The sequence below is a fragment of the Calonectris borealis genome, chromosome 1 (assembly GCF_964195595.1).
Source record: "Calonectris borealis chromosome 1, bCalBor7.hap1.2, whole genome shotgun sequence".
NCBI lineage: Eukaryota > Metazoa > Chordata > Aves > Procellariiformes > Procellariidae > Calonectris > Calonectris borealis.
In genome coordinates this window covers 110397793-110469881 of record NC_134312.1, presented here as the reverse complement: position 1 = coordinate 110469881, position 72089 = coordinate 110397793, and the positions used below count along the sequence as shown (strand labels likewise).

The 72089-nt window shown below is 41.4% G+C and overlaps 1 protein-coding gene across 2 annotated transcripts; it reads right to left on the bottom strand.

Moving 5' to 3' along the window:
- Positions 1-14225: 14225 nt before the first annotated feature.
- CXADR (CXADR cell adhesion molecule) lies at positions 14226-52331 on the bottom strand. 2 transcript variants are annotated; one of them, XM_075170620.1, is made up of 7 exons: positions 33492-33655; positions 32621-32825; positions 32095-32250; positions 29772-29894; positions 29290-29428; positions 28747-28933; positions 14226-15761 (listed from the first exon to the last, which is right to left on the bottom strand). In XM_075170620.1, exons 1-7 carry the CDS (start codon positions 33618-33620, stop codon positions 15720-15722), a joined length of 981 nt encoding a protein of 326 aa, XP_075026721.1. In that variant the 5' UTR covers positions 33621-33655; the 3' UTR covers positions 14226-15719. The 2 variants fall into 2 exon arrangements, with proteins under 2 accessions (XP_075026721.1, XP_075026711.1); XM_075170610.1 differs by lacking the exon at positions 14226-15761 and adding an exon at positions 52228-52331 and having other exon boundaries at positions 24538-28933; positions 33492-33661.
- Between the last annotated feature and the right edge of the window lie 19758 nt (positions 52332-72089).

Sequence of the window (72089 nt, the reverse complement as noted above, 5' to 3'; positions counted from 1 at the left end):
TTAGGACTTCACAAAAGTTGTTGGCTGTCAGTGTTGTTATTTCTTTAGTGACACACACACACAAAATAAAAACCTACAACACAGCATTAAAGACAACCTATAATTAAGTTGGCTTGATACAACCTGCCAGAATAATTCACGTGACCTGTAACACGGTCTTTTTCTTCAGGGCTTTTTGGATGTTCATGTGTTTGTATGGTTAGATTGTGTGGACTTTTGTCATGTGTTTGGCTCACTTAGATGATATATGTGTTGCTTTGGTGGCTATTTAATATGCTGTTTAATCTGCTTCTACCAAAGAAAAAGAAAAAAAAGGTGTTGAGTGCACTGGGTCTGTACCATGAAGAGTATTTAAAAGACACTAAGAAATTGCTAGGTCAGGCCTTCCTAGGACAAGACAGTTTCTGGAAGAGTACAGAGGCAGCTCTAGTTATTCTACCTGCAGTGAGAAGTGTTTCTTTACAGGCCTGAACATACCTATTCCCCAGCAGTCCCTGAAGTTTTAACGTGGGAAGGACCGGTGAGGACCAGCTAAGTGAAAGAACTGAACAATAACAATCTTCCTGTGAGAACGAAGGACAGCATTGCTTCATTGAAGGTCTCCATCCATTTCCACATAGATCTCGGGAGGATCACACGAAGGTGGCATCGTTCACCTTCAAAATTGCAAATATTCTTTTGCAATAAAAGTGGAGAAGGGATATTGGAAGTGGGGAGGGTGGAGAGGGGGACACTTCATCTGTAAGGTTGATGGAGATGCTGGACCACAGCTATGGTCTCTTTTGCCCAGTATCCTCTTCGCAACACTGAACGCCGAGGAAAGAAGCCAGGAAGCCTGCAACCGTGTCATGACACTTCCCAGACATAGCTTCAGAGCTTCGACCCACCCACTGTTCTTCCTGAGCCAAGGCTGGTGTCTTTGCCATAAACAATATGAGCCATCAGGTAAAATACATTCATTCCAAGCTCTACCAAGCAGATAAATGAAAAGCGAAACAAAAAATTCTGTAAAGCTGTGTCCATTTCATGGAAGCTGCTTTTCTATGTAAGAAATCCAGAGTGATAAAAAAGAGTATTTCAAATCTGAAGAAAGATGTGATCGCATACATTTAAGAAATATTTTGCTATTGTGTCATATGTCAGTGTTGGAAACCAAAAGCTATATTCCAGAGCAAGATTATGCCTGTGATTTCATGGCAAAGGAGAAATGTGCAGCGTAGGTCCCCACTCAGCCAGCTCAACTCTGAGTGCCCTTCCACCCTTCACAAAATGCCCCTCGCTCTCCTGGCCATACCAGGAAACCAAGCTAAAATCAAAGGAACCATTATCAGATCATGACCTTTGTAGATACGAGTCATTCAGTTCATACCAACTTCCCCCCCAGTTGTCATTAGTTTTAGCATTTGCTAAGTTGTCCTGACAGCTGTCATAGGACAGTTTGCAATAAAAATTACTTGTATTCATGTGTACACTCACACACACACACGGAGCATTTATGTTTCCTATCGGTGCTGTGAATTTCGATTCTTTACTCTCCTCCTAAAGAGGATTAATGTAACACGTTTAAAACAGACCAGAGGCGAAGTACTGCTCTGTGTAGGCTGCCTATTAATGTTAGCACGACAAAAGCTCTCTCTGGTGGTAGATTTCAGTAATTGCATTTTTCTTTTCCTCCTCTCAAACACGTTGAGCAGCCGAGCGCTGCCACTCCATTATCTAGCTACCCCCAAGGAGCGCCAGTGACAGCACTGTAGGAAACAAAATGCAGGGCATTGTCCTGCTGAGTAGAGCTGCATACACGTGGGATATGATAGCGTATAGGTGGTGAACTGGAAACTAGATGTTAAGCTGTGACGTCAGAAAACTCCTATGTATTGACGTTTATGACTGCTTCATACGTACCATTAAGCCCAAAGACATTCAGGAGCTCAGGAAACAGAAACTACTGGAGTTTTGCTGATTTATTTATTCTTACACGTACAGTTTCTTACCGCAACAAAATATAAGCTGGTCGCATTTTCAACCACAGAAGGAAGCTTGGAGCAGAAAACACGCTTACTTTCAAATCCAATTGCTACACATATCACTGATATGCTACGCATATCATATATCACTGCTGAGCAGCTATCACTCTAAATTCGTTTGCCACTTCCAATGTGGAAACATAACAACAAGTAAGTTAACGCCCTAGGAAGGAAGAGGGACAAAGATAGCCATAGCTTGTATAATTTGCTGTGATTTCTCTGAGTTCAGTTCACATCAGCAGAAGATTTATGTTTAATAAGGATAGTGTTAGTGAAGCTAGTAATAAAGTATAAGACAATGTCTTCCTGTCCTTTCACATAGTATCATTATGCATCTTCCTTTGGGGAATATGTTCTACACAAAAAAACCCTCATCTACAAGATCAGAAATACATGATACCAAGAAATCCTTTTGCCTCTAAGTCAAAAGCTAAGCCATAGACTGTATTGTTTCTTTGTATGTATATAATATTTACTTGTCTGTCAACTACAATCCAGTTATTTCTGAACACTGCAAAAAATCAGTGGTCACACAAATAGGCATACTACGGCTGTCTCCTTATTAGGTATTTATCTGTATTCACTAGAGGTTTGTCATTCATCATATCGTGTGAATGACGGATTTCACAGAATTGCCTTCTCATTTCACCGACCTATTTGTCCCTTTTGGTGCGCGTATCTAAGGAAGTCGGGAGAGGCTGGAGTCCAATACAATTGGGTAACGCTCAAAAATTCATCTAATTGCTAGTAGGTTGCCACATATATTAGTGCCTTTTGTACATATATATATGTGTGTGTGTGTATATGTGTGTGTATATATATATACATACATATACATATGTATATATAGATTTGATTTTTGCTGTTTGTACAGTGAAGTAACACATGCTTGGGAAAACCACATGCAGAACCTCAGACATATGATTTCAGTAAAACTGTTCATATGTACAAATCAAACATTTGCTTAGGTACGTGGCTATACTGGTACCCAGGCAGCGTGGAATGATTGCAGGGACAGGAAGATTTTATAAGCAAATCTATTTACTATTACTATGATAACAAATGATTGCACATGCCAAGTTTCAGGTGCCTTTAGCACCTTGTCATGTCTTGGAGAAGTTTTAAGAGAAGTAAATATATTTTATAAGAATCTGGTGTCATCTCTTTCTCTGTCATGTACACATCTACAGGTTTCCAATCTGTCACAAGAGGGAAACTTGCTAAGTCTTATTTGTTATTCTTCTAAAGTTTGTCATTAATGTTTAGTAAGAATGTATTCTAAATACAGGTGGGTTTTCAACACTCCTAAATCAACCAAGGAGCTTGGGTCCTGTATCATAGTCCTTCTATCAATTCTTGCAAGCCTGCATTTCCATGTCTTTGAATAAGTATTTCTTGTATTAAAAAGATAGATTGTGATGTTTGCTTTATGGCAGAAGATCATTGGTATGTTTCAGTAGCAGCACGCTGTAGATGAATGAGAACATACGGAGTTGCATTACAAATATACATAAAAGACAGTATGTATTTATATTGCTTATTGCAGAAACATACCTGAACATCTTTGTCACAGCCCCGGTGGATAAAGAGGCTTTCAGAGGAGGTTTTGACCAGGAAGGGTAGAATGCATATATGGTGTGGCCAGCAAGAGTCTTATTTTAAAGGAGGATTTCTCCAGCTGATGTAATGCATTTTGCCAAACTTGACCTCATTCCATCCCAGCAGCTTAGAGGTGTAAGTCTCCCTGTCACTTTTCATATTACTTTGTTCATTGCTGAAACTGGTCTCACCTAAGACAGTAGGCACCAGGGAAACAACCCTTTTGCCCGTTTCAAAAGAAGCTTCAAGAGCGATTGCAATCTTCTCTTCTCCTCACTTCCTTCTAGCCTGCTGCAGAGTCTGAAGAAGAGATCAAGCTGATGATACAGGGGAAGAAACCTCCGGCAGAATGATGAGTTTGGGATTGAATCAGAAGCAACCGCCTGACCTTTAACTGGAGCAGGGAGCAAGCTTCCAGTGCTTGTTCAGGCTTGCTCTAAACGCAGAAACAATGGTGCAAATTCGCTCTTCATCAGTGAATCCCAAAGTTTTAGCTTGCTTGCACCTCTCCCCAGTGTGTCCAGGGGCAGGGGTACAGCCAGGACTATGGTCTGGAGCTGTTGCTGTCTAAACAGGGGAGATGATAGTGCTGCTGGATCTGGACTGGCCTTAATGTAAAGCTGCCTGGACCTAGAGCTTCAGCACGCATTTATTTCCATCATGACAATAATGGGTGGCTACTTCTGCTCTTCTTCCTCAGAGATTTTATACTGCCCAGAAAATTCGAGCTTTTCTTCAAAACCTGCCTTCCTTGCATACCAAAACAGATACCATTTCATATACAGAACATGCACAATCATCTCCCTCCTTTTAGCGCATGATGTCCAAGTGAGTTCTTGTCCTTCGCTTCTCTTCCCATCCCTTTACAGCCCCTAGAGCCTGGCTCTGGACAGTCGGTGCTCCTTAAGCCAGCCAGCCAACTTTGTGAGGTGGGGAACGCAGCGAGTAAGGTTTTGTCTCTATTAATAAACAGCCAGAACCTAGGTCAACAGGGAGGCGGCACACCAATTTATTGTGTAAAATAATGACCCCACAGCTACAGGCATGATGGAGTAAAACATTAAACTACAGAAACAGGACATTGCTGTTTATATACGGATAGATGGTGTTTCTGAGCACCTTGTTGCTTATATCATGACATCCTTACTTAGCTGAAAGACAGATTAATTCAGCAACATATACTATCAGTAAAATGGTAATAAAGCTCTTCTTCAAGCATCACTGAAATATGAATGACTTAAACTAGAGAACCAGTGGGACTGAACCTTGGCCAGAGAGCGTTGTCTTCTCCCTGTCTCACAAATCAAGCTGTAAGCTGCAGTGGACGATCAAGACAGAACCTTCAAAGCAGCGTTTAAACCTACATGCAACTGCTGTCAACCAAAATGCAGCTTAGGCTGCTTCCGATCATGCCTCCTCCCTCTCCCAAAAGTCTGGCCATTAATTTCCAATTGCTTAGTAGTATGTCACATAATCTGTCTTCTAGACACAAACACTGTCAAAATACTGTTAATTAGTGTATGAAAATCCATTTGATAAAATAATGTTCTTCAAAAAAACCCCACAAAACAAGCAATGAGTTGGCTCACGTTGGAGTTGTCTGCTGCATTATACAAAGTGCTTGCTTCACTGGACAACTAATCCAAAGTAATCCTCTTTTGAGATCACTGATTCACCATCTGATTTGCACTGGGAATGCCTGCTGCTGCAAATTATTCCAAAGTGGCAGATTACATTATTTTTTGCTGCCTACACTTTGATCTCTGGAAACTGAGAGACAGCACAGTCTTTCCAACAGCTGATGAAATAAAACAGAAAAAAATAAGAGCCACACATTTTTATAAAGTCTCCTACTGAAAAAAAAAACTATAATAAACATCTTATTTTGGCAGTCATACCTCAAATATATATGAAGGGAAAGTTCATAGGTTAAAAGCTTTGCTTTTAGCTTTTCCATAATCCTCCAGCTTCCAATTTTGTCTTTTTACCTAATGACTTACAATTCTGTCAGTCATTTCGACTAATGCCTAAGTATACTTTCTCTTCTTTTACTCGTACAGCTGTCATTGCTGGAAGAATGCTGATCTGGTGAAGGCACTGGACTTTGATATAGGAAACCCGGTTTGGGGTTATCTTTCTGTTGCAGGGCACCTTTTCGATCTGTGGTGTCTCACTTTTAACCAACCTCTGGCTTGGTTCCCCCTCTGTAAAATAAAGACAGCCATCTGCCCACCATCTCTCAGCATTTGGTTGTCTTTACTATTTAGACTATAGGTCTTAAAAGGTCTACGTGGTAGGATGGGTTTCTTATTGTTTGCCTGTAGTGTCTAACACAGCGAGGCCAGTCTGGGTCGGAACATTTAGACTTGACCCTACCTAAGTATAGCAATTGCACATTATTTGCTAGTGGTAAGAGTAAGCATGTTTAACATTTTAACCAAATTAGCATCTGAAAGAAGAACATTAGTAGGTTTCTGTTTCACTACATTCCTATTCCTCAACTACATCATAAAGGGTAACAATATTGTACATGTGAATATATGTGTGAGGGGTTTTGTATATAAAATGTTCTGGGTTTTTTTTACTTTCCATACTTGTTTCATATTTTTAATCAAATATTCCCCCCCAGAATTGCCCTTTCATTAAGTAATTCTAGCAGTCAGAGACTAAAGTGGAAAAAATGTCAAATATCGTGAGATAAAATAAGAGTGCAGAATCTAGCACTTTCCTCATATTTGTATGTGCCATTTCATAATCAGGAATGTATAACATCAAAATAAATCATTAAGGAGGAAAGTTTTGCCGTGTGGTTTTTTTTCTCCTTGGTTACATAGATTAAGTTAACTAAGTCAATACGATAAATCAGGATTACAAACTGAGAACAGAGGAGTACAGAGGAGATAAAAGGACAGAAATATTTTCAGATTTCAGAAAGTTTTTAATTCATGGCTATGACACTTTGCCATATCCAATGAACACACAGAGTGCAGGTCCCCACTTGAGTGTCTTGGATGATGTACAGCAACAGCATTAACAGTCATTTAAAAAACATTGACATTACTAATTAGCTTGAAGCTAATTTTATGAAGCCTGTCAGATTTCTTAGATGGCTGTATGATATATCCAGCAGAACTGAATATTGGCAGAGGCTGTTAACCACATTTCTCTCTTCTGTGTCTGCCAAAATACACTGAAAAGTCAAGGGATGTTCCCTACAGTAACTTCCAAAGAGCAGCAGTGTTCAAATGCATATAACCAAAGGCAAACCAGCTTCCCATTGCAAGCTTTGCTGCTTCGGTAGTGAAACTAACTGAAACTGATGCTTTCGTAATGCACCCAGGTTAGATCTCAGAATTTGATCAACACAGATTTCCAGAGGCAACTACAGGACATCCTTTGCATCGCTTTTAATGAAGCTGCAGTTTTCATTCTTAGCTACATCTTGTTGCCTGAGCAACAATGGTTTGGATTTGGCTTGCTTTGTTTTTCAATTCTACTCAATCAAATTAAATGGGAAAAAAAACCCATCATGGAGCTCAGCAAAAAGTGCCGTGCTTTTCTAGCCCCACCTCCCTTTGAGTCAACGCCTATCCTGTCCCCAAGTTGTGCCCCAACAGAAATCAAAAAGAAATAAAATGGGTACTTGCTGCACAAATTTACAGGCACAGAGCTTCATTAGCAGCATCCATAACTTATGGCATACGTTGACTCTAATAACGAAAGTTACTTGACAGGGAAAATTAAAGGAAAGGAGAGAGATGGGAAGGTAAGGAGGGGAAAGGGAGAACGGCCAGCAAGGAGAGCAGCAACAGGGTCCAGGAGGCTTGGGAGGCTCTCTCCCATGCAGCAGTTGGCAACGATGAAGATGATGATGCTTTTTTGCCATGCTTTTCCTTTGGTACTATATACCAGTTCTTACTGGCCCGGCCCTCGTGACCAACAGCCACGTCGAGGGATCTGCAGCGGCTGGAAGAAGGGGCCGCTCTGGTGAGGTTACCTGGCCAGTGGGAACCGAAATGAGAGGCATAAACAAGCTTCACGTAGGTTTCCAAGCAGCCTTCCAGTGGCCTGAGCGCTTGCCTTTCATCCGCTTAGACAGAAGCCGAACTGACAAGCTAAAGACAACCGCAGTCTTATTTCTGGTTTTGCTTTGTAAATCTTATTTTTCAGGGCTTGTATACCAGAACCATGTTGTCATGCCTGGGTGGCTCACAATGCAAAGAGCTGAAATCTGAGCAGAATAACTGTTTCTAGCTCTATGTTTGTACTGCCAATTGTTTTTCTCTCCTTTTTTTTTATTTTTCCAGAGGAGAGAGTTCAAATGCAGATTTTCTGAAAGTGTCTGTTTAAGACTAACATAACATGCTGTTTGCAAATTAGGCACTTACATCCAAATGAAAATCTTTCAGAGAAGGCTTTCTACTGAGAAATATATTAAGCTTGATGTTCCCTTTCCCTTCAGAATAAATTAGTTGTACAGAAAGAAAATCAGCCATAGTCAAATGCATGGCTTGTTATAGCCTATGAATTTCCACAGTGTCTTAAAAACAAGTAACGAGCATAAAATGCATTTCCGACAGTGCTCATTGCTGGATGGAATTCATGCCAATTACAACGTTATGTTAACATCTCTGGGAAAGCATGAATAATATCAATGTAGGAAAATACTTTTATTTTGCTAAATATTAGCTCATATCTTAGACATTTTTAGATAAAGGAAATAATAGTTTGACTTCTGGTTGCTGTTATATTAACTTCAAATATCCAGCCCTATTCTAGTATTATATAAGTGTTGACATTGTACTAAAGCAAAATCATATAATAAAATTGGAAAACCACCTCAGGGAGTGCATATTATAAAAATATATACACATATATATAAAATAAAATATCAGATATAAATATACGTAAATAGGTATATACTACCTAAAATCAAAGAATAAACTGTATATCTAAAAAACATGTTTAAAAAAAAGAATGAAGAACAGCGACTTTAGCAGAAATGGTCAGACAAGTAATCATAACTGCTTAAGATTTCAACTTTAGTTTAAATTCCTTTTATTAAATACATCTTTCCCTGCTCAGCTATTGGTTTATTATTGATTCTTATCACAAGCCTCTTTTCAGGGACGTACTCTTGAAATCTCACGCTTTCTGAACATGCACATTCCCCATACATGAATCATCTCACAGCAGGACAAACCTAAAGCTTATTCTTCTGCATACAAGTGCAGTGCCAAGCCAGTACATGCAGGGGATACAGGGGAAGAGAAGCTGCCACCAATATCAGAGTATATGGTTTATCTTCTTCCATACATCTCCTTGCTTCAGGTGACCCACTGACATGCCATAATATAATAGGACAACAATTTACATGTGTGCAATGCATTTTATGAATAGTAATAGCATTACTTTAGGTCAAATAACAGTTGGCCTTACTCTCCTACTAAAGGGACCAGCGGAGCTAGTCCTAGGAGCCAGGGAAAGTGCCTCCGAAAGCCCCCACTTTCCCCTCGGTCCCCCGGAGCCCCATGCCGCGCCAGCCACCGTCCTGCTGCTGAAAGGAAAAAAAGCAAAACATGCCTTTTCCATCCACCGCGGCGGTAGCCCGGGAGCCCGGGAAAGGTAGCCAAGCACCCTTTTGCAGGAGACTCTGCCACCAGAGGGCATCCAAAACCCTCTGGTCCACGCCATCGGGATCCCCTCCCGGCCCACAAGCAGATGTTAAAAAAAATCACATTCATCATCAAATAAACTGATAAAACCTTACTGAAAGAATTAAGAAGTTTTTTTCTTACATACCTCAAAACTTGTCTAAATAAAGAATAAATTATTACAATTTTCTCTTCTGATCAGCTGTGTAGAAAAGTATGTGTGGCTCTTCGTACTACAAATACGGATTTTACATATTAGCATTTCTGTTGCTTGCTACCATATAAACTAGGCCAATAGCAGCTCTGCAGAGATTCTGCACAACAGTCATTAGAATTTGTATCATGACATCAAGTCAGACCCGTTGCTTACCACACTTTTACTCCACACAGGTGCTTCCCGACACCATCTCCTCTTCTGCATCTAGATGGAGCAGCTGAAGATATTACCTACCCACTAGGTCCTTTTTGCTGCCAGAGTTCTGCTGGCATAGTAGGAATTGTACACACACACCAAATTTACTCCAGCAAAAGCCTACCCAAGCTAATTTAATCCATCCTCATTAGCTTATTGCAATGAAGCCAAAGCAGAGGTCCTAGAATGATAAACAACCATCAGACAGTCAAACACTGGTCACTGAAATACAATATTGAGAATGACAAAAGACTCCTCTTGTTTTAAGAAAATAAGAAAAAAGCCAAGGAAGGGAAAAAAAAACCCTTGAGCAAAACGTAAGACACCTGCTATGTCCTAGGAAAACAACCGCCCCACCTCCCCAGAGTTCTGCAGCACATAGTCCAGGGCGAGAGACCAAGGGCTAGGAACTGCCTGGAAACTCAAACTTCTTATAAAAGGCCGAGGTTTTGATTTGAGGGAGAGGCAGAAGGGCAGAGAACAGAAGTTCCCCACCTCAGCTCCGGTTTCCCTGCCCAAAAGCTCTCAAGCCGCCGCACCCTCACCTCTGGGACTAAAACCACCCGGGATGGCAGCCAGCACTGCTAACTCTAGGGCATCGGGTCTGTGGTTTGGGATTGCGTGCTCGCAGCTAATCCAGGGTACGATTGCTGTGGGACCAACGCTTTGCATATATAGTGATGATGACTGGCAATGCTTATTGTTAAAGACAGTCGGTCTAGTAAAATTTTGCTCTAAGGTTTGAAACTAGCCTAGCTTCTTCTAAGCACTCCCATCATGGAAATGTCTAGTTCCCAATTTAAATTATTAAAAAAAAATCAAAATTTGGATTTGAAAGTATGAAACTTTTCTGTCTGTCATAGGACAGGCTGCGGTGTGTTAGTACTCTTTCCCAGTTTCAGCAACTCACGTACAGCTTCCCTTGAGGAGTCCTGCAAGGCTTGCATGCGCTTCATTTCCATGTTAGTGCATGATGTGAGATTTATTAGGATTACCACCTTCTTTTCTGTTAACCTCAGGAGTAGGACTATCAGAGCCTTTGGAGAAGTCTGTTTTCTGGTAAGAGGACTGCACGGAAAAAGATTCAAAGCTGAGAAAAACATATGTGAAGGGAACATGATTTTTCTGTAAGGACAGCAAATTCTTGTTGCATTAATGATGCCTCAACCATGAGGACAGAGAGAACAGACATTGGCAAGTTAGACACTCAGAGACTGCAAAATGCAGCATGACCTGGTGTTAATGCAGAAGGCAGTAATTCCATTGTTATTTTTTTGTCAGCCAAAACTTTCATGGCTTATGTTGTGACAATTGTAATTAATGCCATTGACTTTGTAACTGAGGAATTACTTATAAAGGACACAGTACATACAGTGCATTGTAAACGTTTTTGCATATTCAGTATCAGCTCAGGCTCCTGCTCACATCTAGTTGCTTCCTGAATGTTAATGCAGCCTGCATTATATTATATAAGCAAACAATTCAAAATAAATTACTTGAGATTCTTAACGTATCACATTTTTCTGTAAACAATGAAAGTCGTATGAGGAATACAAATGAACTGGAATGAACCACACTGAAGTTGTAGCCACGTCATGTTAACAGTCATGTTAAAATCCAGTGAGCTGGGCCTCAGGTGTGTGGATTTCAGCAAGCAATCTTTGAACATGGCATCAAATTGTAGTGAAAGGTGCTGGCATTCCTTTTAGGTAATGGTTTCCCTCTTTACCTTCCACATCTCACTGGAGTTGAGATTGAAGTAAGCTATTCCTCTTCATTTGTATTTGATCCATCTATATTCTGTTAAATAACACAGGAGACCTGGAGGCTGCAAAGAGAATTGCATCTGCACGGCCACCGAAGCCAAAGGTAATTTGCCCACGTGAATGTATCACAAGATGCCTTAGGGAGAGAATCGGAATTACTTCGGAGTCACATAAAATAACTGCATACATTTCTGCAAGCTCATAGTTGAAGGCAACGTCAGCTTTATCAACTACCATCTCCTTTAAGTATTAAAAGAAAAGTGGCAACTGCTGCCAGCGTGCTTCGTCCCAACGCTGACTGGAGCAGGCTGCCCTGGGAACATGCTCTGGATACCTATGGACACTCGTGAAGGTTCGTATGTGTGGTAGCCAACGGGATGCACATGCAATTCAACGCAAGCTGTGCATCCTGTTCAGACTAAAGGGTTTCTGAGCAGGACAGGAGGCTAGAGGTGCCTGGAAACATCAGTGTCCAAAGCTGAGGTGTTTGCAGCCTTCCAGGACCTTCAACTTTACATGGCAGCTCAGGATCACCAGTTTTGATGCAGAGAGAATTTGGGTACGTGCATCTTTTTCACAGGATCACAGAGAGAGCGCCTCTGGAGTTCGCCTGGTCCAACCCCCTGCTCAGAGCAGGGCCCTCGCGTGCCTTGAGCCCTTTTAGCACTGCTGCCAAAAGCAGTTGTCCGCCTTTTTCGTGTACTTTGATCCTTGTTTCCACTTTCACACTGCCTCCTTCCCCTGTTGTCAGCACAAATATCGGTGCAGCCGCCTGCTGAACTGAAATGATGAACATACCTGAGTTAAAACTACACTACACCATACGTAAGTAATTTTAAACTGTATCATGTCTCTGATGTGGCTCATGGCAGCTGCACCAATGCTTATGCTGACAAGATAGGAGGTAGCCCAAGGCCACGAAAGAAAAGCCAAGAGCCAGACAGGCTGGGCCAATTCTTTCTGTAGCGTGCTGAACTCTGTCATTCAAAATGCATATGCTAGAGTCACGGTTTGAGGTTTCTTAATTTTATGCAAATACTGACAATGATATAAATTCAGGCATGGATACGGCTGTAGCAATGTGGAATTGCCTTGCACTGGCATGGATTTTCCCATTTCTGAGCCTGTTGCAGCCATATTGCCTGTAGGGCAACGTTTGAATCCGAGTCAGCCTCTAGACCAGGGGAAAGTTCATCTGGTGACCCACCTGCCTCGCCCTAAGCCCTAGGCAGCGTGCGAGACACCGCCGAGGCAGTCTGAACCCACGTAACCAACCTCGGGTAACAGCTTGCAACATATATTTTCCAAAGCCTACATCAAACCTAAAGGTCTACATGACTGCAAGGCTTGGTAACCACGAAGAAGATGCCGGTAAGCGTGAGAATGGATGAGCACAGTGCTACTCTTCAGAGGTCTGTAATTACAATGGCCTTCGGAGAAATCAAACTGAAGTGGTCTGAACTCAATGGAGTAAAGTATCAGCTTGATCTAACAATTCCCACTTAATGGAACAACATATTATGCAGGGATGGTGGAAGAGCACTGCAAGTCAGTTTATCTGTTTTGCAGCAAAGATGCAGGCTCCCGAGTATAGGTGACATTTAGGCTTTGTCTGACTCGCCTGTTAAGGCCAGTTAGCCTGCATATAAAACATCAGATGGGATATTTTTGGGTGTGGACATGAGCACAGTTACCACATAAGCACCTGCTTGAACTTTCCTGTGAAAAACAGGCCCTGGCAAGAAGTTAAGGTATGTGAAATGCACTACTACTTCTCATTTAATCGTGTTGGCAGATGAGCCAGGGTGTTTTCCACCCGCTGACCATGCATGACCAAGCTATGTTGTGTGTTAGATACAAAGGATAAACAGCTGAAAAATTCATCTGTAACCAAGCAAAAATGCCTCCTGACATCTACAATCAGTCCTAAACAGCCACCTGGTCATGATCCTCCAGGCTTCGTTATTGTATCTTCCAAGCCTGAGAAAGGTGGCAGAAAGCAGGTTGAGAGTCAGACTCAATCTTCAGACTTTGTGTGTGGTATCGGACACTTGCACCCTGCTTACAGCAACATAAAGTCAACACCACTTTCTTGGTGACTTCACTGGGGTAGACTTCTGGACTAAAGACCCAACACACAGTACCTTTCAAAAGGCTCAGTATTGGTGTCTGGACATCTGGTAAGAAGATGTGGATTAGCCAAGCAACTCATCAGGGAGATGACGAAGTAGTTCTGCAGTTACTAGTTTCTTGAAGAAAAACTAAATGCAAATTTCTTTGCAAAATGGACACACACTTAACTTCCATGACAGCATTCGTTACATACTACTTTACTTAAAATATATACATATTAAAAGTTAATTTAGGTAGGGATTTTGAGTACAAAAAATAGTTTATTTCACTTATTCCTTCAAGAACATACTTTGATGCATCAAGTTTTGCAGATTTTTCTGCAAAAGAAGAGTTCTTTTACAAAACTCAGATTTTCAACAAAACTATAAGCTTTCACAGTAATTCCTACCTTTCTCCTCCCTTCCTAAAACACCAGCAATTAAGCACTTAGATGATGGTGATCATTGGGGGGGGGGGGGAAGACACTTACTCAACTTACATGGAGCACACTGTAGCAAAAAATGGTAAGTTACATCTATAAATCACTACCGTACGGAACATACACTAAACAGGCAGTCGCTGCTTCTTGACCAGGCAACTTTCATACGGATCCCAATGGAATTTTACCCTGATTAATTACTTGCCAGATTCACGCACAGACAAGTTTAGGCAGCATAGAGTCAAAGGAGAGAAGAAGGAATGTAATGTTTTGGCATAAAAACAAGTGCTTCTTAAAGGCAAAGTACCTTTTCTGTAATTATAATATTGAACTTGGATTTGGACGATTTTTTTTTTTAATTGGCTACTTAAACCTGTGACATTTAGAAACCCTCCTCTCTTTCATTTTTCTCATGAAGATACTACTGTTTTCTTAGACGGTTTTACTTATTTTTTCATGTGCAGTGACAAAACCAATTATACGTATCTTTTGGCAAAAGCATCTGAGTTTGAGTTTATTCTAGAATTAGCTGCGCTTCTCTCAAAACCAGAAGCAAAAATAATTTAATAAGCAACATATTTTTTCAGCATTATAACCACCAGTTTCACCAATGGATTATATGGTTGCCTTCAACCACAGCATAACAGGTATCACTGGATTAAGGTTTAAATTAGTATCTACGTATATAACAAAAGTAAAAAACCAGCACGTGCACATACACCCAGTGTTTCTGAAGAGCACAGAAAGATGTAGTTGATCAAAGACAGGTTTAAGTTTGCATACGCTCACTGTTACTTCCTAAATGCTGGGGTGTCCTTCAGTGTGCTCTCTGTTACGTGGACCGTGACACAGAACGACTTACCAAAACTGCCCGAGCACCAGCGGGGTACCAGGCTCCGAAAATTAATTACTAAGCTCCCATCCACGGGATCAGTCTACAGTGGTCTCATCCTTACGTGGTTAGGTAGATTAATATTTTCATTACGAAACCAATACCCAAAGTCTCCATGCCGCAGGAGGCAACAAGGAGCCCGTAACTTTAAGCCTGGCTTAAAGAGCGGGCTCGTCTTCCCTCTGGTCTCCTGCAGGGTAAGTCGGGGAGCAGAAGGAACGAGGCAGTGTGCAGACACGAATTACCACACCACCTGCATTAACAGATTCTGCTGAAGCATGTTTTAACTGTAACGTTCAGGTACATTTTATTAAGTGTTACAAAATATATACAATCTTAAAATACAGCGCATTTCACACACAGGTGGCAAGACCTCATCGGTATCACTACAGCATTGAATAGATGATACGCTTCCTATCAAATCAGCAGACCAGAAAGCTAGGAAAAAACAAAACTACTCTATTTCAGATTATAATCTCTTTCAACGCCCCACTGCTTAAGGCTATATTTGCTACTACCTGAGTTGATTTTGTTAACCTCACGAGCTTTTGAATCTCTGTGGTGGTGGGGCAGAGAGGAGTGATTGTGCACACTTTTCAAAATACAGAACTAGCAAGAAAAATGCTGGTAGTCACTTTGTAAACTTTGCATTAAAAATATGTAAAAGAAAAAATTTGGTACTTACAAAACCAAATACAGCCTGCTTAACAATCTTGAATCTAAAGGGAGATCAAGTAAAAAAACAGCACTTCATTTCATAATGTACTTCAGTTTCACCGCACTTGAAAATCATGCAAAAAATGATGCCTGCTTCTTCATGTTTATACCACTGTTATGTCACCAATCTTGTGTGCGATGTCATACTATAAAAAGAAAGAATATCATTAATCTATATTAACAAGAGGCTAGATACTGTAATATACAGTAATTAAATGCACGATTCCAATCATCACCCAAGTTATGGTCATTCAGATTAGAGTTTATACCAGTCTGGCAGAAAACCAGTGCAGCGGTGTAGCAAATTGACTCAATTTATCAGTAGGCTCGAAATAACTGTAAGCTTAACTTAATAGCTAATTTTCAGTACCTTCGCCTAGGTTATCTGAAAATCCTCGTGGACTACCCAGCGCATACCTGCTTGCATCAGTTTTTAAAGTAGCTGTCAAAGTCTGCTTAGATGTCTCTCTCCTCAGTTTCATACCAGTAACTTTGAGTTATCAAAGAACCACACATCGTTGTTGTTTACTGCTATAAACACTCAGTTTTCTCAAAGAATCCAGAGACTCATCCCGGTCTGCATACTTGGTTGTTCCACCGTTTCCTTAGAAGGCAGTTCTAGTTCCTTGGCTATTTTTGTTGACTATTTCTGGGGATGCTTTTTTGCACAAAGATAGTAAAAAATAATTCTTTGTTCCAGTTACAGTTCTTTATCAGCTCTGTATTCTGACTTAATATTCCAGGACTGATATTGTAAGAAGAATGATAACTAAGCATTTTTGCTATCACTCCATGCTGCAAAACTGCCTTTTCTATATGCTGCCTGTACTCAAACTTTGCTGACAGTCACCAATATTAATTTTCCAAATGTAATATTCTAACAGAAAACAACTCTTCCTAATTAATAAACCACAAATGTATATGGATATATTGCATTTACTGGAAACATCTCATTTTCTTACTCCACCATTTCAGTTTATTAAAGGCTTTTGTATTATTATACCAGTCCTCACAGATTTTTAAAACACGCCTCAACGCCACAATAGTTTCTCCGTAAGACCAGTAATTAAAAAAAACTGACTCAGGCTACCTCAGTAACATCTCACTTTCTTCCTTGCAAACTGTCACATTGCAATTGGAATTACACATCAAATAAAATCTTCCAGTTGCACGTGACAGTAAAAATAATTGAGTACCTTCACAAAACCTTGCTTGGAAGCATAACTCAAATCACTACTGGTTGGCATTAAATCACCACATTTGCCTTCTTTTTACTTCAAGCTATTATCTAGCACGAGAATCTGTTAGAACTTCATTCTGGCTATCTGGTTTATATACTTATTCTTTTAAGGAATGTAACAGTGTAAAAGTGTATTTGAAGGATCATTTATCTAACATTTTCTCCATTTTGGAAGATTCTGGCAGCATTTTTTTTTTTCCTCCTGGAACTTATTTTCCACTCTAACCTAATAGATCTATCCTCAGCCCTAGTATCACAGGAACAAGAACCCTAGTATCAGCCTGAAACTGTATTTGATCAAATTAACTGATACCCTGTAAGAGGCATATTATTTGGGACTGAACACTGAGGCGAGAAGTGTCCTTTCTGTCTATATTTCTGTCGTTGCACCACAGCTAACGCAAGACTCCTATTTCCATGCTCTTGCATCAATAGCTCTCGAACAGACAACTAGTTAATAATTAGTAAACATATGCCTTCTAAATAAAGATTAAGCTGCTCCCCACACAGCTCATCCTATCCCACTCTATTGGAAAAGCCTGAAGAAACAGAGCTCTTACATGCCAAAGCGTTTATGAATGTAGCCATTCCCAGGGACAAGGCAGGCGTGCGAGAAGGAGCTCACGTAACGACGGCTCTCCATCAAGCTCGTCCTGTTCGCTCCCTTTCATGAATGAGTCAAGAGACAATTAACGTACCCTGCTTATGAAGAAAAAAATCTGCTATATGGCACACAGAGGCGAGCTGGGATGGGGCGAGAGCTTTTGATCCCACAGTTGTTTGGAAAAGCAAAAGTTTTTAAAAATCAGATGCTTAAAAGAGCTAGAAGGGCAAAAGGGAACAAATACAACATAATCTGTTCTCCTTTGCCTGCACTGTCCTGATACTTTCAGTCTTGATTTTCTTCTTTCCTTCTCATCTAAGTAAATCCCTACCAAAAAAAAAAAAGTCAAGAAAAATGCAGTCTGGCAAGTGAACCCTAGCATGCAGCTAGAGGTTATTCATGCAGCTGTGATAAAGCAAAAAAAAAAAAAAGAAATCCACCCACCAGTGTTGTAACTTATAAACAAGATGTGGTAACTCTCTTGGATCTTGCAAGGAAAAATATAAATTAATGAGAAACTTCTGTCTGTCCAGGTACTTGCAATCATAACCTTATTACATTCAAGCTGGAAAAACAGGGGCCAGTCTAAAATACAATATATGGTGTATTTAGTTTAAAGTGCCTAATGCCTAAACCAGAGACAAATGAGTGAAACTGGTTAGGAACAAAAACTATGATAGAAAAGAGCAGTAAAAGGAATGTACCTCCACAACAGCATGGTCCATAGCAACATACTATACTCAGAAAAGGCAAAAACTGCCTACAAATCCATCCTACTTCAGTGGTGAAATAAATCCAGCAGTCAGAAATAAAAAGGCGGCATGTAATAGAAAGAGGAAGATCAGCCACCAATGTTAAGTGGGAAGCTGTAGGCAGAGGAAAGTTGTACAAAAAGCCAAACAGAGAGTAATTTGTTGCTGACAGGGCCCTGCAATGACGAGAAGGAGGAGCTTTACGCCTCTATGTATCTCAGCCTGGCAGTGCAAGTACGCACGGCTAGATACCTCCAACGTCAGTAACGATGAAGAGAAGTACTCAACACATCTTGATTCCGCATTTGCAAAATAAATAGGATGAACTACCTTACCCTGAGAATGCTTTCCAACACCCTAGAAGTGAGCAGCAGGGAAAAGGGTGGTGAGGGAGTGTCAAGTGACCCAGCTGAGCGATGAGGGACAGCAGCCCAGGTGAATACTCTCTCCTGCACGCTGTTGAGTGGAAGGAGAAAGAAGCCGCCTCTTTCCAAGGTGATGCCGAGCAGGTATCCAAGCTGGGATCTCTGACAAAGCCTCCAGAGGAAACACATTTTCCCCTTGCATTGGCAATGGGCTTTGGGGGATCTTTCACCCCCGAGAAGCTGCCTAACAAGATCTGCCCTACTATTATTTTTACTACAACTTGAAATACCCAGGTAGCACCAGAAGTACTGGAAGAGTGACTGTTGTCAGGACAGAATTAAAAAACAGCAAACAGTGGGAGACAGAGACAACCACAGATGTTCTGACCAAGGTAACTATCTTCAAACACATATATTTGAAAATTTTCTGTGATTATGAAAAAAGTGACAATAAGCACTAGATGGGCAGCTGCTGAAGACTGAAAAGACTCATCAAGCATAGCTTTAAAAAATGACATTCAATGGGAAACTCTAGTTCCCAAAGTCCCTAAAAGTCAACAGAAGTATCTCCATTCTAACAGATGTGGAAACCAAGGAGTAAGGAGAAGATGTCAATGTTAAAAAACAAACAAACAAACAAAATCGTATGGCTGAATCATGACAGAGCCAGGACATCAACTCTAATCCTCCACTTCGTTAATGAGACTCCCTTGCCTTGGGATCCTTTTATTATTGTTATTATTGCAGGTGAGTGAGCTTCTGTTAGCCACGTCGAGCATTAAGCTTCCTTGCATGTTCAGCAATTTCCCCACCACCTACAAACCATAACGCCAGCATCAAGTTAACTAGTTAATATGGTTGGCACAGACACGGGATGTTGTCAGAATAAACTTCATATGTGTAATATAATGACCCAATTTTCACTGTCAGTTGGATACCCCACTCAGAGTGCTGATTAAAATCCTAGCTTGCCCAGGTAACACCAGGGGCAGGGAAATTATGCTAATTCAGGCAACAAAAAGGACTATTGAGCATAAAGGCTCCAACGCTCCTTCCAGCTCTTTCATCTAGGAATAAAGGATTTTAGTGGGTTGTCTGAGATTCCTGCCTGCCAACCAGTCCATGCACTATTAAAAAAAAATCACATGGATATGCATATATCATATTTAAATAATACACCTAAAATACTTCAAGTAGCAACCTAAACCTTGATTTTAAAAACATGTAATTGATGTTTAGAATTTCAATGCCTTTCCAATATGCAAGTCGAGTGTGATCAGAACTGTACGTTATCTGTACAAGAATCACAGTTTTCATTGTTTTTCTCCTAAAAGAAAACCATGTGTTTGAGGAATTTTTTTCCCTGAATGAGCTGTAAATGAAGAAACATCGTTGGTGACCTTAACTTCAGCCTGAGGAAAACAGACATTTTAATGACTAACTCTAAGCTCTGGTACATACTAGTCAATCGGGCTTCAGTTACACTTTTTTTTTTGTAAATAAAAGGGATGTACTTTTAGCCTAGCAATATAGTGTGTGTAAAGTGTTTCTCACCACAACTGTTAAAACCTATCAAAAACGACATTCACACCTCAGCTGTGCATTTCCTTTAATGATCTCTGTACAGTTTACAGCTTTTTGTCAGAGCTTATACAGAAAAACATCTTAATTGATGCAGATTACAACAACCCTTTTCTTACCTACGTTACTTTCCTGGTAAGGAATAAGAAACTAACTTTCCGGCATCTAAGGTTATTTTGCTTTCTGTTGGAAAAACCTAACGTTTCTTAGCGCTGCAAACCACCAGCAGAGCCGTACGGTCGCGTTTAGCCGCAGAGAGGAGGGATGCAGGCTGCCCAAGCCTCAGCCCCAAGAGGGAGTTCAGCATTCCCAACACAAAATTTATTACTTTGTTTCAATACAAGGCACACCTATTTAGCCATAAAATGTTTTTTTTTCCAAGTGGGCTGGAGACAGTATGGGAGACCATAGCATTTTTTTTGAAGTTCTGAGTTTTAAACACAGGGAGTTTTCTCATCTTAAATAGGAATACAAGGTAATTAAATTAATAGGTTACATAAAGAGGTCACCCAAACCACAACTCAAGTCTGAAGTGAGAGAAAAAGACATTGCAATTCTTAAGCAATTTCATATTGAATTACAGAATGCAAGGACAAAACCAGGGCAAGACCAAACATTTGAAGCTGTGTCCTTTTAGTAAGTTGTAATTTTTCTTGTGTACCAACAAGAAACAGGGAAAGACGTACTAAATTAAAGCAACTGCAAGCTTTCTTTTGTATTTTACAGTTCTTGCAGCTTAGATGAACTGTTTCTGCTCTTGACAGTTACAGGATTGGAAGTGACATGGAAGGGCATTTTATTTATCCGGGTAAGAAGTTCGGTGCTGGCAGCCACAACATAAGCTTTTTGACATGTTCCACAAACCACCAGCTGTGCCCCAGAGTTGTCATCTTCTTTAGCAGTCGCAAGCAATTATTCACTAGCTTTATGTGTTACCACGAGTTGTCTCTATTTCTGGGCTAAGGGTATTGGCATCCCTCCCACCTGAGCTATTCTACTAGTAAATGGAAATCTTAAGTAACATTTTATCTTAATCTCCTACAGTTAAGTAAGGCGCAGCACAAGTGTTTTGACTTCAGCAAATATTTTCTTAGAAACACCACCCGTCCAGATGACTAGCGAGATGCTGCGAGCTGGTGCTGCTGCTGGTTATAGAGACCGTAAACACCAAGAATGGATGCTCTGCTGCATACTTTAACTTCTGTGAAATTTGACTAATCCTGACTGCTGTTTCACAAGTAAAATATTACCAAGTGATATGAAATAAGGAGATTCAGATTCCTGTATGGGATAATAGTCTCACTTACAAGTCACGGAGCAGGCCAAATCGTAAGCTATGAAAAGGTGTTACTTCACTTGTACGGCAGTAACTGGCCATAAGAAACAGAATCTCAGTTTCTTTCCTATTCACACAGAACACAATTTGCAGAACTGACATAATTGGAAGCTATTATACTCATGGTAGTAGGTGAACTTACTTTTATAGCTATTTACCATCTGATTTACTATTCCTTGATACCACATTCTGAACGAGTTGCTACCTAACCTCAGTGACCACTGCACCCCTGGGGAGTTTGGGCCCAGAGCACCACGAAGCTGTGCTGTCGCCGTTTGCCCTGCGTGGGTGTTCAGGAGACTTTAGTCTACAGTTTCTGACTGTTTCTTTATACAGTATTGTTAGCAATAGTATAACCAAAACCATCACATACAGAAATTACTTCATGGTAGGAAGAGTACAAAACCCTACAATTTAAGCAATGAAGATCTGCTGGCTGTACAAGCAACTCTAAATGCAAAAAGGTTTTGCAGATTGTCTGAAAAACCCCTAAATCAGATGCTGCTGGAAAACGGAGTAGGGAAAGGCTTTAAGAAGTTGGACTGTCCATTTGTGTTTCCAGAATTCAAGTCCCTCCTACAAAATTCCCCACAAACCGATTGGACTCGCTGCTTTCCTCTCCCCATTTTGCGATTAGGAACAGTACCCTGGGGAAGGAGTCCGAGACCCTTCAGGTGCAGCACTCGGCTTCCGTCCTGCCCGCCCGCAGCTCTCGGAACCGCAGCACCCAGCCCGAGCAGTGGGGCAGCCGTCATCGCACCACGCTGCTTTCTGCGCTCCCCAGCAGACATGCTGCCTCCAGAGGTTTTTCCCCAAAGAAAAAATTAGATTACTGAAGGTAAAGTGATGTGCTTTCAGATGTTAATGTCTCTTCTAATAGTGCCGTGTTTTAAAATTGTTACATAATCAAGTTGTGTAACCGACACGCTCAATTTCTTTGTAAAGCTACTCCCCTCCCACCATCTAGCAATCCTGGCCTCACACAAGGTTCCTGTATAGATAAGAAAGTTGCACAACTTTCTTAATGTTTCCTGAATAATATGGTAGAGTTGTCCTTCATCTTGTCAATGCTACCTAAAAAAAAACCAAAGGAAATTTCAATGACTCTGCTCATCCACTAAAAATGAGGCCCCAGCTAGCAGCTGCTGCCGCTAAATGCTATTGACTTTGCGTATTCAAAGCGACCTGGCCAATACTCAACTGCTGGAAGTTGAAGACTTCAAAACTCCAACTTATGAGGGTGACACTAACATCGACTTACAACGATATGAAAATCAAAGGATCCTTGGAGGATCCCTCTTTTCAGAACCTTGACTTTGAATGGAAGTCGGAAGCAGGGACGAGGCAATCCTCCGGGCCAGTTTTCTGCCAGGAGGCAGAATATAATATATATAAAATATATTATTTTATAAAATGAAAGGTTCATATTCTTCTCCTGATAGCTGAGCCTGTACCATTCTGCAAAAAGCCTAACGCAAGTTAAGAAAGCAAACAGAATCATCGTAACTCAAGCACAGGCATTGTTTTTATATTAAGATGCAAGTCTTCATGTTGTGAGCAATCACCTACAGTCATCCCACAAGTGAAAGGTAGTTTTAGAATAAGCTGAGACTTGGAAAGATAGGCAACATTCACAATTGCTTTCACTCTACTCTTGCTTCTGCTCCTTGATCAGCTATTTTCTTCACAAGCTCTTTTTGTTTTATGGATTTTACACACGAGCAAGCAAGGCTAGGTCGCTGGCATTAGCTGCTTTCTAAAACAGTCTAACAATTAATTGCCTATCAGCATTATCATAGAGCTTGAAACAACCCAAGCTTCTCCATCTGAGAAGTAAATTTGAAATAGTAAGCTCAAAGTACACAGTCTAAGATGTTCAGAGAAAAAAACCAGCAAGGCAGACCTTTTAAGAAACTTTATCCAAGGCATTGTCTAATACATATGTAAGGACCACAAAGGTTTTGTTCAACTGCCACATGATGAGTGCCCTCTATTCTTTCAGGACACTCTCGGGAAAGCGCTAGCTGCCTTGTTGGAATTCCCACAGACAAGCCCGAGGTACTCAGCTTCTCTGATTCACAATCATCTCGCCTCCAAATAAAAGACCTGGAGCAGCTGAGGCATGCAAGTGCCATCTGTGACAAAACTGCCACCTTAGGAAAGGACAGAAGCCTTGAACTTAAGCCTTGACATTAATGTTAAAAGGGCGTAGAAAGGTTTCTTAGAGCTCTACAAATAAGAGACAAATCTGAACCTTCATTTTTACTAGGTTTCCTTTTGTATTGAAGCACAAATTGTAATTTGAAATAGAAAAAATTCCTAAAGGTTTTTCCACCAGTACTCCATTTAACTTCATATGCTTGTGCACACATGTATCAAACAGGTTTTTTATATATACACAAAGAAGTGACTGAAACATCTGGCATGGCACAGGTACACATTAACATATGAAGATATGCATATATTATAACATATAAAGATATGCATACATTATGAACAAATGTAAGCTAATTAGGCGTCCAATGATATAAACATAATACATGCCATTAATGCAAACAGAGCCCATGCCAGACTTTGTTTCCTAAAACTAAGTATGTGCCCAAGACAACACTGGAGAAATTGCATTAGTCTTAGGTAAAATTACAAGGAAGTAATCAGTTGGTTTGCAACGCCAAGTCAAATTCATTTGAATCAAAAAAGATTCACATTAACTGAAAACATAAAACCAAGCATTTTATCAACATGCTTTGAGTGCTGTAAACCTGCTTGTTTGCATTTTAAAACACAGGAATTTATCAGTTTCAGGAATTTTTGGTTCCATCTAAAATAAAGAGGAATGAAATTTAATCTAAAGTTCCTTTCCAGCCTTATGTTTCAGAGTAACTGTTGAGATCGCTCCAGTATGTTTTTAAAATTGATCACTACATCTGTGTATCTACTATTAGAAACCACAAACAAGTGCAGGTTTTAAAATGCCTAAAATTTTACTTCCCTTAGAAATTAATGGGGGGAAAAAGCAAGAAATAAAATGATTAATGCCAGCGTTGTATACACAGCCATATTTATTAGTTCACTTCCAATTACATAAAGAGAAAGCTGAAGCCATACACAAGTGCTGCATTAAAATAAAGACAGACCACTGTTTTCTCCAACAGTTTTATTTCAAAAAGTACACAAGTCTGTCATGGAACTACAGCGTTTTAAATTTTTGGATTTTGTTTTTACAAATTCACTCACAATACTTGTATTTTAAAATACCATTCCCCCAAAAGTGTGAATATAAAACCTCATACTGAAATTCATATCAATATTCAAGTCCATGCTTTGTGCATGAGAAGCGTAACGTAACATCGTAACATTTTGGATTCCAGGAAATATTATTGCTCCAATTTTAATTGAGCTGTGCCTCAATCCTAGAGGACCAATAATGAAAGGGTCCCATAAAGCACCTACCAAGTGCATGAAACAAGGTTTAAGTGACACAAATAGTATTATGTCTTTAGACTGGAACGAAGATCTAAAGTGATCCAGAATATACACTGTTAAGAACAAAACCAAAAGCCTATCATGGAAACCAGTAATACACAATATTCAGCATTACAGAAAAACTTGCAATTAAGAAGTCTTACTTGCACTATTAAGCAGAAAGCATACATCTAACATGAATGCGACTACCAGAGTTGATAAAGATGTATGCATTGTACATTTCTTTCAAAAGTCATGTTTAACCCCTCCAACAAGGCATTTCTGTGCACTACACAGTTTTGGAAGAAGTATTCATTTTTAGGTAAGGAAGTTTCACACAAATGTCTTTAAATATCCATTTCGGAAAGTTTATGAAAACGCTTGTAATGTATGGACAAGTGTTACATAACCCCTACAGTATTACAAGTCTAACACTTTATTCACACCATGCTAAAATTGAGGTTTTTCTTCTATATATAGTAGTCCTCAACAGGCAAGTTTACAGTCATGACATTAACTAGAGGTTTCTTGAGTTCACTTAGAGTATTTACATAATGGTACCACCCCACTCCCCCCCCCTTTTTTTTAATAAAATGAGACATTAAAAATGCCACCTTCTAACTGGTATATCAGCTGCCATTACTTCCTAGAAGAGTTCTGTTAGCAGAGCTACCTGTAAGATCGGACACCTCACGTGTTTAACCAGTTCATCTCCTACACAGCTAGAAATCGTTGCTAAACTATAGTAGCTTTTGAGAATTATAATCCAGTGTAAGTGAACAATCTATTGACTAAATAAGTAATTTATAATAGCAGTATTATGTTTTCATAGTAGGGTTGTATCCATTCAAAAAGGCATGATGATACCAACTTGAGGCAAAGTTACCCCAAGTCAGAGGTTCTTTATTTCAGATAAGGACTATGTCAGATTCCATTTCTTTTATTTTGCATGAAATTACATAAATAGACAGACACTGTCAAGGCTGCTAAGCCTAACAGCTAGGCTCTGAGGGCACATCAAGCTGTCCTTCTGTTCTGTCCATTTATTATTTTGTACAAGCTGACAGAGCATTAAGCATGTGTAAACTCTGCTCTGTATGCTTTAGTGAGAAAAGTTTCTGTTCTTGAGTGTCCTAGGGCTTACCTGACTGAAAGCAACAGGGTCTCAGGCCAAACCAAAAAACAAAACCAAAAGCAAACAAACAAAAACCAAACCCCACATCTAATCTCACATATGTCCACAGATGGCTAAGAACCAAATTCAGTAGGTTTGTTGCCTGGTTGCTTAGGTTTATAGCTATCTCTCAGTCTGTGATTCAGTTTAGTTTTGTACTCAACTTGTATTTATAATAAATATACCCTTTTAATTAAGGAAGGCCTTAGTTTCAAGGTAAACAATCAGTGTATGATTAAAATGCCGGAAGTCTCTTCTATCACAATAGTTGGATGCAAGAAGATGTCTCCTCATCTATTGTTCTTCATACGCATATGTTTGGCACAGTTACTAAACCTATTATTTACCACACAAGTAAAAGTCAATTATCCATCTCACTGGTACAACAACTGAACAGTTTTCAGGAATATAAACGCTTAGATCATAATTAGCAATTGAGGGAGTAACTGACATTTTGAAATACAGAACAATACAGAGAGAGCCACTGAAGTCACATCCAAAAATAGGCATGAAGAGGTATAAATAGTACATAAGAATCAAAAAATCAGATCACAGTGTCATGTTTTAAGAACTGTACCGTCATCTAAGCACCTGTTCAAACAGTAAATTTAGGCACCAGAAATTTCATAAAAACTGAAGTTACAATCAGGCAAAGTTTATTGAAAAGGCACACATGAAAGATAAAAAAAACTGATCTCTAACAGTATCAGTTTACAATCTAAAAAAGTCCCAAATGTGTAAAACTAAGTCTAGAATACTTAACAGCCATTCAAGTTTCTAAATTCAGTATGAATGAAGGGTATGTTCTTTACGTTAATAGTGCCAGCCAAAATTGTGCACCTAACTACAGACAGGACAAACATTTAGTAGTAAGCCAAAGAATTTATCACAGATCTATAAGCAGCTACAAAAAAGCAGACACTAAACCTAGAAGTTTGGGGAAACGTTTTCTCTCACACTGTTGCTACATACAAATAATCCTAACATCTTTCAACAGGCTATTCAGATATTTCCTTCATCAACATCAGTGCCACATACTATATGCCTTTAGAGTTTTCCAAAATACCTTGCAGTTCAGTATCTATAGCTAGAACAAGCTGAAGGGACTCCCCCTCCCGCCCCCCAGCACAGGATGAGGAAGAAAGTTGAAAATAGGAAGAAAGAAAAAAATCTACAAAGATTCAAACCGCACTAAGCTTTAAATCCAGCTTCCACAGGTATATAATATCAGTCATCAGAAGCTATCAAAAGTCCTTAAGTATGTGTGAAAGTTAAGATAAGGAATTGTTCTGTTCCTCCTGTAATGCTTTAAGTTTGCAAATCTGGGAAGAAGTGTTTTTAATCTTGAAACATGAGATTTGTATCAACAATTCTGGATAACTATTTCCTCTCAGATTCTGGCTGCATGAAACTCTTGCTCTTAAAAGTCTAAATGTCTGTTAATAAGAATATCTAAGGCTGTTGAAGAAGCAAGGAGAAATGAGCTCTAAACTCCTTGCAAATTCATACAGAAAGATATTAGCATCTTAAGTAAAGGTTAACTACTGCCTACATGTATATGGGAAAAGATGTTTCCAAAGTGATGCTAGAGCAAGAGGACAGATATCAAATACCAGTTACCTAACAGCTTTCATTAAAACCCCATGGAGCTTCTAGATAGCCAGTTTGGAAAAAAAGTAAGAGCACTGCCTTAGAATCTAAACAGGCTTTGGAAAATGCAAGGTACAATTAACTTAAGACCTGTATAGAGATACATATTCATTCTCACTGTGACAGTAACAGTTGATCTATAATTTTTAAAGCTTAGATACCACTCTACCAACAACCTGATAGGACCTCTTAAAGTATTAAGTTATCTGACATGACTAGAACTAGTTATTACAGAAAAATTCATGTTTCAAAGAGCTTGCAAGGTCTCCTGTCACATTTCCACTCACTGAAATTTTAAATTCAGAAGAGATTCATTAAATTAATTGAACCAATGACTGGTAGCCCCCGAAATAAGAGCTCAAGAAGTGCTCCAAACAAACATTATGAGGTTAAAGAACTGCATAAATACTCAGAGTTTGAACAGAATTCAAAGTCATCCTCAGTATTTCAGCCCCCTGCAACTACATCAGACAATGGCCAAGTTAAAATATTTCTGTTATTCCAAAATTGAGGATAAAGTTTCAGGAACTCTGAGAAACTTCATGGTCTACATATGAAATGCTTTTGTTACTTCTCACTTGTGTCTTGCTGTTACATATTCAGAACTGCACATCAGCTGACATTGTCTCTTCAGCAACCTACCAGAGGTCCAAATACCTTCAGTGTCCGATAGTTATTTAGGAACTTCAATGCTTTTAGCAAACAGTTCAACTGTCATATACTAATAAGTTTAAAATTAAAAATAAGAATTGGTGGCTTTTCAAACTTGTTCATTTTCTTCACGGAAAATTGCATGCCATTGTTTAAATGAGGGATGGAACACAGTAGTTTTCTCTAATACTTACAATAAACACCTAAAAACAGCATTTAAATTAATAATATTTTATACTATGGACCCATCTTTGCTTTGTGCTGGAATCATCACAGGAACAGCTCCCATTCTACTTAAATTAGGTGCAGCTACCTTTGAAGGTGCAAAGGTTGGGTTTTGACCAGGAGTACGTTCAAAGTCTTCACTTGGGACTTGGCTATACGGAGTTTTGGTATATCCTTCCATATTTGAGGGAGACATTGAACCCAGAGAAGAACGATTGCTGCCTATATAGCTGCGGGCTGTTGAACTGCGACTTTTTGGAGGTGGAACATCTTCTCTGAAATAAACAAAAGAACAGTTGCAGAACAAGAGTTCAGTCACTGTTACTATGTGGGAGCTTACAAAACAAATTTTCAGTTTGTTTCTTTCTATTCTAACACGGTAGCCAAAAGAGGCTCACATATTACTTCAAGTTAAAAAAAAAATTCAAGAATTCATTGCCTTTAAAATCTTTACTGAAATTAGACATGACTATCTACACCGTACTAAAACCAAAAAGTTCTCTGACAAGCTGTTAGTATGTTAATAAGCTTTCCAGATTAAGACAGAAATCTCAACTGTTAAGTATCTTACTTGCAGAAATACACATTTAAAATTAATCTTCAAATAATACTGCTCAGAAATTATCATTACCTAATATCATGATGTACTTCTTTCTCATATTTCTTCTCTCTATGTTTCTTACAGCAACAGAAGACGAGAAAAGCCAGTACAGAAAGACCCAGTAGAGTTCCTATAACAGCTCCAGCAATTCTACCAGCTGTATTTATAGCTAGAATAGATAAATAACAATACTGTTCATTAAGTGCCAAATTTGTACGACCAACTTCTTTTCTCTCAACTCAACATTAAAAACAGTATGTTTCCACATGATCCAGGTTAACAGTATATCACTGAATCACAGAGGTATGCTTCAATCACATGCATTTAAAACAATAATAAGAGTTACACACAATTCTGCATAAAAAGCAACAGTTTGGGAAGTAAAGACTTGAAGTGGCAACCATCAGTTACACAACAGGTTGGTTTTTTAACCTTTTAGGAGTTTAGAGAAACAAGATTATTCAGTTTTAATACACAAAACACTATGTGACCGTTACACAGCAAACACTTACGAGGGGTGACATTCAGCTCAACAGAACATTCATCCGTGCCGACTCTGTTTGAGGCAACACAACTGTATGTACCAGAATAGTCTTGAGAGGCATTTTTCAACAGAAGTTCTCCTGTATTTTTATCTATAAACAACAAAAGGTTAAGGTTTACCATTTTCCAAAGTTTAATTCCATATTCAATACTACAGAATTATTAATCCAGCACATAGATGAAATCTTAATTAAAAAATGCTGTATTAAAAATACCCAAATAAAAACAAAAGTCTATGGCGCTGCAAAATTTGTATTTGCAAATATTTGTAAAAGCCTTTTGCCTTGTTAGGAATTTATTCCTCAGCATTTGATTTTAATATTAAGCCAACAGACTAATTGCTCTGTCAACAGAAAGGAACAGATGCTTGAAGTGGCAAATTCTCTCATCCTAACATAGAATTCTAAAATACAAAAGATTAACCGCATCCCAGAAGTACCTCCTTCTCTTTTCTCTGTCTAAACCCATTCTACACAACCAGCTCAGGTGCCTGCAGAACCCATGTTCAACATGAGGTGAATCCAACGTAAACACTGCACTCCAATGGGTCATCAATTAAGTCTAGCTATGCTGACAAGTAGGAGACATGAACCAGTGAAAACAAAGAGAGTATTCCCCCAGGACTTCCAAAGCCATCGACAGCTACCTTTGTGAGATTCTACTATACGAACTTCAAATGGTTTGCATGCTTGAATTGCTAACAGATTTGCCATCAGCACTGCAAGATACTACATCACAGGAACAAAGCATCACACAAATACTTAGCTCTTCCTGCTGAAGAAGTTAGGTAGTATCTAGATTCTTGAGAACAAGTTCAGTGTCCCCAAGCCTATATTCACAAACATTGTTTTATCGAGTTACATGCCACTTTTGTATACTCCCTCAGTCATTCTTGTCCAGCACTGATCCTGTCAATTGATTTTTTTTGTTACCATGAGACAAATTTGAGATGTGGAGAAAGAAGGGGAGTAACAACAGAAGCTTAAGATCTTGAATGGTACAGAGAATGACATTAGCAATCAACTGTTCACTGTCAAAACAATAGATAAGAGATATCAAACAGCACTACCACGAGGCAAGATCAAAATGAAGAACAGTACGAGGTTCTTCATATGTAGCTGATTTTGAGAGATCTGTGTTCTAAGATATCAACAGGTTCTAATAGACAACAAAAATTTAAACAAGACTGGAGAAGTTCACAGAAGTCAGTTTCTGTTTGTTTTAAATCAATTAAACTGAAACCACATCTGAATTTCCTGAGGTGTAAGTTAAGGGAGGATAGGAGACCCCTATGAGGAAGAACCACACAAGTTCTTAACTCCCTCCACCCTCGACATTCACTTTGGCTACTTTCAGACGCATGATACCACTTTGCCCTATATGTCCTGCACAACCTGAGTTAAAATGTGTCTACTTGTAAGCAGATTTTTAAACTGCTTCATCTGCAAGGAAAATGCACCATCTCGAGGTTTAAGGTTTCCGTAACTACAAAGAAGATCAAAAAGAACTGGTATTGAGCAGTACTTTTCCAAAAAAGTATTCTGGAATAACTTTCAAAAGCCAAAACTCACAAATTAACCTTCTATAATTAAGTTCTCACAATAAAAATCCAATACCACCACTATAATAATTTGGGATCCATCAGTCAAAATTCATAACGTATAACTCTTTCCTGGATGTCAGCTCTTGCAAGAAGAGGTAAGCATTCTCTTCTCCTTTGCTCTGGACAGCTTATCTTCTAAAGACTTGTTTCATTTCTTCTAAAGACTCCTTCATTAAGGAAGAAGTTCTGTCACTTGATCAGAAAGTTAAGACGTCAGTTCAATCTCTAATAAAATTCAAGCTTTTTATCTCCACTTCCCTGAAGGCAGCTCTAACCACTGTCTAGACTCTGTTCTGACTTTTCCCCACTGTCCACCTGAGCACAAAAGCAGCCGACATCACCAAGCAAGAGAACTCACAACACTCATGCACAGATGTGCATGATTCTGCAGCCTAATGGTAAGAATCTCAACTTAAAGCTTGAAACATTTCCCACTACGAATTAAAAAAAACAAAACAAAACAAAACAAAACCCACACACACACAAAAAAAGCCCACCAAACAAAAAAACCCCACACACAACTTGTTTCAAAGTCAGTTTTATGATCCAGTGAGAGGGTAGAAATGACACTTATCTTGACTGCTCGATACTAAAATTAAGCATGAGATGCTCACAGGCCAAGATAAGCCAAAAATACAAATGCAATCTTTCTTAAGTATTTCAGAAAAATAAATAAAGTTTGACAGTACTCAGCATGGAAGTGGCAGGAAGCTCCTGTGTGCCAGATACTCTTCTCCAGTCATAAGACAAAAGCGGGGATCCTTCTTGTGACGCACATTTCAACATAACGTCTTTTCCAATCTCCTGTGATCCTTCAATGGAACACTTAGTTCTTGCTGGCTTTACTAAAAAACAAAGTATTATTGAATTAATAATAGTCACAATAAAAATGCTTACCAGTTGTGTTCTAGTAGGTCAGTCCATTTAGCTAAAGACAAAGCTTGTGCAACAAACCATTTCTATGCATGGGAAGATTTTCTATGAAATACAAGCCACATGTAGAATTTTTTTTAAATGCTCATTATTCTGAATATTATTCCCTTCATCCCCCAGAACAGAATGATGTCCACCTCCTGCAAAGTCTCAATAATGGATGCATCATCACAGATTCAGTAAGACTTTGCCCGACAGAAGTTTTCATTTTATATATCAAATATAGGATGGAATAAACACATAAAAAGTGTCACTGAATATTCACGAAAAACATGATCTTACCAAGTACAGTCAACTGTATTTTTTGGCTTTGAACTCCAGGAGCCTTCTTCACTTTGCACTGGTATGTGCCAGTGTCTGCTGACTTTAAATTCAGGATATCCAACGAACCATCACCAGATCTGGGATCAGGATTAGTAAACTGCATCCGCCCAGTCATAGAAGCATAATAATGATTATAAATCCTGTCTACTGCATACATAATTATCTATCAAGAAAAAAAGAAATATGATTCAGAAATCCACTTGGCATTTAAACATTCAAAATAATTTGGTATCTTCAGATTCTTGACAGTTTCTTTCTACTGCTTTAAATAATCCCAGAGGCATGACATAGCCAAATATCTCAATCTTCAAAACATCACATACAGTACTCTAATGCCAAACACCTATCCAAGTAATAGCATGTCACCATTGACTTCTAACGGAAAGAAAACTGTCTAAAATTGCTCTAATCTTCATTCATTCTGTCAAACCTCTCTACTAAAAGGAGTCATCTTTTTGATAAGGCTTCTGAAGAAAGGAAAGAGTTAATAATGAAAAGAGTTAATATATTTAAAATCAAATTCCCATAAATCAGTTTTCAATCAGGAAAATAATGCAGGTACAAATGCATAGTTTATTTTCCGTAACTGAAGCATTTTTAATTTTAGAGTTCTCCTTTAGAAGACAAGTTTATAGTGAGAAATTTCTTCACATTTCACACTTAAATCTGCTATACCAAAACTTCCACTATATTTCATATGACTGGTGCTTCAAAGTAATTTAAGATCACAAGCAATCCCAACCTGAAAAGGTGGAAGTCAGTAACAAAGTTCATACATTGACCTACTCAAACCACTGAATTAACACTGTCCAAAAAAGTCTCTACTTACTATTTGTTCCTTCTTTTGATTATCTGCTGGTATCAATACCCACTCAATATCTAGCGGACCTTCATCTTCTTCTGAGAGTACAAAAGTACATGGCAGCGTAACTTTCTCTCCTTGTGCTTTTTCAAACATTGATTGGTCAACTGAAGTTATGCTTAGGCTTCTTGTTAGACCTATAAAAATATATTTTTGTTTTAAAAACACTTAGCATGTAGTTTTCACTGTAAGTGTTCTATTATATATTGGTATATATTCAAATCCATCATATACTTTTCCTGTATAGAAATCATGTCATTTATCAGACTTGTCACTACTTCAGAGATCCTGTGCAGTATGCTGCTGAACACAATGCAAAGACGTGTATTGTTCATTTGGAATCATATCCAACAGGCAGTTACATCTTTCAAACCATACAATTTTTTTGTAGAATTTAAGTCCCATACGAAGCTAAATAAATCAAAATTTTCAGCAGCAGTTTTTCAAGTTATTAGAAAATCACCCTACCACTACTCCCTCATTAGTAAAATGAGAGCATGGAACAGTGATGAAGTCTGCCAGCACGGACAAAATTATTGTGAAGTCTTGGGTTAGATCAAGTTAAGTTACTCTGCCTTGAAGTCTAAGGGCTGTTCTATCTACAGGGCGTGAACAAATGAATCCTTTGCAAAAATCTCAAAGAGTTTTTAGATTTGTTCACCCTTTCTGCTTGTCTTCCTCCTCAAAAAAACACTGTGTGATCCTTGTCTGCATGCCTCTAAGCAAAACATGTTTCCAAACAACAAATTTTCCTCAATTCAACCCTGCAAAAGAATCCATATAGTGACCCAAACAGACTTACTCAGAAGGCCTGAAGCAAGATTCCCCCTTTTTTACAACAAACAAAGGCTTCCCTTATCACGCCAATAGACCCGTACATCGCAATCAGGAAGAGGAAAGCTCCATTTGCTCGTTACAGAAACAGGTTTGGCATTTGTACATCCACTGTTTTGTCTACCTTGCTGGGTACCAAGCTCAGATTTTCACAGTCATTTTATGTGTGTAGGTTGCTGCCCATCATAGCTAGACAGTCACACAGATGTTACCACAGCCACAACAGATGCAAGGCCACAAGAGCGGCCAGTGTGAAGAAGACAGATCGTTTTGGTGCATCTATAGAATCGTAGCCTCAGATGAAATAAAATTAAAAATTAATATAAACAGTGCATTTAAGCTCTAACCTGCACTTCTACGCTAGCTCAAGTTATTATCTAACTTGCACTTCTCCACATCGTAGAGAAGCTCTAGTGCATTTCTGCAGTAGATCAGACTGCAACAGCTATCCTTCTACCTTACTAAAATTTTGCTCTGCATCAAGTCTTTGGATTCTTTTCCTGATGCCAAAGCAAAGGGATCTTTAGCAGGTATTTTAAAAAAAAAAAAAAAAAAAAAAATCATTCAGAAAGAGAAAGCACCTGACATACTAAATTTCAGACAACAGCCTCCAAGAAAAGACCTTCACAATTGTTAATAACAAACACACAGTTACAAATCAGGTAGCATTATTTTGCTTCCTGCCATTCATGGTATTACTTTGCATGGCAATACCTTCATTCCAGAAAAAAAACCAAGAAACATCAATCTGAGGAACAAAAGAGATTTAGGTGCAATCTTTCTTACCAACCCATGTACATCTTTTCAAAGATAATTCTAAAAGGTTTGTATCACCTCTTTTTTGACCACAGTAAACATACCTGAGCAACTAATTCTCTGCTACTATGTTGAATTAATACTATTTCCTAAATGATACTAATCTCTATAAATACTGGTTGACTTGCCACAGATGCTATCCCCTTCTAAAGGATCCTTTCAGATTTCCACATGTAAAACTAGCCATTCTAAATCTCTTAAAAAGGTCATTTGACAAGTGAAATATATTACAGTATAATCCTTAAGTTTGGTCAGCTTTGCATAAACAAAGACAGTATTACTACTAGCCATCATCTCTAGAAACGGGCAGATTCAGAGTACATTCATGTTTCCATAAAGCACAGGAACAAAGAATGCAAATTCCTGACCTGTTTTTCAGTGACTTCCATACTCTTCTGTTCCCTTCTCAGCCACTGCCTCATTAGGGAACTGTAATACAATATCCTCAAGTTCATCTCCAAATTGCATTTCTGCATTTTCATTTTACTATATTAAAGGAGTGAGATGGGATGTCAAGTACAGTTTAGTGACTGATGATGAAATACATTACGATGTTACTTTCTTGAAAGTTTCTGTAACCTGGGAAATTAAAAGTTTTCATTCTGAAGTAAGAGTTAATCACTCAAGCTGAAGTTCCACAACAGATGACCACAGAACATAGATTTGCTTTCCCCTCCCCACGAGGGGACCTGCTGAGGGTTTCAGAAAGTGTTCACTAATTCAGGTAAGAGGAACACAATAACATCTGCCTCTTCACAGTGGGTAACAGAATTCATACTTTGGAGATGCTACAACACATCTGTACTACTAAAAAGTGTAAAACCTCTGATTGTTAGTTGATGCCTGCTAAAACACACAACATGGCCAAAACAAACTGGACAGATGAGTATTTGTATGTTGATTTTTTTGACTAATTTTCTAAACAAACAGGACTTGTACAATCAATGTTTTATTTCTCTCCCTCTTCTCCCATTAATTGTTCATCTCCGACAATTTCAATCAAATACAAAAGCAGAAATAACATTCCAGTGCAGCCAGAAGTCATTTTTTCTGACATAGCTAAGAAGCGTTAGATTCTTCAATCATCTCTTGCCTCTTCATTGCCAGACAACTCCATGCGAGTATAATTTCAAAGTGGACATTACACAACCTGTTTCTCCTTCAGATAGCAGAACACTGAGAAAAGGAGCAAGTACACTGGGAATGAGGAAGAAAAATTATGTTAAAAGCTGGAAATACTACATTTCAGAAACACACACCTAGGAAACTAGGCTCCAATAGTCCTATCACATGGCAGCTTGCTTAAAGTGCTTTAAAAGCCACAAATAGCAAACAGTTCACTGTGAGCTTCTACTACAGCACTCATTTCTCTGATCCAAAGCATATGAAACAACATAGTGACCATAAGCCAAATAAAAGCAGAACCCAACAGCCTCAAGTGACTTGCTGGAAATTTATCCCACATAGAAGATTGTGACAAAAACTGAAACTCTTGAAGTGTGAGTAGTATGTTCACACGCATTGATTGCATGTAAACATGTCAATGGAAGATGAAGCACATGAACCTCAGGATAGCTCTCAACAATCATTCCTGCACATGAAGCTTGCAGCACACATTAGCTGATATGAGAGGTACCCAAACATTGGTCTGAGCCTTCTAAGTCTCAGAGATTTTTCATAAATCTCAATTCCTTTCTTACTGCACATCTCCCAACACTTCATTTTTATTATACTAGTGCTCCACAGTCTCTTTCTTACCTTAAGAACACAAGCATATAAAGCTATTTTCTACCTTCTCTATTTTTTTTGTCAACGTTAGAATGACAGGCAGAAGCAGCAAGCATCTCAGTTAAGGCAGGTGTCAGAGCTAGCTGGGTTTGAACTAAGCATTAGCAATACGAGGGAGTGGCAGGTAATACGAGTTGGAGATTCCTTTCTGCAGAGGAGACACACACATCTGCTGCCAGATATGCTGGTGAAGGAGGTTTGGCCAGATTCAGCATGTTAAAGAGATTGCCAAGGGTTCTCTAACCCTTGCACTATTAACTATTAAACTACTACTCCTTATTATTATTACCACTATTGACTCCCCCTCCCCAACTATTACTATTACCTACTCACACAGGCACCCATGCTATTAACAAATAGAGAGCAAACCAAGAGTGACTGGAGAACTCCAGGGGCAAAGAAGGACATGGGACCCCAGGTGACATTTGTTCTCCTTGCTCATTCATGTGAAGGGGAAAAGGCTTGTGGACACACATCCTAGAAGTTAACAACTCGCTGCAGGACTAGCACTGCAGGCAGTGTTTTAATTTTTATGGTCGCATGTACCCCTAAGAAACGAGGGCTGCTAAGTTAGAGATGGGATCTGCTTGACAAAGCTGGTTAGGAACACCCTCACCAAATCTGGTGGCAAGCACTTTAAGTGAAAGGTCTACCAGGGAATAGTAATAAAACTTTGCAGTTAAGGGAGTGAATAGAGATTCAGACATGTTAAGTACATGGGTCAGGTTGGTGGGAGGAAGAGAGACCTTGGCAAGGATGAAACATGTTGAAAGGGGACCCACCTCAAGTACCTGTACACACAACTATGACACCGGAGTAACTGAGACGTGGAATAGCTCACATGACTGGGGCTTTGTCATGGATGCATACAGGCTTTTTAAGAAAGCCAGGAAGGAAAGAACAGCAGGTGAATTGCCCTCTACCTGAAGGAGCAGCTGGAACACAGAAAGCTGTTCTACAAGACAGACAACAGGCTGGTTAAGAGCTTGTGGGTCAGGATTAAAGGAGAGGTCCATACGGACCTTTCTTACCTCAGGGTAAGAAAGCAGATTAAGTCTATTTCAGCAATTCCAGAAAGTCTCTAAAATCACAGACTGGCTACTGTGGGACACTTTAACCTCCCTGACATCTACTGGAAGGGCAACACAGCAGGACACAAACAATCTAGGAGGCTTCTGGAAGATTTCAGGGAAAAACAGATGCTAAATAGGTCAACCCATTTGATACTTTCTTGGAATTGCTTTCAACAAAAAAAGGAAGAACTTGCTGGGGATGCGAGCAACGGCAGCCTTGACTGTAGTGACCATGAAACAGTGGAGTTTAAAATCCTGACAGGAGTGAGGAAGGCACATCCAGTACAGACCCTGCACTCCAGAAGGGCAGGCTGACTTATTCCATAGGTAGAATTCTGTGGGACCCAGTTCTGAAAGGCAAAAGAGCTCAAGAAAGCTGGCCGGTATTTAAGGACAACTGCTTCTAACCACACGAAAAGTACATCCCAACACTTGGGAAAATAAACAGATCAATCAGCAGCTCGGCTTAAAAAGGAGGAAGCGAGAACAGTTTACCAAGGGAGGAATACAGAAACATTGCCCAGGCATGCAGCGTCCCTGCTAGGGAAGTCAAAACCCAACCAAAGCTGAAAGAAGCAAGGGACTTAAGTGCAACCTAAAAAGCTTCTACTAGTACATGAGCAGTAAAGTATCAAAAAGGAAAATAGGACAGGTGATTTAGTGACAGCCGACACAGACAAGACCAAAGTACTCCGTGTGGACTCTGCTTGGAGCAGAAGGTTGGATGACTGAGGTCACGTCCCATACAAATAATTCTGTAACTGCATTAAAGATCTATATGAAGCCGATGCACATAGTGACAAGATGACATTTTCTCCAAGCTTTCCCAAGCCCCACCTCCTTCAGTTTCCATTCAAATCAGGAAGATTCAATTTGTTTTCACTCCCCTAGTACGCTCCTCAAAACATGAGTGGATCAACTGTGGCATCTAACTGCTAGTACATGACAGGCAGACATTTTATCAAGCCGAGTGTGACGTGTATTTGTTTTGGTTAGCAGGGTTTCATGGATAAAATTTCAGACCTTTTTCAGACTTGTTTTTACACGCCAGAAAGATGAGGGTTCCTCCAGTCAGTTACCTGCTTATTCAAAGATGCTGAGCATTAGAATTTTTAATTGCAGCAAACAAATCACTGCAAAACTTAGGCTCAGAAGCACGCTACAGGTTCTCAAAAAACAACTGAAAACTATCAACATAGAAGTGCAATTGGTCCAAATGCATGTATATTGTTCTCCAAATAGTGTACAAGGAGAACATGTGCCATATTCAGTTGGGGCAAACAGAAGAATGAACCTTTGTGACTGGGTGAGAAAAAGACAACTACCATTCCTCGATGGAAAGTATTATCCCTTATAAAAGTTTGTATCAGAAGCAGGTAAGAGGTCAATACACATTTTGGATTCTGAGCATTCAGACTTAAGTTTTTTAATGTGGAATAAAATACTCTTTCTCTGGGAAATTGACCCTAAAGAGCATTGCAAACTATATCTGCATGACTGAACAAGTTTTTCACATGATTTCTGAAGGGGTGCAAACCAATGCACCATCTTCAGAGAAACTGTATTTCCTTCTGAATATCTGGACATACCTTCAAATACCACTCAAGTGGAACACAGCCTAGCAAACTGCATTATTAATATTTTTAAGAATAATCTAGGAAAAATGAATTGATTGAATTCATAGATAGAATGATTGATGGAAATCATAGATAGAATTTGATGGAAACTGTTTTCTAGTATAAAAGAATCTTCAACACAGAAAGCAGATAAAAAATTAAAATGGAGCTAAGTTTTCTCCATTCCAACACAGATACAAATAGAGCTGTGATATATACTAACAAATAACAGAGAGCAAATTTTCATTAGATGAATTATTTATGCATTTAGTATTTTCTTATTTAAACGAAAAAAAGTTAAAGGATACACTGAAATTCTGGATTGCTGGCTTACACAGTGTAAATTTAACCTTGGCATGAATGTTTCTGGCATCAGATAGCGCTGCATCACAGACGTGTTACGTAACCCAACAGAGGCAGTCCCTCCCCAAATGGGTAACAGGAGAGGAACACAACCGGCTGGAACAGCAGAAGCCATGGCAGCTAACACGCACCAAGGGGGCAGGAGTAGGGGAGATGCACCATGAAGGCAGGACTACCGCCAGGTTCAAACTGAAGTCTGAAACGGCATCACTAAGGAGCACAGCTGCAAAGATGCACAGTCTAGCTTCTACATGGGGTAAGAGTTGAGTTCAGAGATGTTGTACTTCAACTTTACCAGCAGGCTCTCCAAAAACCACCTGGTTTGCCAATACCGGCTTGTAAACAAGGAATGGTTGTAAATACATACACGCTTTTCTTCACAGAATGAGACCTTAAGAAGTAAATAACAATGACAACCACAAATGCATGTCAGTGCTTTGAGAGATATGGGCTATAAAATTCACTTAAGAGATGCTTCAGCTTAGACTCTTCTTTCAAATGCAGAGTATAGATGTAGCTGTGATCAAATCTTTTCACTTGACAGGCTTCAGTCTCAGGAACCAACTCCCCACCATCTTAATTTTACTTCTGAATATGCCTCTCATCCACAGTTAATCTCCTACTTTTTTCAGCTAGCTCTAATGACATTATAAAGCAAAGTACCCCAACTCTCCCCTTTCCCACCTCCACAGACACTTCTACACCACCTTATTTCAACACCTCATTTCTGAAATGAGGCCCTGTAGAACTGCGGGAGTCAACTTAAATTTACACCCTTGGCAAGTAGGGAGTGCACACCGAGGCAGGTACACACCGAGGAGTGCCTAGCTGAGGGAGATTTCCCAGTGTTGACTGGCACAATCTAAGACAAACATAAGTCTCCTTCATGGCTGAAATCCCCACAAGCAGCCACCATCTCACCATCCTCTCCTGCTTCCTCACTACACAAAACTTCAGTATCCCCAAGTGATGCCAAAACAAGCCTCTGCAAGGCAGCGTGCTCCTGATGATGTAAGTGGATTAAAAGTTGCCTTTCCACAAGTAAAGGGAAAAGAATATTTGACATTACTCATTTTAGTGATTTTTACAGCACCCAGGAGCTGAGTCACATCAGCACAGCCAAGATAGCCACAAGCGGCAGAGTTTGCTTCTGCTGTTTTGCCACAGTTTATCATAACTGACTGCACCACAGACTGAATCCTAGCTTTACCAGTGGGACCCTTAAAGGCTAGAAAGCCTAGCTTCAGATTTGGGTTCTCACAGTTTCCAGCACCTTACCTCCAACAGCAAGAGCAAGGCCCCATTACAGTCATAGCTTTCTGGAACTTGAGCCCAAAACGCTGTGAAGCTTTGGTGCATCTAATTTTCCACATGTCATAAACCGTACAACTTCTGGCAAGCGTCACTATACTGCAAAAAATCCTGAAAACATCGTGTCCCTGGCCCTGATGAGGTCTGATACAGATTAAGGCAGGGTTAACCCCACTTCAGTTTCTGTAGAAGTTATACCAAGCTTCAGAAATTCAGGCTAAGTGACTTGGGGGGACAGGGAGTGAAGGGAAAAGAGTCAATTCCAGTTTTTCAACCAGCTCTAGTCATACTTACCGAGTCTTCTTTAACTTAGTAAACATTAAAGGAACAATGACAAGAAAGAAGAAAAACAGAAGTTTAACAGAATGACAAAAAAAATTACTTGTCTTCCCTTTAGAAAGCAAATTCAACAGATTTGGAGACCTTTGATGTCAGAATGAAACTCTAAAATCCTCTTTTACGGCCAAAGCACACAGATACTCTCATTAAATGCTTCAGGACAGAATCCGAAACATGTATTAGCTCAAGACACACCTTATTAATTTAGTCAGGCACCTAGGTACTGAAGAACGCTTAACTTTCACAGGAACAGGTAAGAATAAGCAAGAGATGAGGGAGAGGAACAAGCAAGCAACACGCAATGAACTACCAAGAGCAAGATAATCACACAGCAGTGAATGAAACAAGAAAAGAAAAAATGGCAGCATTACTGCACCTGAATCTATAGTGGGTATGTATCCAAAGAGCAGGTTTGGTTTTAGTATATAATTATTGTAGAACTCTGCAGAGAATTCAGATTTTCAGGATAATCGACTGCTGATAAAGGCAAATCGCAAAGCTTTTTCTAACAAAGAAAGTACTGTCCTGCTATTATCAAAAGTGTTAAACAGTTAATGTTTAATATGCTCCACAGACCACATTCTTCCTGTGCTTGACACCCTAACTGTGGTTATCATACAATGTTACAATACAAATTTCATAGAAAAGCACAGTTCACAGTAAGTAGTAAACAAAAAACCACCCCATACCTTCTCAGCAAAAGCATCAAGCACTTCTAAATCTGTTTCCTAAGCTATTGACATTAACATGCTACATATCCCTCTACTTAAACCTCAAAAAGGCCCAATCCAGAAAGTTTAGAGAGAAGATAAAAACTTGCCTAAGTCCACTAGGCAGAACACTGATTAATCCCCGAAGACAGAGATTTAACATGTAGACAAAAGATGTTCATACCTGCATTTCATATCTCCCAGGATAGCGCTCTCTAAGCTAATCAGTCTCACACATCTCAGTGAAGCCCTTCTACTATGCAGAAAAGATGTAGTTTACAGAGCCAGAGAAAGTAAAGACAACCCAGGAATAAAAGCACTCACCTAGAAGAGAAGAGATTTGGCTTCCAGTCCTTGCTCCAAACACTGTCTCCTAGTCCACTTAGTCCCAGACTAAATATAAGAATAGTTCAGGAAACTAAATCCACAAAGCAATTTCTGGAGAAAAGCGCTGGAGTTTTATATTGACTTAGTCTTAGTAGAGGCAAGATTTTAAATACCTCACTTTCACATTCCGTCTCAGTTGCCTTTCCGACAGCAGAATGAAGCTGAGTGACCAAACTCCCAGAGCTCTGGTCTGGTTAAGTTTTCAGGACACTTTTTCCACAAGTGGTACAGCTAAAAGACTTATGTGCAGGGAGGAAGGTTCTGCCATGAGCTACAAAGGGAAGACTGATGAAACAGCAGGAGCACTTAAAGTAAAATACGGAAAAAAACCTGCATGTCAGAATAAGCCCAGCAAAGTTCCACCAGCCGGATAGTCAACTCTGCTGCTGGGTCTCAAAACAGCGAGTTTGTATTTCCAAACTTCATTTCATCTGAGCAACCCGCAGTGGGGGAAGCACCACTTTTCTGAGGCACATTTACTGGGCAAAGTCTCCCATTTGTACTTACCCTTAAAGTAACCAGTGTGACATTACTTCTTCAAAGCACTGATTTACTTTCCCCCTGCCTATTTCTGACTTCTCCTCTGCTTCCACAATTAAAGAGGAATCCACTACTAAGTCTTACATTCCTTTCTACTGTCTGATCCCCAGACTCACAGAAGAAACACGGTTTTCAGCAACCACTGAAATCTGACCAGTACCAAAAATTGAAGTTTTGCCACTCTAAGCTCACAATTTCTGCAGAGCAGCTCAAAAAGACCTATTCCCCTTCAGAACACCACAACCACCACCTTAAGGTGATCTGCTTGGAACAGAAGCCAAAGCTGAAGCAGTCCTGCATTGAACTAGCCTGAAAAATCTGACAAAATACATCAATTCAACAATAACCGTTAAATTACTGCGTATCTACCAGAGTTCACTTGAATCCACAAATCCTCTCTCAAATCACTGAAGAAAAAAACCAGGAAACAAGCTAAGCATACTTCTTCAAAGACAGAAAAAAAAAAAAGCTCTTTCAGTCTAGATGTCCTCAGACAGCATTAAATGAATAACTTGCTCTAATTCATGTAGTGTTGCATACCCATGCGCCAGTTTAAAACGTACTGCACAATTAGTTTTGAAGTTACTCATCCTCCCAATCTAACAAAAAAATTCTTAACTTTAAGACTCATATAAACAGAACCACAAATAACCCCAACGCTGCAAATACCTAGCATGAGCTTAATTTCATTCCCAACTGCAATTCACTGACATCAGCTGGAATAGTTATGCAACTATGAAAACCTAAAAATCATGGGCTAAAGCTTTACTGATCTTTTTTTTTTTTTCCCCTCACAACTTTCGCCTCTTCCCTGACATCCCTTTTTGCCTTCAGATTCTATCCAACATCCCCTTCCTTTTACAACTGTCCTTGTGCTCCTTACTTGTTCAGCACATTCTTGAAGCTTTTTTGTTGCTAAACCCAAAGTCACCAGCCGAGTATCCTAGCAACTGCAGCAGTTGATGACCTTACTCCAGGGACATGCTTATCAAGTTGAGAGAGTGAGCATTTGTATCTCATTACTGAAAGAAAGGATACGCTTTTGGGGGAGGGGATATTGTAACAAAAATTGGGATTAATCTTCATTTTAAGCACAGGAGTACTGTTTAGCCCAACATTTACAGAAGATCACTATGAGTTCTGAGTTTTAATGCTCGGTCACATTTAAATGATCCAACATGACCTAATTCAGCCTGCAGTATTACAGGAATGACAACTAGAATACTTTGGATTTGCCGAGGTCCTGCCCTCTCATCCTCAGGTTTGATCCCGTCACCTCCCTTTGCGCCAGTATAACACTTTATGCAAAAAGGCAGAAAGCCAGAACAAAGAGTTGACTCCGCTAAAAACCGACACAGCATGGGAAGTTTTGCTTTTTTTCTCCTGGTGGGGTTCTCCGAACGAGAGTCCCCCAAGCACAAGGTATGTGGCGGGAGCACAAAGCCAGCAACACAAAAGCCATGAGGCTGCCCTAGCCCCCATGAGGGTTTGCTCGCCCTGCCAGGGAGCCCCACCCCCGGAGGGCAACTTCACACCACACCCACACCAGCCACACTGCTGCCAGCGCTCCCGGCAAGCGGCGCTGCCCAGCCCCGAGCCGCCCGGCCACCAGGCGGTTTGAATTCGTGAACTCACCCAAGAGGAAAACAACGTACTCCAAAAATAAAATTTTCTTTTGTACCAGCTGAACGGACTCACGCAGCGGCCGCGCCACGCTGCTCTGACACAAGGGAGGGAAGAGGAACCCAGTGCCATCGCTGGAAGTAGCAACAACCTCGACGGACATATTAAGTTACACCAGATGTAACCGCATCTGTAATGCAGCTAGGTGTAATGTGAAACTGTACCTTCAGACTGCACTTAAAAGCCTTTAAGGAACCATCTAGGATACTATTAAGAAGTGTAAAATGAAATGAGGGCCAACCATTAGAAAGACTTTTTTCAGCCAAAGCAAAAAAAGAAAAAAAATCAGAACCCAAATCCTGACACCACACTGCCTCTCCTCTACCAAGTCTACATCAACAGCATGAGTTGTTTTTGCTTTTAGCCCTGCAAGCTGCCTATTTTCCAAATATAAACTGATATCGAAGGCTTATACAGTCACTAAGCAATCAAGGCACATGATTCGATTTCTTTTCCTGACAATTTGATGGCATTTAAAAGGAAACTGCATGAAGCAGCCCTTTTGCAGTGTGAATGTGTTAGGCACATCTGTCAGTCAATGCATCAGGGAGTTAAGTACAATCAAGCACTTAACTGAGCAGCCATATTATCTTCACTTGAGTAAAGGGGTTTTGGCTCTTCCGCGCTACTGAACAAGCAATGCTTTTTCCTAGTACATGCAAGTTTTTGCATTAAGATTGAAAATTATTTCATTAAGTAGCACAGGGTTGGGTTTTTTGGTTTTGGGTTGTTTGGTTGTTGCTGGTTTTTTAAATAAAAAGGTGAATGACAGAAAGAAGTGGCTGTCTGCCTGCTTTTGCTTCCCTTCCTGCCCTCCCTCCCATAAGAAACAGTCAGAAAGGAATAAGCTCAAAGAATTAAAATATCCACCCTAAACAGGCACAAAGATAACTAGTCATTTAAAAATTTAGGGAGGCTTTAAAATATACACACACACAATTTTCACATGCCTTAAAACAACTGAGATGAAACATCCCTTGTAGCTTATGCTGTTAATGCATCTAAAAGGAAGAACTGAAAATGCAGGATCAGTGAATATATGAAATTTCAATTTCATTTACTCGGCACAAGTTAAAACAGTTGTGAATGTATGAAATTCTCATCCTTCCTTTTATGCACACCAAATACTTCTTGTTGATTAATCACCTTTCAACATACTAAGTGTAGGTTTTAGCTATAGGGCATGAAAAACTTATCTATTAAAAAAATGCAGCAGCAAGTGGAACTGCAAGATTTGTGACCATCAAGTACCTCAGATGCTTCTTAACAGTAGCTAAAGGACATCACAGCAGTGGTGAATGGCTCCAGCCTATAACCAATAAAGCTCCAAATCTTGTCTCTCTATCACATCACAAGTTTTGAATATATGATCCAATAAGTAGGTGACATAAAAAAAAAAAAAATCAATAGTAATATACTCCACCCATGTGGGTTTGAGGTTCCAGCTGACTCTTTTGTTACAACTCAGACTCGATCTCATTGAGTTGGATCAGGAAAAGGAACTGGTAGAAAACTGACCTTACAAAAATTTAGTATTTTTCTGACTTTGAAACTCCGTGAACTGGCTCGCCATGGAGCCAGATGAATACCAGGTACAACATGAAATGGGATGCAAACAATAATCTTTGAGGTAACATCTAGCCATTCAACTGATTGCCTGATTTAGCGATGTAGTCAGACTCCCCAACTAAGCTCCCCCCAGGTCAAGGTTATACAGACATTTCTCTCCTATGGGAGAATATTGATCAAGCAGAATGTTTTTTCCTCCTAATGCTCTTCTGCCATCCTTCCTGTCACTCATTTCTGCCCTGTACCAGGACAAGCTGGTTGGCAAAACTCTTTCTTGTTTCAAATCCTGCAATCTAACCGGTTAAAAAAAAGAAATGAAAGTTTTAAGCAGCCTCAACTCAGACCCATTCACCACACACTCACACAATCAAGGCAGTTGTGCAGTAAAGGAAATGACCAGCAAGGATGCAGGGGCTGCTTAGGTTCAAGCTGCTACTGAAACAGGTTTCCACAGAACTGTAGTTTCACTGCCACTTACTCCCATGGCAACAGGCTGAAGTGGCTCTTCTTATAACCATCCCCTGAAAGATGCAAACTAGTAAAAAGAGGAATTCCCTAAAAAGAAAGAAGAAAAAAAAAAAAAAAAAGGGAAGAGCCAGCATAAGCTAACTGTATATTTAGCTAGCAGTAACTAAACTGATGTAAAGGGGGGGGCATTCTTTCAAGCTGGTGAGCTACACAATTGTTGAAACTTCTCCTTATTTATAATGTTTCACATAGCATCTAAAAGCTCCATGAAATGAAGCAAAGGTTGCAACAAAAGCAAAATGAGAATCCCTGCCATTAAAAGCTTATGAATGCATGCCAGCAACAAATGATTAAATTAGTTAGGAAGTATGATGAAACAATACTGGCACCAAAAACAAGTTCCCCAGTCCATACAAATCTCTGTGGGCACTGTGGCAAATGAGTTTTAGAATGCTCCGATACTGAGGCAGATTCGAAGATATTTACAAGGAATTTCTCGAAGGATGAATGGAACCGGTAGCAAAGCATACTAGTAGTAGTATGTAAATATATATTTTTGTAAAGCAGCAATAGAAGCTAAACCAGCCATTTAGGAGTGGTGGTTTCATCTCTATATTAAGCAGACTCGGCTTTGGAAGAGGCTGTGACAAGCACTGGAAGTGAAGACAGACAGGCAGCTGACGTTTGATGTAACACAGGGGAAGCCAGCACAGGGGGTGGGCAGTCAGCAGAGACCTAAGTGACAAGCTATAATAATCTTTGCAGCAGCATTCTGAATGCATAAAATACCTTCTGATAAACACAAGATTAATGTCGTGTCCTGGCCAAAACCAGGACAATTAATTAAGGCAAAGTGACTGTAATTCAAATCTCATGGTCGATGCCACAGCAGTAACTACTTAACTAAGTCACCTCTGGTTAAATTTTTTCATACTTCTTGAAACACTAAGATCCGGGAAACCTCGGAAAGAAGTCCTGAACTTCATGTAACTTTTAATGTCAACAGACGCTTAAGAACATCTTGAACCCTGCAAATTGTTACAATTACTCTGCAAGGGGTGAAGCGTACCAGGTTTAGTAATTAAGATACTGGGATAGGAATGATCATTTAACTCCTGTGGTAGTCAAATTTCTCCTAACTTAAGCTTCCATAAGATCCTGTTGCATGCATAAAGACACGAACAGGCTTAAGTTCCTTATTATACATATCTGACAGCGTACTAGCCACCAAATGCTGACCTACCCCATCTGCATTAGGTTCTGCTCCTGCATGTATGTTATTGGAAATACTTTTGCAAGTTTTATGAATACCACTTAATGATAGGGCAATAACCACAGACTCTTCTCAAACCTTACCTGAACTTCATTTAAAAGCTTAATATTCTATTAATAAAGCATCACACGTTGCAGAATTTCAATATAGTACAAAATTACCTCCTACTACTGTTAAAAAAAACCCCACAACAACAAAAAAACCACCTCGAGCAGCAATAAGAGATATCGCTACAGACTAGAAACTCCTGCCTAGTTATTTACCTTAAAACTCTACTCAAACTCTTATCCTCAATTTCAGCATTTATGTGCACAGCATTACTACTTTGTATAACATACCTTCTGAAAGCTAAATAGATCACCATAGATGTAATCACTTTCTTATACCTATACAAAGATAGATACTAATCTATGTTAACATTTCATAGTTACTGAAAATTTGCGTTCTGCCATTACACATTTTTAAAAGTTTAACAGCCATAGGTCACTACCTTATTTGTTATATCAGGATCACAAGTTAGGCACCTGTATTTATTCTCAGCCTTCTAAAACCCTACAAAAATTTGCTGGAATTTGCTCCAAATGGAATGAGATGATTTCCTGCCAGGAAAAGGTTACCAGTATGTCCACAGTCCCCCTGAAGTCACAGTATAGGCAAACGTGTGCTGAGTGCCACTGACAATGAGAAACAATAGACTTTCTTTATATCACTCTTGAGATGACCATGCATTCTGGAAAGCTTAGAACTAATTAAAAAAAGGAAAAAAAACCCCATACACCAGTTTACATATCCATAAGACCCCACAAAATGATCTTGCAGCACTTAACATCACAACTGAGCTTTCCTCTTCAAACCAGAATTCTGTATTGCGATTTGGAAAAGTTTAATATCAATTATCTCAATAAAATATTTCAAGATCCAAAGAGGTACATCAGTACAACATTTACCCTATTCCAGGATATGTTGATGACAGCTATACAGTGTTCATTAAAGCTAAACAGAATTTCCACATTTTGGGAATCCCCAACTACTTGAAATGACTGATCATACTTAACTACAATACACACCAAATGGCCATCAAGTTCTCACTCACCACAGACCTGGAGTGGATTTTCAGATAGAGAAGAACTAGTAAAATTAGAAAAGCTATTATAAGTGCAAAAATAGCCATCCAAATGTAAACTCATACCAGAAGTCTGCAAGACAGCAGAAAACTGAATTTCACTACACCAACCTGTTTTGTGGTCACCTTCCAGAAGCACCAATGCAAGGAGAAACGGCCACAAGTTATTTATCAGTTGCACACCCATATAATACCAAGGCAGTCAGTAGAATTAATTCATTACTAATTACAAAGATGGAGCGGAAAAGAACTGTTCTCCCCTAATACCCTGAAATGCTCAAGGATGAACCTTTCCCTTCCTGCAAGGGAAAGGAAGTTCCCAATTCAGTTATTTATGACTGTGAAATTGACCTTAACAGAGGGATTAAACCCCTTAGCAGGGTTCAGGGACAGCTTAAATCCAAACACATAATGGTATAGCCCCATTGCCTGCTGGAGGTTTATTTTGTACAGTCAAGATAAGCCTCCTTATTTATACAATACCAGTTATTTTGAATCCTCAACTTTCAGTGACAGTGAAACAAGGAAAGTGAGGCTTACAGGGGAAAAAAAAAAAAAAGCTGTGAAAATAGCACATAGTGCAAGCCCTAAAATACCATGACAAATTATTCCAGTACCACAAACCCAAGTAAAGACTTCAGCACCTAGACAATCCTCCACTGCCAACAGCTTTCACTCAACTGCACAGAAATTAGCTTCCTTCCTCCAAGCTTGGTCCATACGGAGAACAGCAACTTACTGACATCCGTTCCCTCAATGAAGGAAGTAATGTCTACCTGGAACACAGACCCAGAAATATTATTAACTCACTCTGATGGAGGAAAAAAACACAACTAAGCTCAGATGATGTATCAACTCCTATGATATATAGATTACTAAATTATTTCCTTCAGAGGACTGTGAAACGTGTGTGTCTTTCAGGGTATAGTCATCCAAATAACCATTCAAAAGATATTCTTAATCAAAACACAAATATATTACTTCCTTTACGAAGTCATCCAATTTCACAGTGAAGTCTGAAGACACCTGTATACTCTAGTAAAGGTGAAGTGCAAAATTTTGTTCTGGTTTTACAGTCATCATATATTAATTATTCCTAGCTTTATAGTATAATAGCCTTTGATATCCTAGCAGTGATCCAGCTCATTCACAGTACATATAACAATTCTACTCACAACAAGCTTTTTTTGCAGCTTTAGTTACATGAAATGTTTCAATATAAATCTTAATTGCTAACCCGGTTAACTAAATACTAGTAACTCATAGTTCTTACACAGCATCTATCTTGTTTCTAACTCTGCTTAGAAAAGAATTAATGCAGAACTACCAATATCCTTTAATGCAAGAGATCAGAGTTCTTCATTCCATTATAGAGACAGAATTTGATCCCATGAGCAATTTCCCAAAACAGCAGTGACATCAACAAAGGCATTAACATTTCAACAGGAACAAAAACTGGCCTCCTGACACGGAGGATACACATTTTATTGTGAACTTGAACCTCCATAGGTGTTTTGCCTCCTTTTCTAGTTTCGCATAAGTTTGGGTCAACTGTAGTGGAAACTAATTTTTTTTAAAGATATGTTTAGGAAACGTTAACATGGCACTCCAGCTGAGTTCATTACAGGAACCTAATAACACCTCGTGTTTGAGATGAAAAACGTTTGCCTACTTTTTAGCAGCCCGGCACATTTGGTTTGGTTTTGGTTTGTTTTAGATATTCTCAAACCAAAAAAAAAACCCTAACGCCTTTGTTTTCTCTCAGCAAGAAAACCAATACGAGTTTAGATCCACCTAATTCAACTCCTTTCCCGCCACCCTCAAACTCTCTCCTGTTTTCTCCCCGGAGTTCAGTCACCGCCACCCGGCCCGGGAGCAGGGGTTGCCGGGGCTCCCTGGCAGCCACCCAGCCCCTCCCGCCCTCGCAGAACAGGACCAACCTCGAGGGGAGATCCAGACACCAAGGAGGTATTGCACGTGCACGGTTGGTTTTGGTGGCTTGGGGTTTTTTTGTTTGTTTTTTATTTTTTTTGTTCTTTCCACTTCGGTTTTCACGCGGGGCGCTTACCGGCCCGCCCAGCCGCCCGCAGCGGGAGCCGCGCCGGCCGCCGTCCCTCGCCAGCCGCGCACGCCGCTCGCCCCGCCGGCCCGGGGAGCGGGGCGCATCCAGAGGCGGGAGGCCGGGCGCGGCACCGGGCGGGGACCGCGGCACGGCACTGCCGCCGGGGCCGCGCGGAAAGCCCGTCACGCACGGACCCCGCCACCGCCGGAGAGAAAAGGCGCGACGCGGGAGACAGAGGGAGCCCGCCGCGGGGCGGGTTGCCCCCCGCCGCGCCGAGGACTGCCGGGGGGGGGGGGGGGGGGGGCGGAGGCAGGCGGGGGCGAGGGGGAGGAAGGGGAAAAGACAAACCGCGGCAGCGGCGCTGGCCGCCCCGCCGGCGGGCGGCGAACAAAGCGCCGCAGCACGCCCCAGCCGCCAGCGCCCGCCCGGGCACCGCTACCCGGCCGCACCCGCAGGCGGGCAGGGGCCGGGCGGCGACGTCCGCCCGGGAGAAGGGCTGGGGGAGCCGGAGCCCGCCGCCCAGCCGCGTCCCCTCCTCACAGACACAAGCAGGGGCGGCCACAGGGGCGGAGGTGCGGCGGGGCGGGCGCCCCCCGGTCACTGGGGGAGAAGCCGGGTGGGCAGCAGCCCCCCGACCGCCGCCCCTTCTCCCAACCCGACAGAGCCGCCGCCGCCTCCCTCCCTTCTTTCCTCCCTCCCGGTCCCCTCCCCTCCCCTCCCCTCCCCTCCACCTGCGCCCGGCGCCCACCTGCGGAGCACAGCAGCACGAGGGACGCCACCACCAGCGGCGGCGGCGGCTCCATGGCGCGGCACGAGCGGCGGGCAACCGGCACGGGCGGCGGACTCCCGGCGGGCACCTCCCCCGCCCCGCGCGCACCGCCCAGCAGGTGAATCAGTCCAGCCCCGTCACTTCCGGCCGGCACCCGCCCCAGCCCCCCGGGGCCGCCGCGCGCGTGCCTCCGGTTCCCCCTCCCCTCCCCCACGGCCGCTCGGCGGCGCCCGCCCCCGGCAGCGGCACCTGCCGCCGCCCCCCGCCCGCCCCGGGGGCCCGCGGGGCCGCCGGCGGCCCCCGGCGCCGCAACACGTGCCCGCACACCTCGGCGAGGGGCTGCCCCGCCCTCCGCCGCGCTGGCTGGGGCTCTCCGCGCCTCGCCCGGCGGCGGCGGCGGCGCCGCCTGCAGGCAGGGCTAAGCGGCGCCGGGGCCCGCCCCCCCCTCAGTAGAAGCGGGGCGGTGCGTTGGCCCGAGCGGCCGCGCCCGCGTGTGGCGGGGTGCAGGGTGGCCGTGGTCGGGGCGCGTAGGGCGCGGTGCGGGCGGGCTGCGGCCGTGGTCACCGCCGAGAAGGTTGAGGCTCCGCTCCCGGCGGCTGTCCCTGGCCCTTCAGCTGCCCCGCGCACCGGGACAGACTTGTCTTCACCGGTCCCCATAGCAACGCCGTTGTAACGGCTTGTGCTTTCCTCGTGCAGCGCATACGCATTTTGACTAAAGGCCTGGAATTGACGAAAACGAGCGAACAAGACAAAGGGAAGATGAGGCGCTTGCGAAAGGGTGCAGTCGGGCTCTCCTGTGACGTGCCGCGGCTGCACGACGCCCAAAATGGCAGCCCCAGCTGATTCCAGAAAAACATGGTCTGCATCCACGTCCTGCTAAACCATCAGTTACGTTTATCAGAAGATAAGGCGGACTTGACGAGGTTTATTCTCCATAATTGAGTCCGTTCTGTGAATTTATTGCTATGCATATATTACTATATACTGCAACAGCAAAGGTGTTAACTGACATAAATGTGTTTCTGTCGCTACGGTTTGTTCCTGTGGAGTAAAGGGATAAGTTGTATTGGTGCCATCTCCTTTGTTATGTCCACAGCTCTGTCTATATTAAGAGAGCATCCCCATAACCAAATACTTACACAAATGCAAAAGCTATGTAGTCCAGATGTTGCAGGCCAAACAAATTTTGAAAGGAATCGTATGACTGATCATTATTTTCCTTTGACATCCGTAATAAATAAAGTTCAAATACATTTTTATATTATTATGTTCTGCATGTATGAGATGAGAGTTTAAAAAACAAAGTTCTTTCTGCCCTTGTTGAGAACACCAGATCAAATGGGTAACTAGCCATAAGGGTATTTTCCCATAACTGACATCTTTCAAAATGGTTGGTTACTCTAAGTAAAGCAAGCAGCTTTCACCTGCCAGCTCAGAATTAGTTTTTTGATAAAGTAGGGTAAGCGCATTGTCATTTTCCATGAAGGTACAGATAAGTACTGCTTACATCTTGCAAGGACATGACAATTCACAGTGTCTGTTAGATCTCCTTTTAAAAACAAATCTACCCAGTAAGATGTTAGATACTATACGTAAAGCATAGGATTTTTAACTGGGAGACTTCCAGCATTTTATTTATGACAGAACAGAATTGTCTTTCCCTTCTATGAAGGAAAGAAAATATCATTCATGCAATATTAAGCTAAAGGAACCAGAACCTCAAAGCGGGGATATTCAGATTTTGTTTTCTTCTGTTGTTTTATATGTGTGCAGACTTGTGCTTTGAAGGGTAATCTGACCCGAGTATCCTAGGCTGACTGGATGAGCGAGGTTTTTTGCTGTACATCACTTGTGTCAGCACAGAAATTATATACCATGGAAAGTATAATGAGGCAATCACAGTCATTACAGAAAGAGAAAATGATTCGTCATTAGAATGGAGATGCTCACCGTTCTGTGAAATAAATCCTAGCTAGTAATTAAAATAAATACTGTACTGCATTTAGGAAACATGAGGTCCACACTTTGTCTAGCCTAAACAGACCTATTCCTGGTCTCATTTAAATCAAAAGCAACACAGATGCAGTCATGTTCACACTCCTGAAAATTGTTCACACTCCTGCAAATTAAGAGTGCATCAGAATATGATGTTTAAATAATAATTATTTTTAAAAAACAAGAAATCCCCGCTTCCCCACTGCAAATGTTGGTCAGGCTGATGAGGCATAAAGCTACCAGATTTATCAAGCGGATGTGACATTCCGTAGATTTTGAGTGGCCTATACTTCCTGGAACACTAAACACAATGAGAGAAAAAGGTAACTGTGAAAATGACCAAAGCTATTCCACTCAAAAAGGAAAAGGTCAGGTTCAAAACTTTTTGAACAGATTTCTGCTAATGCCAGCGTTTTGGATCAAGCCCAAAAAAGGCTCCAGGGTGAAGGCAGAATCCAGTCAACAAGGAAGAGATCTCCACTGGAGCAGAGGCCTAGAGCTGAGACCCACATTTTGCAAATGGATAATTGTTTAGCATTTCTTTTATGGAGAATGCTGTCTCATGCTCAGGGATCTTAAGATTTATGTTAAATATAAAAAATTAATTTCAGGTGTTTAAAGTTAAGAAAAACTTCAGTATAAGAACCCCTACATCAGTGTCAGCCTAAATTTATAGCTATCTTGAAATAAAACAATAATATCAATACAATCTTTTTTTAAAATTGGTTTACAGTCTTTTTTTAAAATAGGTTTTTATACAAAAAGCACAAATTCAGAAGTAATTTTAAAATAACTTTACAAAATGGTGTGGTGGGATTGTTCGGTATATCCAAAACTAAACTTTTCAGAACTTGTATAAAATGGTTTGCATATTTCTGCAACTTCCCTCTACTTTTTGAAGGGAAATTATCCACCAATTTCAACTTCAGGTTGTGAATAATTTGTGTTCCTTGCTTTGGAAACGCTTCCTTATCTGCCTGACCTTCCACAACGTGAAATTACTAGTGGTTTGGTTTTTTGAGGGCAAGGGTGGAAGAGTATGACCTGAAGTTACCCATAGGCTTGACCTACAGAAGCAATGGAATGGAAGTCATCCATGTGGCGTTACACACATCACACAGGACGTGATCATGCCGAACAAGGAAAACAGGGTTATTTTCTGTTTCGGTTTCCATCCTGCACTGGAGGAGCTGCTGTGGTCAGCCACCGCAGTTCCTGAGGGAAAATTCCCCGTAGGGCTGTTATCCGTGTTAGGAAATGTACAATGTGTCACAAGAAGGGTAAGAGAAAGAAATGGGGGAGAAAGATAAAGAGAAGGAGCAAATAGTACCCCTGGGACTTCTGGATTTCTACTTGTAGGAGGGAGCCGTTGCAATTTTTTTCTGGGACGCATTTTTTTCTGGATCAGCAGACTCTCATCAGTTTACTCTAATTCAGGCCGGAGCCAGCATGAGGGAGGACGCAGGGGTATTTGGCCAGGTGAGGGGAGATGGGGTGGGAGGATGGGACCGTTTCTGTTCAGCAGTTGCAGGGTGCTGCTGTTAGGTGTGAATCCACCTGGGGCTGGTCATTTAAATTGGAGGTGCCACAGTCCTGCTCACCCCCCTACCCCAGTATTCCCACCTGTGCTCTTCCGCTGGCACTGGAGCTCATGACACTAGCTGATAAGTTAGTTTGGGAAGCCAAGCTGGCCAAAGATGAATACCTTTTGTTTTCAGCCAGCTGAACTCCCTGAACTGTTTTCCTGCTTATTTGCCGGAGTGCCAGCTGGCATTAAAAAAAGGGGGGGGCTGGGTGGCAGGCAGGGAAAGAGCAGGGCCGTGAATCAGCTGAGATGGGTTTAAGCTGCTGTGGCACCACAGCTAGAGCTGTGAGAAGGGAAAGGTCTAGCTTGCACAACTATTTTTTCCAAAATAATTTTCGGCACTGCCTATAGCGGTGTCCGTGCCCCGATGCGAGGAAGGGGCACTTTCGTGCTGCTAAGCTTTTTGGCACTAGCTGTCCTTATCGGCATTAGTTAAAACCAGCCCAGGGCAAATCAGGCTGATACGCTGAAAATAGCTGCCAGAGTCAAGAGAGAGTCTACGTTAAGGTCTCATCAACATGGGGAGATTACAGCAAAGGATTTAGAAGGCAAAGTTACAGAGCCCTAAGTATTTCGTAACAAAGCTTTGAGCGCAGCCTCTCAAACTTGTCCCGACTCTCAAAACGTCCCAACGGGCAGAGCCCGGAGCAGTGTCGCATTCCTGAGGCCGGGGTGTGCAGCCTTCCAGCTTCCCAGCGAGGTATCACCACCCCCTTCCTCACCTCAGCTTCCACAGGGAGAGCGCGCCGTGATGCCTTGGGGGAGTCGCTGATCTGCACGCGTGGGGTGACCGGACGACTGGGTTCTGCCTTTTTCTTTAACAACTTTGGGCTGTTTCCAGTTAAGCTTTCATGTGCTTGCTACCTTTTTATAATGATAACTAAATGCAATCCATTACTGAGGAAAATAGGAAGAAATAAAGGAAAAATTAGCCAACAATAGCTGGGGTTTAATTATCCTTAATTCGGGTTAATGTTTTTCAAAGACTGTCTTGTTCAGAGTTAAAATAACAGCTTTCACATTTAGCACCTCAATCAAGTGACAGTTGCTATCAGGGTAAAATTCACACCTTGCTGCGCTCCTCTTTTGGAGGGACAATTTTTAGCAAAGACGTTTTAAGAGGGAAGCAATTTACACCTTTGTGTCCCTGTGATATTAAAGTTTAGAAATATAATTTGCCTCAAATAATTTTTTCTCAGAGGTTACTTGAATGTTTGCATCTTTTAGACACAAAAACAGCAGAAAGAAGGAACGCTACTTCCCTACCGATGGCAGTGAGAGTTGACCCAAACTTAAAGCTACATATTTACACTGTAAAAGGGAAGAAAAATCCGTGTAATATAAGATAGATTTGGCTTGTTTAAAGTCCAGAAGAGGAGTGCATCGTGTGATTCGTCTTTATAAAAATATTAGTGCTAAACATCTTTTATTAGTTATATATTGGAGGTTTATTTGTATTCAAACTTCCATTTTATATGCACATGGCAGTAAAAGTGCAATGTCTGTTGGCTGGAACATTAATACAATTGACAATACAGATCTGTCCTGTAGCAAACTATTTTTCTGAGCTAATATTCACCACAGTGACACCTTGATTGAAGAAAACTTCCCTTAAGAGGAAAAATAGATGTGATTTCCTGAAGTGATGAGGAGTGTTAAAGAGCTTCCTTAGCAGCTGTTCTGAAGATCTTCTGTCTCCAAAATTGGTGACATTCACATTCCGCTCTCCTCTTTTCTCTCTGTCTCTCTTTGCATTGAATTTCAGCTGTGACATTTGCTGATGCCTGTATGACCCAGCAACAGAATTTCACAGAAGCACAATCCCAGTCCCCTCTCCCCGCTTTCAGCTTTGCAGTCACAGACTTTCCCTTGTTCCAGCTTTGATAGTCATCTGACAACTTAGTGAGCTAATTTAGCTCACCAGACTAGCAAATAATTATTCCCCTCTACTTTTTTATCAGCTTGAAGATACATGCAGAATAGATTACTGACCATTGCTGGTGGCACAAAAGCAGCACAAGCACAAGCGAGGAGGAGGTGAAGTTGTGAGAAAGAATTGGAAGAACAGGCCCATGCTTGTTGGTTGTAGCAATAATTAGATCTTCTCAGCTGCCTCACGAAATTTGGCCTTTAGAGTGAAATTAGCAGTATCACGGGGTGAAGATAGTGCTGCATTCCCACTCCTACAGCTGGCTCCTTGTGAAGGGAACTCGGCATGGACACCTAGCATCCATCCAGGGGTTGCACCCCTAATATGGATCTTTAAAATTACAGCCAGAAAAAGAGAGCAGTTATGTGCTCCCTCGCAGGGTTAGCATGGGTTATGCTTGATTTGGGTTGTATTCTCCAACTGGAGCTGCTCAGCACTGGGGGGGGATTCTTGCATGGCCAGGCTGGAAGTAATCATTACAGAGCTACAAGGCCAAGGGAAATATGGAAACCACCCATAAACAGGCTGAAAGGTGCACTGTAGAAGCTGGCATCTGGATAGAAGGAGGGTGGCTGTAGTATGCTTTTCTAGTGCCCAAAAAAAAAGGACCGTCTTGTGAGAATCGAACAGGCAAGACTAGGAACAGGATGCAGACTTGAAAAGCAGAGAGAGGAGAAACAGTGTCTGAAAACCAAGAGCATTCATGAGCAAAGAGTAGTGGGAAGGGGTTTCTCCAACCCTTCGGGGAGTACAGTTGAACAGGAAGATAATCACAGATATGCCAGAGGCAATGGCATTTCATACCTAATCCCAAAATTAACTCAGGTCAGTTTTAATAGTGCAGAACTAGTAGCTGATGGTGGCTTGGACTGCATCATGAAATTTCAGATTATATTGTTTGTGCAAGGCTTTTATAAATGGTGCTTTAGCACTTACTAGCCTCTTTCATAGAATCATAGAATCATAGAATCATACAGGTTGGAAAAGACCTCTAAGATCATCGTGTCCAACCGTCAACCCAACACCACCATGCCCACTACACCATGTCCCTAAGGGCCTCATCTATACGTCTTTTAAATACGTCCAGGGATGGTGACTCCACCACTTCCCTGGGCAGCCTGTTCCAAGGCCTAACCACTCTTTCAGTAAAGAAATTTTTCCTAATGTCCAATCTAAACCTCCCTTGGCGCAACTTGAAGCCATTTCCTCTTGTCCTATCGCTAGTTACTTGGGAGAAGAGACCAACACCCACCTCGCTACAACCTCCTTTCAGGTAGTTGTAGAGCGCGATGAGGTCTCCCCTCAGCCTCCTCTTCTCCAGGCTAAACAACCCCAGTTCCCTCAGCCGCTCCTCACAAGACTTGTGCTCCAGGCCCTTCACCAGCTTCGTTGCCCTCCTCTGGACGCGCTCCAGCACCTCCATGTCTTTCTTGTAGTGAGGGGCCCAAAACTGAACACAGTATTCGAGGTGCGGCCTCACCAGTGCCGAGTGCAGGGGCACGATCACCTCCCTATTCCTGCTGGCCACACTATTTCTGATACAGGCCAGGATGCCGTTGGCCTTCTTGGCCACCTGGGCACACTGCCGGCTCATGTTCAGCCAGCTGTCAACCAGTACCCCCAGGTCCTTTTCCTCTGGGCCCAGGTGTCTTTATCCTCTTTGGTGTCTGTATCTACCATTTAAGGCACCAGTGACATTTTCTGAACTCTACTCAGCTGCCACTGTCCTACTAGGCAGCCCAGTTTCTCCTGGTTGTCACTGCTGACATTGCCCAGTCACTAGCAAGCTGCTCAAAGCCCTCTTCTGAGATGAAATCCCCAAACCTCTGAGGCAGGATCCTCCATAATCAGGGGAAATTACCCTTTCATACCAAGCTTGCGGCATACGTGTTAAGTGGTATGAGGGTAACCTGGAGCGCACAAGCCTGCTACGCAGTAGTTCCAGTGACTGCCTTAACAACTGTGTTGTAATACAACCATTTGCCAGTGGAAGAAGCAAGAAGGTACATTAAGACAGGAGGCAACTGCATGTAACACTCACTTCATATGACATTCATTTGCTTCTTGTCCCAGTGAGACCAGATCCCACAGGCGTGCCCAAGTCACTCCTAATGTCTGTGGCCTGCCAACTCACGTGCCTGAAGGTCTGGGTACAAGCCAATGGTGGATGGAAGAACAGAGTGTCAACACAAAAGACAGCGGGAGGAATAAAACAGCAGGGCAAAAATAAGAGAGAGGGAGTGCAGGATGGGAAGACAAAGTGTTCCATCTCATACTGGCAAACCAATCTTTGGTGCTGATGTAAGGGAGGTGTTCGTAGCTGAAGATCTCAAGAACAGGTAGGTAGGTAGGTAGGCAGGTGCCATTTCAGGTCTGTCAGCTAGTTATATGGAGTCAGTTGCCTAGATGTCACGCACTTTACTCATTGTCCCACAATTCACCTTTCACTCTTCACCCGTGTGAGACACTGTGCTCAGCTGGCTGCTTTCTGAAGTATGTCTTGTGTAGGTGTCTGATATTCCCCTTCTCCAGGGAAGGCTGGTTGGTGAGCTCAGGGCTGTAAAATCTGCTTGCCCAAGAGTTTAGGTATTTCAGGGTAACTGCAACAGTTCTTACAGCCAAGCTCCTCAAACGTATCTCAATGTTAACTGGCGTTGTTTCCAACAGAATAGTTAAACAACACTGAGGATCCGTGTGTCAGGGCCCACAGTTACAAAGATTTTGACGGTACCTCCATCTAATGCCTACTGTCACTATACGTGATATCATTGAAGAATGGCAATTATCTCCAATTTATTTGAAGTCTTGTGCTGCTCAGTCTTTTCTTTTAAGGCATCAGCTTCTACTATCATGAAAAACAGAACTTTCATTAAAAATTAACAAATACCAGAACCTATTTGCAGCTGATAGATTGGGAAGAAGACCTGCAGAAATCACAAAAAAAACCCAAATAAAAATACTATTAACTTTACTTTTTTGAAGCAGATTTTTTTTTTTTAATGCAGTCTCAGTATTTGAGGGTGTGGGGAGAAGGGATTTACTCATAGTTTTTGGTTGGCAGTACTACATAATAGGGTTTCCTAGCACTTTCTGAGATGGATGCCACCTCCTCCTCATCATCATTTCCACAAACTCCTTGCCTCTTCAGGTTCCCTTCCTTAAATTCCATTTTTTCTCAGGTGGACATATATCCAGGACACATTTAACTATGGCAATCCCTAAAATCCCGAAATTTTGTCTAGCAGTGCCTAGGAGAGAATGCTGAAATTACTGTTGTGAGTCACTTATAGATGTCCCTGCTCTGAATTATGCTTACAAGCATAATTACAAGCAGAAGAATGGATGTGACTGCCTAAATAGCAAACTGTGAGTAAAATAGTCGTACTGATGGCCCCATGTTTCTTCCACTTCCATTATGTTGTCCTCCATTTCCCTTGGGTACTGATCATGTACCCTCAGACTAGGTCCAGCAGACTTACGCATTGGCAAGTGCAGCATAAACCACCCTTTGCCCGTCATGCTTCCCTCATCGCAGCCACACCCGCTGGTATGGCTGAGACTTTGGCCCAGGGAATCCACATTTTGTTTCCAGAGTAAAGTGCCTGATCGTCCAAGTTGGAAGTTCTGGGAAAGCCTTCCTCCATGGAGGCAAAAATAAAGGTCTAACAACTTTCCATGCAGAACTTTACCAATTTCTGGAAGGGAGCTTATGACTTGACTGCTTGAGATAGCAATGGACGTTGCTCGCTGACCTGAAGATAAGCCCTCTCAGAGGTGCCGGTCCTTTCATCCTTCACTGAGATTTTTCTTCCCTGCCCAGTGCGTTTAAACAGCGTCCTGTTGTCAGACGGAGTTCCAGTTTGTGTTCCAGGTTGACTTGGATGCATTTCTATGTTCTGGATTATTTAAAATCATACCGCTGTAAAATCTGTAAAAATTTCACTTGGTGAAGGGTTTTTTTCTGTTTGGGCTTTTTTTTTTTTAGGTAGGGTTATGTAATTTTCCTTCCTACTGTATGAACAGGTTGGGTTGGTTTCAGTAGTGCTTTGTAATTACATTAGCTCAGGAAAAAATGCTGACAGTGTAAGGAATACATATTTTTAGTGATAACAACCTTTGTAATGTCTTGCGTAACTATTTACAGTGAAACCTGTTTTAAATGCCCTCCCAGAGAGCCAGAGAAAAGTATTTGCCCAGTAGAAGTAGCCCCTAGCTGGAAGTCTAGTGCTGTTAACCTAATGGCAAACTATAATAATGCCATTGCTTATTGAAAGTGGCGCTTATTCCAGAATTGAGGACATTCTGCAAGTAATCCTCTACAAAGAAATGAAACTACCTTTCAAATTCTGTAATTTGTTTTTTCTGGAAGCATTTTTTCCCTTTTTCCATCAGAGGTTTCAGCTTATTGCCTCTTCTTAAGGCAGATTTCAGTGGTGAATGTCATCCTGAATTATATTTTAATCTTTCCTCAATTAGTGAAATGCTCCAGGAGGATGAGCAAAATGTATTCAGGAGTTCAAAGCCAAATGGCATGATACGGAGAGGAGAGTGGGGAGGCAGGAGAGCCAGTGCCTTAGCTTTGCTGTTTGTTGAAATCTCTGGGCAATTTGCTTCATCTGTCTGTTCCTCAGTTGTTTCATCTGAATAACTGTATAATTAAATATTTGCTTGTCTGAAAGGGACAATATGAAAAACTAAAATCAATAACTTACACTTGGCAAAACACTTTGTCCTACCCCTTCATACAGGAAATACTGGAAGTGCAAATAATGTTTATAGGTGCTACAATTTCCATTTCGTAGGACAATTTAATGCATTTTATGACCTCTCACTGAAAGTTCAGAGATCTGTTTACAGTACAGGGTGCAAAGGCTGATGCTTGGTCTGCAGTGACATCGAAAGAAGCAGTCCTGGCCCTTCCCTTCCCCCATGCTCTCACTGCTCCGTGCTACTCCTCTGTGCTTGCGCAGTGTTCATTGCCTTGCAGCCGCTGGGAGACGGGATCGGGCAAATCTCACAATTTAGGAGATGGGAAAGAAGCACCAAGCCAGGATAGATGACGTTTGGGGCCTGCCTCTTTCAGCACCAGCAGCAAACTTTTAGATCAGCTCAGCTGTCTTGTGAAACCTCATCTTGAGGCGGCATGTGTCAGTGAAAGCTATTGATACTTCACCTAAGTAAAGGCTGCAAGAGGAGTCCTGGCACCACTGGGGTGAAGGGCCCAGCTCCCACCCTCAGAGCTTCCCCACGCAAGGTCTGGCTTCCTGTCTGCCCCCAGGCAGCAGCTTGGGGTGGCTTAGGCAGCTGCCAACACAGCCCCGCTGGTGGCATCGGCCGTCTTTACCTGCTTGCTGAGTCAGTTCCTGAACCACTCACTGCTGGTTATGCATATGCATATGAGGATCTTACCGCTCTCCACAACTACCTGGAAGGAGGTTGTAGCGAGGTGGGTGTTGGTCTCTTCTGCCAAGTAACTAGCGATAGGACAAGAGGAAACAGCCTCAAGTTGCGCCAGGGGAGGTTTAGATTGGATATGAGGAAAAATTTCTTCACCGAAAGGGTTGTCAAGCACTGGAACAGGCTGCCCAGGGAAGCCGTTGAGTCACCATCCCTGGAGGTATTTAAAAGATGTGTAGATGTGATGCTTAGGGACATGGTTTAGTGGTGGACTTGGCAGTGCTAGGTTTGCGGTTGACTCAATGATCTCAAGGGTCTTTTCGAGATTCTGCGATTCTGTGATCAACATAATGCGTTCATGGCATCATCGCAGGACGATCGTTTTTGCAAAAAGACAAGGATGACTGTGTGGCTGGGATTATTACATCAGCTAAAGTGATTGTCATTTTAGCTAAATCTGCTATTAAAAGACTGTCAAAACTATGTATACTATTGTCTGTTTGTGCCTAAAGGCTCTGGTTATGAATCGTGGCTCTATTTCACTAAGCATGCATGACAAAATGTTGATCCGTGTCCTAAGTAATGTGTCTGCTCTGTTCTCTCAAGCTAGTGTTTCTTTTTAGTGCTCCTAAAGGTGCGCAACTAAACTGCCAAAATGAACCCAGCTATTTCAAGTCACATTCTCAGTGAAGATAAGGCACTTGAATTTTACCACAAAGTAATATTACTCAGATGATAATTGACCTGGCATTGTAACCTCATGATTTTCAGTGTGACTTTATTTTGTAATAGGCCCTTCTTCTTATGACTGTAGCCTCCTAGCATTTTTTTTTTGCAGTTACTTAAGATGTACTATTCCGAATATTTTTCTTTTCCCTCTGTTGGAGGTTACTACTCCAATAGCAGAAGCAGCAAAACAGCAAGTGTATCCACACCTCAGCTTCTCCAGTTTACTGTTTGGAAATCCACCAAATCAAAGAGCTTTCAGCTCATCAGCTTCAGGATGAACTGCAGTGACCAGAAAAGGGAAGGAAGGAGAGTAACCCTTCTTTTTGTTACTGCTGTTGCTGCCTGACGTAACTTTTGGCAGCTGGAGGCTGGGGGGGGGGGTCTTAGTGGAGGGAGTGGGGCAGGACACTCTATAAACTATCCTTCTTTTTTTTAAGCAAATGTTTATCATTTGCTTTAGCTGGCCTGAAGCTAAGTATTTTATACATGGCACCCCTTAGGAGTGCAGACAAATCAGAACTAAAACCAAGTATTTATAGTCTTGACCAGAACTATGGAGAGTACACTCCTCCCTACAAATGTACTTCATACCATAAATTAAGTGACAGTTTTTGAAAAACAAACAAACAAACAAACAAACAAACAAAAACCCAACCCAAGGTATAACACAGACTTGTAATTTAGTCAATGTATGCAAAAAGTTAAAAGGCATCTAGTGAGGAAAAATACTAAGTGCCTCGAAGGTAAGTATGAAATGGACAGGAGATGCTTGTGTTACAAGTAGTGACACCTAACTGCCTACTTACTAGCAAACTATTCGTGTTTCCTGGGAGAGAGGCACTTTAAGCAAGGATGTGGAATGAATTAGCTTAGTGGCCTTACTTTTTTTTCCTTCTTTTTTTTTTTCTTTTTATTTTTTTTTCAGGGGTGGGGGTGGTCCTTTGATGCCTGTATCTGCTAAAGTGGGGGAAAAGCGATGGCAGCATCTTATCTACATGTCCCTGCTATAACATAAGTAGCAAACACTTTGTAATTTAAGAAAAGATTCCCCTGAAGTTGCACAGCAATTATTTACAATGCAGATACAATTTGCCCCTAGTTGAAGACAGAGAATAAACGGACCCTCACGTGTGTCTTGGGCTACGAAGACTCCGGTGGTTCCCTCAGGACCGGGATAAGGCTTTGTGCCACCTCTGCCTTGCCAGATCCTTTCCAGATGCCTATGCTTTCTTCTAATAAAATCTATTGCCTTTCTCTGTAGGTGCATATCTTCTAGAGCATTTTAGAAGTGGCTAGTATCTCTTCAGATAGTCAAAACAATCCTGGTGTTTTGATGAGCTTACATTTCGCTTCATGGATTTAAAGTGAAGACCACACAGTCTTCCCCTCACCAATTAGTATTCAGGTATCTTTGCCCCTATCATGTTCCGCTCCCTCCTTGCTCACACACGAATGTGGACTGGGAGGCCTATTACAAATATTACAATATCTGTGCATTTCCCAGCACACAGCACTTACTCTCACCAGCCTTCAGGACCTCCACTGCCACCGGTGACAACGTGTTGCTGGCACAGGGACTGTTATCTTTATGCAGAAGCAAGACTTTTCTCAGGACCGAGTTGAAGACTCATTCCACCACAAATACTTCAAACCTCCCCATGTTGGCAGAAATATAAACCTCGTTCTTTTCAGTTCTTTCTTTCTTCAGCATCACAGCTAAGATATATATTTACTAAAAAATCAAACCAAATAAAACCCCTCACATGCTATTCTTTCTTGCCAGAGAGGAAAAAGATGAGCCAGATGCTGATCTTTATGTTTCCACTGCTTATCTCTTGTATTTATTAGTGGTTGTAAAATGATCAAGTACCTCAGAGCTGAGCAGAACACAGCCATGTTAGAAACATCAAAGGCTGATCGGGTTGGAAACAGGGATTAGGAGATTTTGACGCTTGTTTTAAATGCATTGGAAGCACACTATGACCCTGTGAGACCTCCCCGGATGGGAAGAGCTGCCCGTGTAGCAGCACAGCTGGTGTAGCCACCAGCGGAGGACGGCCCCGGGAGCAGGCAGGCTGATGAAGGCTGCTGGCTCAGGGCAAAGGCTCATCCTGGGATTTCCAACGTACATGGTGATGGTTATCCCACCCATTCTCCCTCTCTGGCCACTGTAGCTACAGGCGTAGGATTCAAGAAGATATTTTAGAAGAGGCAGACTTCACTCTCTGGAGGTGAGGCTGTTGACGTGTGCCGGGGAAGGCGCAGCTCGGGAACGCTGAACAAACGCTCCCGGCCCCTCTGGTCTTGCCCTGCACCACGTCTCCCTCTTCTTTAGCTCACGTCATCTCAGGCAGTTCTGTTACAAAACAACCCCTCAGAAATTTCCGTCAGCACCACGGTGGGGACAGGGAGCTGCAGGACCGCCGGGGGAAGCAAAGAGCAAGGGGGAAGGGGGCAGATGAATGAGGGGCTTCGTAGGGCTCGGCTGGGGAAGGGAGCCTCTCCTTCCCGTGCGCCGGAGGGAGAGCGCGCTGGCCTGGGCACGAGAGAAACTGGGAAGAGGAGAGGGGGAGACGCAGCCTGAGAGACGGGTTTGTCCCTGTTAAAGACGGTGTCAGTGACATTTTTTAATAAATGTGGAGGGAAGGTACCCAGTTATAATCTCTTGTATTTGAAAATGTTGACCGCAGGCGATACAAATGAGGGATGTATTAATAGAAGCAAATAAAGCTAGACAAATAATGTTTGACACTTCCCTACATCCTCTGCTCAGCTAACTCGGTGCGTTTCTACATTCAGAGAGCTTATTATTAGGGATACATGGGGAACAATCGCAGCAAAAAGTGCTTCAGGTAAAATAGGGTGATAAAGGCAAACTGGACTGAATTCAACAATTTAAGTGCATTTTAAGCATTAATAAATTCATAAGTGCTGGTGAAGACATAATCTTTTAACAAAGTGAGGCAAGTAAACAAATGTAAGAGCTAGGTTTGTAGTTACCCTACGGGAAGAAACAAGAAACAACCAAATGAATAAAATAACCCTTTGAGTTAAAGAGCCTGCAGGGACCATTTAAATTCAAGCCAACACAGATGCCAGCTTCAGTTTTTAAAGACCAGGAGGGATGCTTAGAAATGCAAACCTTTTTTTTTTTTAAATATTATAATATTCAGAATAATTCATTTAAAGAGCTCCTTTTCTGAAGGTCTTCAGGTTCTTAATTGTGTCTCTGAAGTGAGTGAGGCCATTTAAGAAAAAAATAAGATACAGAAGCAGAGAAAAAGATATTGTTCAAAAAGATAATTAAAAAAAGATAGTCTTTAAAAATGTAAAAGAAGCCCAACCTTCCAAGAAAAAAAAAGAACAGCTCACACAAATATTCCATTGCATGCAAAACAAAACCAAGCAATTCTCTGATATATGAATCAAACTGTGATGCTCTTTAATTTGTAAATCTAACTTTCAAAGCAAAGGGAGATGCTCTAATGATTTTTTTGTTGTTACTATCATCATTAATATGGGGAGAAAGGATTTTTTTTTTAAATATGTCTGTTTCTTTACATTAGGAATTCACTGTCTGCAAAAAAGGCCATTCAGATGTTCAAATATATGTTAGGAGTTCACAGCAAATATTGTTTTAAAGTCTGTTTTCTTCTAAGTATTAGTCAACATTTTTGTCATTTTAATAGTGGCACTCAAATTGTACTATTTTGTGCCAGTGTAACTGCATTCACACAAAAAGCTACAGTGATGCAAATGCTCTTCCTCCCCCTCCTCAAGTGCCTACGTTCAAAAATTACCTTCCAGACAATTACAGACAAGACCAAAGGCAAGAAAAAAGGAACATTTACAATAAAAGATACATCTAAAAATGCAGGCCTTAGCTATATGTTATAAAGAAACAAAAATAAATAATTATGTATAAAAATCCTTAAAAGTGCTTTTAAGGTTCTGAAATGACTCAAGCAGCGTTGCCAGCATGAGCTAGTTCTGTCATGAACTACAGCAAGAAGCAAAAGGTGAGTTACAGCTGTCTTCCAAAGTAACTTTTTTTAATACAAAAAAATGTTTTTTGTGAATTTCAGAGATCTAGAGAAGTGCTTTCTTTAGCTAAAACCAGAAGTCAAGAAGTAGAATCAAACCTGCAGTGAATCAAAGGTAGAAATAGTGAGTATAGGGCAGCAACAAAAAAAGAATGAAAATTAATACAATGGATGGAAAAGTGGAATTAAGCATGGAAAAAAAAAACATTAGCTGAAATTTTTTTATATGTTTTTTTCCCCTGGTCTTTTTTTTGTTTCTCTTCTTCTGAATGGGATTAGTCTTTCTAAGTATTCAATTTATTTTACCAGGCGAAACCAAACACAAAGACTGCAGCGCAGTCAGGAATGTAGCACTTTCACACTGGAATCTGATACCACCAGGCTGGATGTAGCAGGCTGGATGTAAAGCACTTTTTGGTCAAAGGCGGAATGATTAGCAAAATGAACTCTGAATCACATTGCGTTATGCACGGTTCAGACAAAAAAAAAAAAAAAAAGAAAAAACACAACAAAAAACACTAGACCGAAAACGCTGGAAACGCTACTAACTAACAGCTTGGTGGAGAAGAAGAACAGAATGAAAATAAAATATTCAAGAGAGATCACTGAACAGCATGTTGACCATGTGAACTTATTAAGCAATTTCTCAGATTTTTCTCAGACTTTTTTGCACGTAAACAAAACCAGCTCGCTGAGAGCTCAACGTGCAGCAGTGGCTATACGGGGCTCTATATGCAGAGATAAAGCTGACCAGACAAAAGCTGCATCAGCCTGCCAAACACCATCATCTTCTAGGAAAACAAATGGCACAGCCTGAAATCGAAGAACTTCAGGCAAATCCTTTCCCCCCGCCCCCCCGCCCCTGCGCACCCAGACACAGCCTGGGGCGGGCAATTCAGCCATTGAAAAGGTGCAATCCATAAAATAACAATGCTTCTATTTTCCTTCGGTGCTGATAGCGAGATATGAGGCTTTCTGGGTATTTTTATTTCCGATCAGGGAAGACAATGATATTCCTACCTCAGCAATTAATTAACGAACTAGCTTATTTTAACGAAAATGATTGTCTCTGCTGTATCTGCCGTTATAAATCTACATGGACTAAAAATAAAAATAATCTGTTAAAAACGCCTCGAGTAACTACCCCCACACGTGTCACAGTAAACCGGGCCAGAATCACCCAGCACCTGACCCCCCTGCGCCCAGCGACCCGCCCCTCCCTCGGACGGCTCCGGCGGAGGGGGGCAGCGGCGCCACCCGCGGGCTGGCTGGGGGCGGCCCGCGCCTGCAGTCGAGCGGGGCACGCCGGTACCTGCCCTGCGTTATTTACCGCGCATTAACTATGATAACCACGTTTACAGGCTGTCACTCAAGGGCTGCCTGTCCTAAGGCACTTTTGGCCTTTCACTGCCGTGGGTGGCAGCGTTACTGGCGTCACGGCTCAGGTGCCCTTCCCGCGGTTCAGCGGTAACAAGCATCGGAAGGGGGGCTGCTCCTACCAGCCGCCTCCGGGCAGATGTCTGGCAGCAGCAGGGCTGTTCGCAGTAACAGGAACTCCAGGCATTTGCTCTTTACAGCATCATTAGCACCAGATAACAGGAGCAGGGCCAGGGTTTGGCTGGTTTTTTCCTTCTTTTTTTTTTTTTTTTTTTTCTTTCTTTCTTTCTAGCGGTACTGCCCAGAACGTGAGAAAGAGCGAGCAGGAAGAAGTAAAACGTGGAAAAGTAAAAAAAGGTCGGCAATCAAAACGTACAGGAAGAAAACGAAAGAGGAAAGAGACAGAGAAGGAGGTGCCATAAGGAATTAAAATAACAAAATAAATTCACACTCCATTCCTACTGTATGGGGTGTTTCTCTATAAAGCTTAAATATATTGCATACATGCACCCATATCTCCCAGTGTCTGGTAAACTGATGCATTAGAAAATACTCCTCTCAAATAAAATACGAAATGCTCTTGTTAGCTAGATTCATATTTCACTGTGCTATAAACCCATTTAACAATTTAGGTTATATATTACCATATAAACACTGAAAGTAACCCAGGACTGGGTGTGTATACCTTCCTTTCATTAACTGGTTCATCATATGTTGCTGCTTATTTGCTGCCTTTGTCTGGGTGGAGTCCTATGAGAACCGGTTCTTTCACAAACTTCTCAGTTCTGCTGCTTGTAAAATGTATATAACTCATCATACAGATGCATTTACTTTCTAAATATACCTCTATGCCCTTTGTTATTCATCCTAACCCAGCAAGAACTTCCTTGATTTGTAAGACTGATAATATGATCCTTACATTTAATGGCGATTTCTCATGTTTACAAACTTTCCCAGACAACCTTTATGAGTCAGAACCAGGGATGAAACACAGCTGAGTGCAGTTCTGCTGAGCTGCCCTGCCAGCCAAAATGTCATGGTTTAACCGCAGCCGGCAACTAAGCCCCACACGGCCGCTCGCTCACTCCCCCCCAGTGGGATGGGGGAGAGAATCAGAAGGGTAAAAGTGAGAAAGCTCGTGGGTTGAGATAAAGACAGTTTAACAGGGAAAGCAAAAGCCGCACACGCAAGCAAAGCAAAACAAGGAATTCATTCAGTGCTTCCCATCGGCAGGCAGGTGTTCAGCCATCTCCAGGAAAGCAGGGCTCCATCACGCATAACGGTTATTTGGGAAGACAAACGCCATCACTCCAACCGTTCCCCTTCCTTCTTCTTCCCCCAGCTTTTTATTGCTGACGTCATCTGGTATGGAATATCACTTTGGATCAGTTGGGGTCAGCTGTCCTGGCTATGCTCCCTTCCAGCTTCTTGTGCACCTGGCAGAGCATGGGAAGCTGAAAAGTCCTTGGCTATCTAAGCACTACTTAGCAACAACTAAAACATCAGTGTGTTATCAACATTATTCTCATACTAAATCCAAAACACAGCACTAGACCAGCTACTAGGAAGAAAATTAACTCTATCACAGCTGAAACCAGGACACAAAGACACTAATTGCGCCCAAGACATTAGAAAACATAAAACAGATCAAGACGAATGTGGACTTTTATTGCATAGTGTCAACATCCTGGGGGTTGTCCATTAAGAGAGTGATCAAGTTCTTGAGTGATCAAGTAGTTCTGCATAAATACATTTTATTAAGCAAGGAATATTTAACCTCTTCATGGGATATATTTGTAAATACTGGAAAGATTAGAGGAAAATGTGGGGCATCTACTATCTAATGGGTAAGAACAGGAATAGGTGTTGGGAGGAGAAGAAAACATGCTCAGCCGCTGGCGGGAGGGAAGCGCAGTGCCTGTTTAAGGCATGGGGTCTCGAGGAGCGCAGCGGGAACACAGGTAAAAAGTTGCAGCATGAGAGGTGGCACTGCCTTTCTGCTGTTAGTCCTGCACGCAGGGGTTAGGGCGGGCTGCTCCCCTGGACCCCTGTGTACATCCTCTCTGGGCTATAGGTGCTGCGGGCCACACCGAATGCCAGTGTTCGTGGAGCAGAAGCTGCCTCTCCGCAATTGCCTACGTTGCCTGGCCTCCTACATGAGGTCTCTGACCTGTGGGCACCGGGGCTGGGCTCCCACACGTTTTGCACGTAGAGGTTTGGGAGGCAGGCACCTCCTGCTGCAGCCAGAGACTCTTGAAGTCTCCAGTCATTGCCTGGGCAGAGCGGCCTTACCAAGTTTTGATTCTGCAAGAGCAGACATGCAGGGACGTTTAACACGTAGAGACCTTACAGTCTACAGGTTCTGTACATTGAAGCAGTACTACAAAGGGACTCGGTGATGAGATGGCACATAATCTTACAGGTTTGTTTTCTTCGTGCTGCAAAACAGTCTTTTCATGTTGGAGGAAAATGCCAGAGGAGAGATTGCTGCTGGTAGTGTTTCACAGCTCGTCATTTGTTGTGGTTTATTTGGTCACTAGATCAACAAGGAACCTTGCTCTCTATTCTGTCAAAATAACTTCGATTACAAAAGGACTTGCTATGAGGAAATGAGCGCTAGTGTTTGGGCAGAGATTGCTGCAACGGCCAGCCGGCTACACACAAATTAAAATCACCTTTGTTCAAAAGCTCACGTATAGGAGTTCCAGGTTCTGGATACTTCCCACTCATCAGAAGGCTAACAATTTGGCTTACATTAGGAAAATGTAGGAACTTATTGACTGAC

What these genes read in the sequence shown, in the direction of transcription:
- CXADR (XM_075170610.1), bottom strand. Translation starts at nt 52,282, where the DNA reads ATGGAGCCGCCGCCGCCGCTGGTGGTGGCGTCCCTCGTGCTGCTGTGC. An exon ending in ATCAAAAGAAGGAACAAATA is followed by an intron (nt 32,826 to 33,491) that starts GTAAGTAGAGAC and finishes TTTTCTTGATAG; the next exon opens with ATAATTATGTATGCAGTAGA. An exon ending in TGAGCTGAATGTCACCCCTC is followed by an intron (nt 29,429 to 29,771) that starts GTAAGTGTTTGC and finishes TATCTATTCTAG; the next exon opens with CTATAAATACAGCTGGTAGA.